The following is a 72,089-nucleotide window of genomic DNA, read 5'->3' as shown; positions in this document are numbered from 1 at the left end:
ACTGTGGTTATTTCAGGGAAGAGGTAAGGTAACAAACCCAGCTCAATCCAAACTTGGAAAGTTTTGTTCATCTATCCAAGTAATATCAGAAGTTTGGCTGATAATATTCTTTAGATATTGTTGCTTTTATTGATCAGTCATTTAGGCCATTTATAGCTGGATTGGATGAGAATCCCATGTCTTTGAGCTATCTATAGACACAGTAATGTTAGGGGTTTGACAATAGACAAAGTTTCGAGAGGGTTGTTAGTTTCTGAACATCCAACTACCATCTAGTGGATAGGCAGGAAAATTCCGGCCTTTAGGCCGGATACAGCCTAGCCAGTATTTCAGTCCAGCCTAACGCCCCCCTAGTTATTTATTGTTGGATCCAGCCTAATTGAATTGTTGCATTATCGCAAGTTCCCCGCAATATCATCAATTTCATTAAATTCCTGCACAGAAACCCCAATTACTATGTCTAAAGAGCAGAAGCAACGCACAGCTACCAGTCTCTGGAAGGTTGACCTCGAACGTTGTGTCTTCAACCCCGGATAGACTGACGAATTATTCTTCATCCAATGCAGCAACAAAGCCCTGTGTTTAGTGTGCATTGACAGCAACAACACTTTCAAGTGGTCGAATCTCAAGGGGCATTTCGATGCCAAGCACGTGCACACGTACAGAGACTACACCGCGGATGAACAGAAGACTGAGGCTGCTTGATTGCAGTCACGGTTGGAAAAAACCTTTCCTTGGACACCTTGTTTCTTCTGGGCTAATGTGCCTTCCTGACCTCCTTAAATGGCCTAGTAGTCCAAAAAGTTTGCCGACTCTTGATCTAGTGTTTATGGACAATTGTGAAATGTGAACAAGAATCCTACCTTTAATTTAACCCCCCTACCTAATCTACAGACCCCAAATATTTACCTGAAACCTTGATTACATACCATGGGTTCAAGGTCTTCTTCCTTCTGCTCTGTAGTATGACATGGTCTACTGTATCTTCAGGCTGCCAGTTGACTGTTGGAAGCGATCTGCAGCATTCAGTGGTGAAGTCACATTAGGAATGGACACAAGACAGGTTGGAAGAACTGAAGAAAATTAAAAAAAAAAGAAGCAGCTATAGACTACCAGTCAGCTCTACTAAAATAGACAACATGGAGATCTGGTGACAGACGTTCGGTTAGGCGGGTGTTTGAGGGATTAGATGCACAGGGGAAAAGGGTGGGGGGGTTGCTTGGAAGTTGGGCTTTAAGTCTTTAAACTCAATAATCACCTGATCAATTGTACAAATGTTTCAGAGATAAGCTCCAAAGTAGAAGCTTTTTAAACATCTTCCTCTTTTCTTTCATCTTTCCTTTGTGAATGGATGCCTAGTTTACCTTGAGGATTTAGGATAGGGGTCATAAAAACCCTAAGCCTTGTACAAACAGTGGACGACAGAGGAATGTTGCTGGAAACAATTTTTCTGATCATTTCCAATGAGAGATTAATACGAACATTGTACACACCGCACCTTTCTGTTCTATCCTCTGCAATGGTGGATCGATAAATGACAACCGAGGGGAAGGACCGATGTGCATATGTCAGATTTTTGCCTGATATGAGCATGAGCCTCAGACAAAGTCAGTGCACAATCTAAAGGTTAAGCTAGTCATACACTATGCACCATTTTTAATCAACTACAGTACATGATCAATTTAGACAAAAACATCAAATCAATCAAAACAATTGCATTTTGTTTATATATTTTTCTTTTCTTTTTTTTTTCTTGGCACGATTACCTATCCCATTGCAAGTGATTTTTCACTTAGCTTAGTCAATAAGTTGAGCTTTTGCTTTTTTTAATCATCCAACCATGTGCAGGTTAAAATTATGTTTTTTACATGTGATTTACAAATTCAAAGAGGAACCCTTGAAATAACTTCTAGATCTCTGGGAATTTCTGCTAACAAGAATAAACCTACAGTTTATGACATAATGAGTAAGTTGTATACCAGTTTGTAAAAACATAATAAATGATGTGACCTACTCAGCATATTTGAAACCCAGAGAAGATAATGTTTACTAAACCCTGTTCTTTACAACAAAATCATTTTCAGTAATTAACCTGAAATATAATTTGTGGTGTCTCCTATAATAATCATCAGTATAGAAATAACTACATATAAATAACTACATATAAATAACTACATATATTTGTGGTTAGTGGAAAATTTTACTCAGGCCAGTGTAAGTTAACTCAACATTGCTCACTTTCCAAGAACCTTGAGCAACCTTTGGAGGGACCTTCGTTGGGAAAAGCTGATCTAGAAGTATTCAGAGAATGAATGTATTTCAGTAGTATAGGAAATTTTTTGGTAGGACCTCATCACTGTGGACACTTACTAGAGGGGAGATGTTTTTTTTTCTTAATATGTTTTTTTTTTAATATTCCCATCATGATTTAAAGCAAGGGCATCCATTTACAAACCAAAAGTGGTACCAATGTGATAAAGTCAAATAATGACTTCCATGATAAAATTTTTATCAGGCCTTTTAGGGTCTTCATATATATTGAGTTTATAAAAGTACTCAGTTAGGACAAGATTGTTGTGGATCCAATATGATGAAGGTAGTCACATGCCTTATTGCCCAATTTACCTGGTTAAACATCTACCACCTATTCTCCAGCCTTGTAGAGCTTTATTAAATCAGGGCCAATATGTCATCATAGGAACAATTCTGTTGAGAATTCACATCTTCATTATAGTAAATTTGTTCCAAGAATTGGGGGTTTATGCAAATTTCAACTAACATATCCAATTTATGATTAAACCCTTATGTGGCTTCTATTTGTTTTTAATATGAAATTTAATTAATATGATTAATGGTAATGATATTGGACACTATTCATATTGGATAACTATTCATATTCCATTCAGTTTGCTGGACATATTACCGCAAATGATGAACTTGATGCTGAAGTTCACATTTTAAGATAAACTCAGTGATCTCAGAACATTTATGATGTTTTACGCATTTTCCAGCCCGACATTTGGCAACTTTAGTATTCTTCGAAACAGGTTATCTGCTATTTCTGCGGTGCCAACAGTCAACATCATTTACACGGAATCGCTGAGCACTGCCGGTTTGTTGGCAAAGAAGTAACCATTCATGCTTCTAAGGTAATATACTCAACACTGTCATTATTATCTGTGTTTGTACATGAAACCAGGTTAATTATCTACTTAATTAACTGTTCCATGAAAAACTATATTTTAATTGGGGGTGCTTAGATCATCTGTGATAGTTTACAACAGTAAAACAATGGAGTGTTGTACAGACAGTGCTCTTCTGTTTTATACACAGGGTAGAGGGAAGGACTGACGGGAGGTAACCTGCTGCATCTTCCCCAATAGAAAACAACAGCAATTATCCCTAGCTGTCGGTAGTGTGCAATCTGCTAGATTTTCACAAAAGATTATCTCAAGCAGCAAAAAAAAATTAACATTTGTAGGAGACCTTTTTGCAACTTTCTTTTACTTGGCTAGACTTAGCTCTGACATCATCCACTACAGTACATGACCATAAGATCACATTGTACAGATGAATTCCAAGGACACAACTGCATTCCACAGTAGAGGAGATCACTGCTGGGAAAGGAAAGTAATGTGTAGGGGGGGCGCAATCTACAAGGGTAAAACTTTGAGCTTGCTTGACCTCAATTTTAATAATTTAACATATTCTTAACAAACCATACAAGCTTTAAAATACACTATTCAAGACCTCACTAGCTGCAAGTGCTTTACAAAAATTTATTCTGAAACATCACATTTAAGATTTTCATGGCTTGGAAACCCCTGCTGTTTGTTTACATTAGAGTCTACCAAAATACTGTTATGCATAAACATTAAGGGAAGAGACGTCTTGCTGTCAGAGCCTCTGTTATGAAGATTAATTCCTCTACAATGCATACAGCTACAAATATAAAAAGAGTTTGATTTTAACTGGGCCTCAAGGCAACCTAGGCATGGTTTGCATACAGTCTCCTGGTCATTTTAATAAAGAAACAGCAGCTGGCACACACTATTTATTACTCCTCAGATCTCCAACTACTGTAGTATTACCTATATATAAAGTTGAGGTGCAGCAGTAATTCCTCCACTGATTGACAACTTGTGGCCAGTAAGAAGCCAGAGCTGGTAAAACTAAAGACATCCTGAGTTAGTAGGAGTTGCTGGTATGCCCTTGTAGAGGGAAGAGAATGTATCTCCTTTCTACCCCTAAATAGCACTGCTGCAAAGAGTCCTGAGAAGCATACAGGCTTATAGGACCCTTGTCAACTGGGATACCAGCCAATGAATAAGCCCCACTGGACACCTAACTTGTGAAAGGAAGTGAAAAGAGATGGTGGGCCTACCTTTAAAGCTTAGTCGAAATGCAAAGATCGAAAAACAGATATGTAAAGTATTTTCTGCATTCTTAGAATGCCAAAAACAGAGCTAGATGCTGGATACATAATAACTTCTGTGCCCTTGCACCAAAGTTACTCACGGAGGGAACTGTGTGAGGTGAATGTGCCGTAATGTACAAGTGTATATGCTGTACACACCCTATTTCCCTAAAAATAAGACAGTGTCTTTTATTAATTTTTGCCCAGCAAAAAATCTCGGCAAAAATTCTGCACTAGGGCTTATTTTCAGGGGATGTCCTATTTTTTTCATGAACAACAATCAACATTTATTCTTGAACAAAAAATCAACATTTATTCAAATATAGCCATGTCATAGCATTCTGGAACATCATCATAACTCTCCTCCCTAAATTTCATCTTGAATTTCTTGTGACTCCATTTCCTTTAAAACAATTGGCCCCAATTTCCCATGTTTAGCAATAGAGCTGTCCTTAAATGAGCACCTCTTGTCCATGAATTTATATATATTCTAGCTTATTTTCGGGGTAGAGCTTATATTTTGAGCATCCTCAAAAATACGGAAAAATCATGCTAGGGCTTATTTTCGAGGTAGGTCTTATTTTTGGGGAGCTTGCACATTATGACGAGAGCTCATCCGCACACACTAGAATTTATTCAACCTAAATAAGATATATTACAGCTGTATGTAAAATTACAATTGTACCTTCTCATTCATTTTTTTTACCATTTCCACTGGGAGATAGGCACCAGCAAAGCAAAAAGAATTTAGCACTTCTGGCTATTGTTGTTATTCTCCCCTCCCCAACGTCTGCAGTCTCTGACAGTGGGATTGATTTACTAAACAATTATTGGCTGTTCACATGTGAACATGATGAATCCCTTGCGGGAGATATTGCACTTAGCTTAGCAAACAAGATGAAGCTTTGTTGGGTTCAACTAAAAAATCCTGTTTCCTTATTCTGTGCACATGATTGTGTATTCTTTGCAAAGTGATTTTGTTACTACTTTAACTAAGCTAAGTGATTTTACCTTGTAGAATTAATACTTTACTGTGGTAAGTAAGCAGCTTTATTTTCTTTAGTAAATTAGTCCCAGTGGCTCTAGAAGAGCCGTGCTCTGTGACATCTGACGTATGGAGGCTAAATTTAGTAGAGCACTTGTGCAAGGACAACATTGCTGGTGAGGCATCTGTAGAGTATACCGTGCCTGTACGGGTCTATAGCTACATACAGGCACTGGATCACAGTCCCTGGTGATTATTTCCAGTGACAGTAGGAACAAATGAGCCCTGTACAGACTAAGAAGTTCATTCCATGGAGAAGGAAGGGTGGAGGACAAGCAGACTCTGGGTCCTCCTCAATAGGAAACAACTGTTAGTCTTTGGTGATCTGGCTGGACATTTCATTGAGCTTCATGATAGCTGTACAAACCCCAAATTTTTGCCATGAGACAATGACGAACATTTGTCCCAGGCAGCAAAATTCTAGCGTCTGTATGGCTTAACCTCCCTGGCGGTCTAATTATGTCAGTATTTTTATGCCAAAAGCAGTACATTGTGATGCATGGAAATTTATTTTTCACTGTAGGCCTATAATTCTTAGGCATAACTCACCGAAATATGTCCAATATTTAATCAATGTAATAAATTTAATAATAAACTATAAGTAAAAAAACACAAAAATCTGGTAACAAGGGTGCATAAAAAACTGAAACCTGTAATATAACAGTACGGTAGCATGTATAACATATACATATATTTATATATACAGTATATAAATAATATAATAATTACTTTGTATTGGATTCAATACCGTTATTTTGTATTGAATCCAATACAAAATAATTTGAATTATTATGAATGTCAGTGCACACTCCGGGGGGCGATTGGAAGAAAAATGTCTATTACCAGTAGCTGTTGATCACACTGTTTAGTGTTGGTATTATTATTTTACAGTATTCATATAGAGACAACATGTTAAGCAGCACGGTACATTGCATAGGGGTTGCAAATGACAGACAAATACAGACAGTGACACAGGAGGAGGAGAGGACCCTTCCCCGAGGAGCTTACAATCTAAAATTGTTAAAGGAAGTATCACACTATAGGAATGGTGGGAAGTAGTGAGGGTTTTAAAAGACAGAAGAATATGAGTAAGCAGGTTTGAAAAGATAGGTTTTGAGTGCTCTTTTAAAGGAGCAGAAAGTAGGAGCAAGCCGAATGGGACGCGGAGTTAAATATTTTCTCAATAAATTTTAATGGTTGCTGATTGCTGACTGATTGCTATAGAAAGCAGCAGATGTGCTTGAAATCATTGTCTTTTTGTGTTAAAAATGGATATCCCCAAAGAAACATGTGTAGCCATCATCACTTTGCAGCAATTTGGCCTCACATGCATGGAAATTACTCCTAATGATATTGTACGTGAAAGAACTATTTACTAGATCATTAAGAACTTTAACGTGAGATGTTTAGTTGCAGTGAAGAAGACTTCAATAGGTTCAAGAATATCCAGCAGGTGTGACGACCGTCTCCTCCTGAAGAATTAATTACAAAATTGTGTACCAGTGCAGAGCTTACTCAATACTGGCAAGAGGTGGATGTGAGTCCATTGGCACGCACATGAGGTGAAGACTTATGGACAACAGCCTCATGTCAAGAAGGACATCAAAGAAGCCACTTCTTTCCTAGAAAACTTCAAGGACAGACTAAAATTCTGCAAGAAGCATAAGGATTGGACAGCAGAAAACTGGTGCAACGTTATTTCATACTTCCAGCTGTTGGGAATATCTCCAAAAATGATTGCCAAGAGAAGGAAAAGAGAATGCTACCATGCTACCTATTCTGCGTCGTACCAACAGTGAAGCATTCCAAGATGGTCTAGGAGTGTGGTTACTAATCCAAAGGAGTGGGCTCAATTCCAGTTCTGCCCAAAAACATTGCCATGAGTAAAGAATGGTATCAAAAAGTTCTCCAAGAGCAACTTCTTCCAACAATCCATGCACAATTAAATAATATCTGTATATTTTCCAGCATAATGGAGAACCATGTAACAGTGATAACAAAGCGACTCGTTATGAAGAAATGGTTTCAGAACACAAATATTAACCCAGGAAACTCCCTAAATTCTAATACCATTGAGAACCTGTAGTCAATTCTCAAAATTTGGACAGACAGGCAAAAGCCCACAAATTGTGATCAACTCCAAGCAATAATAGGACAAGAATGGATCACCATCAGTCAGGATTTGGCACAGAAACTGATATCCAGCAAGTCAGAATGAATTGCAGAAGTTATGAAGAAAAACGGTCAAAGCTGTAAATATTGACTCTTTGCAAAAATTTCATGTTTTTGTTGCTATATGAAATGTTTATATTTGTTCTTTAGTATACCATAGAAACTTTGCTGAAGCAGCAAAGTTTGCAAAACACAATATTTGCGTCAATGAGAAAACATTTGGCCAACATCATTGTATTATTGTCAGAGAACGAGCAGAGGTGTCCCTGTTTGGCAGTTATTGACAGCCGCCCTGACATTCATTCATTGAATAATATGATATTGCATTTTCTTCGCTAAGTAGTAAAATGGTGGTATCCAAAGGCAGAATTGCTGTGCTTCTGGTGACAGCCTTGAGCAGATATTTTGTTCACTGATTTATTTTTATTTTTTATGTTAGTGTTTGGTGTTCAGGGAGATACAGAGATACATGGAATACACAAAAATAATTGAAAGTATAACAAGCAATTTTTACCACTGTCAAAGACCTGAGTACAAGTTTACTTTAAATAATACATTACAATACCATACAATTATTACAAATACACACATATACCTATGCCTATGTACTACACACACAGCTGACCCTTTAAGTAGCGTAGTAGTCCCACATACGTTTGCCCTTAACTTATTCATTTCTTTATATATATATCTGCAATGTGGATTCCAGTAGAGTGTACCAAAGGGGCCAAACTGTATAAGGCACCTTGGCTCTGGCACATCTAGCTTTTCCATTTATTTACCATTGCACATAGCTTACGTATATGTTGGAGGCTGATTTTCATTCGTTCAGAACGGAGGTAAGTGCTATATACTATTTTACATTTTTGAAAATTTAAATTCTAGCTATGGACGAATAAATATTTACATAACATATACTTATTAGGCAATAAATGGGCTTTAAAACAAGTCCTTCCTGCTACCCCATTAAGGGAAACTGCTGTTTACATTGGAGAAAGGCTGCCAAGTCACTGCTAACATTGAGGAGTTGGTGGGATAAGTTTTCTTTTACTAGAACTTCAGAGATTTACTACACCTGTTGTAAATCCTGAGGATGAATTACTCTATAGTGCCTATAGCTACAGAGGTCAGGGAGGGTTTGTACAAATTTTTGTTTACTGGGTCTAAATGTAAATGTTTATAGCATGGCCACCGTTAACCTTAAGGGCCCTTTAGGACTTGGGTGGACAATCATGTGGTTAGCCGCTCCCAGGCACACAGAACATTGCTGCTATAAGCCCACAAAGTGCTGTTGCGAGTTGGTTCTTCAACCAGAAAAGGAAAAGCAACCATGTGGCCAAAAGCGACTTGCCGCATTCAGGAACTGCACTGTGATCCATGCAACTGTATGCACAAAAATGGTTCCCAATCACTCCTATTAAGATGAATGGGAGTGGAGGGGCTCTCATTCAGCTTGCTGCAGTCAAGCACAAGTTTGGTGAGGGCCTAAGTTTTCTTTTGTCTATCTGTCGGATGACATAGGTTGACCAAAGGTAAGTGCAAATATCTATCTGATAATTACAGAAAAAATGACTTTTGCTCCTGATGAGAAACAGATACTCATGGTCCACAACTTCCTTCATTTTCCTTAAGAACTGTCCAGACAACTTGGAAAATTTGCAACAAACTGGAAAATTTCTAACTTCTAAAAATATTTTTTCTTCTGATGTTGGAAACAATCTTTTTCACTCCCAATCACTATCTGCACATGTTTTTTATAGTCCAATGTTGGTTTTGATGAATAAGTGGTTTATGACTCAATCTGAAATTCTCCAATGATACTACTGAACAGGATGTGTGTATGCAAAATATACATTTGAAAATAACATAAAAATATCAGTTATGATCAGTTAATAAATATAATATAATAAATAATATAATTATAATAAATAATAAATATACTGGGCCTTCTACAGTAATCTTATTTAAATGAAATTTCAATTTGTTACATAGCTCTAAATCTACAGCAATAGATCAATAAAACAAGGGTTGTCAAAGGTGTACGCCTTTATAAAGAATTGAATATTGGGTTTTGCATAATAAGGTAGACTTTGCTCGTGAGTGAGCAGTGAATGGTCATACAGTGGTCATAAAGGTACTCACAGATTAGGCAGAAGACTAGATTAGCAGGCAGTCAGTAACTTTCCAGAAATTAATTATGCTACTTTTCAGTCTTGCATTTTTATCCTTATAAAAGCAAAAAGTTAATGTGAGGTGGCCTACAATGTACAATGGGATGTAAGAGGTGGCCCATCTGGGACTGTGCAATGAGGCCATAGTACTGTACCTGGTTATGCTCCCTTAGGCTATTATTGGTCTATGTAGCAGAGATACAGACACTGTATTTAGTAATCCCTGTAAAACTGCAGAGATTAGTGATTATTTGTGTTTATACTACACAGAAATTTGGGAAGTTGTTGAATAAAAAAACTTTTTGGAGGATAACATTAGCATTTTGGCAAGGACTTAACCCTTAAAATTGCCATTTTCCCAGGAAGCGTATGCTAACACATACATGAAGTGCCCATTATTTTGATGAATGGGACCAAAAAATCACCTAAAATGTCCCCAAACTGTTGAACTGTGTCATGCAGTAACTATAGAGTATAGTTACTATATATAATCTATATGTAAACCACAAATATGGGGGGGACCAGAAGTTCTACACTACAGAAATGTCTATTTTTTAAGAAACTGCTTTTGAAGAATGCCATGCCTTCTGGCAGTGGCAGGGGTAATAACCGATTAAATGCTTTTTGTTGAGAAACCTAAAAAAGCACATTAACAGGGAAAAAACAATTCCATGTCATTGCTTTTAGTGATACAATGTGCAAAATAAACAAAGCATACAGACAGCAGGGAAGATGTGTGCGTTTTTATAAAACAGTGAAATATTGATGTGATAAATGGTGTAATGATTTGATGTATGAAATAAACAGCTAATCCCAAATCACAATGTTAGGGATCCAAAATGTATACATGAATACAGATGGGGGACAGAAAATGCTGAGTTATAACACAGCCAGCCATAAATCCTCTTTAGTAACAGGATACGGCTTTGTTTACCTACTTCTATCAGGTAGTAGTCTGTGCCGCTGCTGGGATGGCACTAACACTGGCTAATAGCCATCATTCCCCAGTTTAGTCTTATTTTTACCTATACCCAAGGTGTACAGTGGCTAGCTCTTAGTTTTATATTCAGTACTATGTATGTATATATATATATATATATTTATTTATATATATATATATATATATATTTTTATATATATATATATTAAGCTTTAATGTTTTTTGTGTAAAACTCAGGAATGCATAGACAGAAATACAAATCCTTGGGCAGATAAAACAGCATATATATATATATATATATATATATATATATATATGCTGTTTTACCTGCCCAAGGATTTGTATTTCTGTCTATGCATTCCTGAATTTTTCACAGTCCACTCACACAGTGTAATAAGGATTACAATAATGTTCTCTCTCCACCCCACCTCTGTTGACTGGATAGTAAACTAGAAGACTGATAAAGTCTTTCCTCTGGTCATTCTGCTGTCCTTTCTATTTAACATATCTGATTTCAACAAAAAGGTTCTTTCATATCTCTGATGGTCTGCAATAAGGGTGCAAACCAACAGTGCAAGTTCAGTGTCATGTTTTTTTAGGTTTGTCCGGATAAAGATGAATAAATGTAATAGGTGCTTATTAAAAATAATTGCCCTTGATTATTTTAAGCTAGCATCCAACAGAACCTGGACATAATTTCCCGTAATGCCATAATTACCATACTGTAATACTATGGAGGCCAGCACCAAGGACAGCAGGATTAAGTGAAAGCATTGGGTTTTAACGTTTGCAGACTGTGATACTTCTTTCCTCTACTATTCACCACTGATCATTTGTGACTATATTCAGCAACACAACTGTATGGGTAGGAGGATGTGCAGAACAGTAAGAAGGTTCTTTAAAGTGCAGGAAATCTAGAACGTACAATTTCTCTACCTCCAACTATTGGTTCTTTCAGTAGCTTTTACTGAATTGAAGATGATACAAGGGGGAAATGTACAAAAGATGTTTATCCTGTGTCTTGGTCAGCCTTTCCCAACTTTTTTAGCATGGGGGAACCTTGAAATATCTTTCAGGCCTTCATGGAACCACTTCTATTATTACTATATGCTCACAGTATATTAGTGTGGCGGTGAGTGGGAACAATGCCTCTTACATTGCTGACCCCTACAGATAGCCAAAATGATAATTCAAGAAATAATAATAATTTATTACAGAAATCTTAATTGCTCACTCTGGAGGAATTCTAGTTGAGAAACACTGGTCTAGGAGGTTGTGATGTTTAGATTACCTCTTTAAAATGAACAATGAAAATCAGCCTGTGCAAAAGATCAACATGCATGTATATTCATATTATGCTCATGTTCCAAGCCCTTTGCAATTTCACAGCAGTTATCCAATGTTCCTGCCAGGTTCCTTTAAAATATGTGGGGCCCAGGGCCAAGTCAACAAGGCTATGCAGCCAGTATGCTGATGAACCTGTCAAATTTGTCCGCACTTTGTCAGGTTTCCATTTCATCAGGCATGCATCATCAATGGGTAGTTTGGGTGCTTCCTCCAATATGCATGTATATTCACCCATGAGAAAGCTCTGACAATGCCGAGTTTTGAAGACCTCCAGCCCGAACCTAGATGTGATAAAGAGCATATCACTTGACATCAGTCCTAGAAACGGAAGCAAAGAATGAGAGATAATATGGAAGGTTTGTGGTCAAGTGACCGATCATACATGAAGAAAAAAAGGTATTTATTGGGCATTTTGTATATTGAATTGTTTAGGAAAGAGATTTAAGAGGTTTAGAAGTGCCATAAGGACATTGCTTGCTTTCATCTTTCCATCTAAATTCCATACTGTAACATTGTCATAGATTTCTACTTTGTTGTGCACAAACCATGTTTTTTCAAGGGACTGTTCAAAAGTCAGTTCTTTCAGATGATATACCATACTGAGGGATGTCTTTGTTTGATCTTAGACATAGTTACCAATGTCATATCACATAAACAGCCCATTTTCTTAGTATTAATGCCAAGATTGCCCAGTTTTCAAGCAAGTGTTCGGCTGTCCGGCTTTCTTGTATCTGTGATTTCTTGCTCATCTCTCTTAAGCTACTTACACACGTCAGATTTTTATCGCCCGATAATCGGCATCGGGCGAAAATCTGCCGTGTGTACAGTCGTTGTCGTGTCGGTGTCGTCCATCGTCCGGACGACCGACCTGCCGGATCCACGGACGATGGACGACAGCCGATCCTAATGAAAGGGAAGGGAAGAGCGCGCAGCAGGGTGCCGCTCCGTTGCTCTCCCCCTCCCCTCTCCATAGAGCATGAACGGTGCTGTATGTACAGCAGCGTTCATGCATCGTGCACTCCCTTGGTTGTTGGAAAGGATCCTGAAAGATCCTTTCCAACGACAAAAATTGGAAGTGTGTACGCAGCTTTACTCATAGGAACAAATTGGACATCAGAAATGTAAAATTTGCATTATGTTATCCGCTAAATGTTTTCTTCTTCTCACACATTCCAAAACTTCCTTGGCTTTTATGAAATATTTTGTGGGTGATATAACTTATATTTGAAATACAGTTTCGTCTTCGATTCTCTTTTTTTGGGGGGGTAGATAACATTTTTTTGAGTTTTTTGGCATTCCCAGCTGACTGTACAGCTCCTTCCTATTCCTAGAAATAAAACAAAACTTACAAATTACGCATGTGGTTTTCTTCTTGTTGCCAGGGCTGTTCCTGGGCCAACAAGTTCTCATTCTTCCTCTTTTGCAGCCTTCTGCACAATATAAAATATTCTATTCACTTCTAGCCTCAATGAAGTATAAAATTGTTAGCCAAGGACAAAAAATCCCCAAAGTAATTAACTTGGAATAGGCAGTATTGGGATGTCATTCTCTGAGCAAACTATCCCTACGTCAGTTTGGATATTCTAGTGCTCATGTTTTCCATGGTGACAACTGCCGAGTGTCTTCCCGACATCACAGAGACAAAAGACTGGATTGAGTTGAACATTTTAGTATACCAAGTGCCTAGAAAAGCATTCAGTTAAAAAAGCTTGAATGTTTCCTGCAGGCTCAGTAACTTATATAGCTCATAGGCTGAAAGCCAGTTACATAGTCTGTCAGTCTGAAAAAAGGCACCAAGTTCAACACGATGAAAAAGTTCACCAAGTTAAACAAGAAATTATACCTTTAAAATCCCAGTGAACATTCTTTCCTTTAGGCTTCATTCAGAAAAGTGTTTCCCATGCAGTTTTCAGTGTCCGGAACCTTGCAATTGCCACTACTGCACTGATCCTTAAGGAACCAGCGTTTCACATCCTAGAATAAGTGGTACTGCGCTGCTTATCGCTTCCCCCTTTATTCTCTATATGCAGCTGTGGAAGTGTTTCAAGAGCATGCAACCACCCTGCAACCTGAACTTCTCACCATATGTGAGATTGCACAGCCCACCTATCTCATTCCTGGCCTTCCTCCCTGGGTCCCGTGATTTAAAGGTAGAGTAGTAGCCAAAGAAACCAGATACTCCCTTTGAAATCATCAAAGACTGTCCAAAATAAACACAAAAAAGAGTTAAACTGGGCTTTGACAGAGGTAAAGATTTAAGAGCTAGGGTTGGGTAAGCTTGCTGTTATGGCTAAACTGGGTAATGGAAGTGGTTAAAGAGTGGATAGCTAGGGGTAGGTCAACCACCTGACTGTCACCCATGTGAACAGTGGCAGATGTAGCCAGCAGTGGGCCACTGTGCAGAACTGATTTGGGGCCCACCTACCAAAATGAAATTAGGCCCCCATGGGGGTCTGGTTTGCTGGTCTAGGGCCCTCATGCAGAAGCACACTTTGAATCTCCTTCATATGTACAAGCACTTACTGTCAGAGTGAATATGGTAACACCACACAAAAAGTGAATGTAAATCTTCTACAGAAACAGCAAGGAACAAAAGCCCCGCCACTTTTTTGTTTGTATCTGTCTGTATCTCTCTTTAAGACTTTCCCTCACTTAACTTCTTGCCTAGTTAAACTGTTGTCACCATGACTAAAAATGGAAACAGCAAACCATAAAATCCAAACCGGGGTTCCAGTCTTTCCTGCTCTAGTTAACATGTACCTTCCAATACAATGGAATGGAAGGTCTGCCTAATCTCCCTGGGTCAGCTTCTATTTCACAAACTGCCTGTTATTAGTAGGTGGAAAATGCACCTAAAAAGAAGATAATAGAATTATATTACCCTCAGGCTAACTTCAGATGGGTGATTTTGACAGCTTAAATGCTGCAGTTCACTACTGTCAATCAGTCCTTGGCCGCCCTAAAGCTTTGGTTATCATTGAGCAGTGTAGTAGTTAAAAGCCTTTACAGTGGAGGTTATTTGCATGTGGTGTGGTTTTGTGTTTGTGTTACCTTTTTTTTTACAAACCTAATGTATTTTATCACGAAAGTCTACTGCTGAACCACTACCCATTGACTTGAATGGGACTGTTGGTAAAGAGAAAGTAAACTGAAAAACGCCCAAAACAATAAAAAATGCACTTACCTTCAATCCCGCAGAGCAGTCGATCGGTCTGGAGCTGTCTCTCGCGTCGTCCCAGTATCTGTCTCCAAGCTGGTGCACTGGGCGCCGCCATCTTCTCCTCTTTTTCTGGGTTCTTCTTCCTACGTCCCCCGACCCAGGCGCGAGATCGGGTGACGTACTTTGGAAAAAAACTTGCTGATCTCGCGTATGTGTGAGATAGGCAATTTTTTCCCTTTTCAAAAAAAGGCTCCTGCATGCGCATAAGGAGCACCTAAGAGCCTCCCGGGATGTGTGACATAGGTATCCCGGGAGGCTTCGCACTCCAATTCATTCTCATTCCCCTAGGCGATCGTGATTTAGCTGGTGGTGCTGCACCCTTTTTTTTTTTTTAAATTAGGGGGGGCAGTCAGTGGTACAATACTGCAAACTGCTGTCCTTTAGAGCGGACGTGCAGATGCTGGTCCTTTAGAGCGAAACCAAATCCAGTTTAAAATCACCTGCCCCTATTCTGCAGTGGGTGCCGCCATCTGCGTCTTCCTTCATTCACTCCCAGCAGGTGAAAGGGAAGCTGGGATGTGCCGTATATGTATCCACAGCTCAGCTTTTATTAAAACATGTGTGAGGACAATCAAGTATGGGTATTGTTCTGAAAAAAACATGCGCGGTGGGATCTGCATTTTTTTCATTTTCTGGAAAGACCTCCATGAAGCATGTGGTGATCCGTGGGATAAATTACATTTGCTGGCAAGTGGGAGGAATGCCGCCCTTACAGATAGCCAAAAGATGAACTGGTGTCAGTTATACCTATATGACGGATCCAAATTGCTCAAGGAAAAAAAACCCACTCACCTTTCCGTTTCCGTCTCAGTCACGTTTCTGCAGATCCCTGTGGAGCCTTTCTGGATTGGGTCCCATAGCGTCTAGTCTTCTGTTTTCGTCTCGGTGCAGGGGAAGCGCCGGGCGCAGACATCTTCTTTCTTTTTCTTCTGGCTTCAGCCTACGTCACCTGATCTCGCACTGCGCAGGCACGGGATCTGGTGACTTAGCCTGTAAATGGGGAAATAAAAAGTGTGGATCTCACTGTGCATGCTTGAAGAAAAAGCTCTGATATTGGGCATGCACAGAAGGAGCAGCCAGAAGCCTCCTAGGATATTATTATTATTAATTAATATTAAACAGGATTTATATAGCGCCAACATATTACGCAGCGCTGTACATTAAATAGGGATTGCAAATGACAGACTAATACAGACAGTGATACAGGAGGAGAGGACCCTGCCCGGAAGAGCTTAAAATCTAGTAGATATGTGACTTGAGTATCCCAGGAGGCTCTGTGCTCCCATTCAGTCTTTATCGCCCCCCCAAAGAAGAAGGTAAAGGTTGTCTACCCTTTAATGTAAGGTGCCACCATTGTTTCCTCTCTTCTTCTGTGTTCTTCTTCCTATGTCACCTGATCTCACACTATGCAGATCAGGTGACCGCAATTGGGAAAAAAATTAGGGCAGAATTAGGGCAAATGCGCAGAAGGAGCCTTTTCATGAAAAAAGAACATTTTGACGAACTCATGCACAAGTTTTTTTCCAACCTATGACCCCCCTAGCGTTCCAATTCTGTCAGTATTTTTATGCAAAAAGCTTTATATTGTTTTGCATGTAAAAATGTACATTAAATAGGAGTTGCAAATGACAAATACAAACAATGACACCAAAGGACGAGAGGACCCTACCCCAAAGAGCTTACAATCTAAGAGGTGGCAGAAATAGTATTTTTATGTAACCCCTTTCTCATCTGACGTGCAGCAAATCAGAATGTGACATTTGTCGTCACCTTTAGTCGTCCTTTTTTCCTGATCAGGAAGTTCTGCTCCGATCTTTGCCAAATATTGGAATGACATGGATGGAGGCAGTGGTTTCCTGAACATCTCCTGCCACTTGTGAGTTTGAATGAAATGCCATGGCAGCAGCTCAGGCTGTGTAGTTGATATGAGGAAACTATGCAGGTCCCTCCCTCTGGTAGGAAGGCCCAGGGTGGAGAGGGCTGACTTTCCATTCTGTGAGGGTTGCAAGGCGGAGAGGTTGGGGAATCTGCACAGCTCTGGCTGCAGCTTGTCAAGAGGAGAGAACCAGCAGGTAACACATGCTTCCTTCTAGTAACTTCCAGCTGTTTGGTCATTTATATCTTCTCACAATGGCTGCCAATACAGCAAAACCATAACCTAGCTGCAACTTTCCAGCCCTTGCTGTTCTGTGCTGCAACCCCTAGCAACCAGCTGTGATCTGGTTGCTATAGGCAATGGCATGAAATGATCTTTTGCTTAGAATAGCTAAAGTTAGAATATGGTTGCTAGGGGTAACCTCCTAGGATCACATTCATTCTAAATGAAATCAGGGCCTCTGGAAATGTTGTATTGCTGTGTTATTAATCTTGTATTGATTCTGCATCTTTTTATTGTCATTTTTACATCATCAATCCTCATCCTGTGCACTTGCAATGGTTGAAGAATTTTTGTTGTCTTTCTATATTCACTTTCATGTCCTTGGATGACGGTGGGGGGCTTCCTGATTTATTATCCCCTTATGATCCCTGTATAACCCTATTTATTAGGATGTGATGACATGTTTTTTATTATTACTATTATTATTATTATTATTATTGAACACACAGAGGAAAGATCTGGCTCAGGCTGTAATGAATTAGCAATGTCACACTGTATGAAGCTTTGCATTGTAAAGAGAACCTTCCTTTTCTCTTCATTGATTAATCTTACTCAATTCCCTTCCATACACTGCGGCTCAGCCAATCAGAGCGGCGCGCTCCGTACAGCGGTGACCTTTTACCTACTTTCTGTGTAGCCGCCGTCATGTGCTCTCCGAGCAGGTTTGGGGGTTGGGTGTGTGACGTAGCGGAGGGGCGGGGTTTGCTGTAAGGGTAGAGTAGGCTGCTGTGTGTGTGAAGGGAGTTGGGTGAGGCAAGGGAACATGAAGGGATGTCACTAAAATACTATGAATATATAACATAAATATATCATAAATGTGCAGGAAGCTGCTTCAGTGGTATTCCTGAGCTTCCTTGCTCACTCTAGAGCAGTGCTTCTTAACCAGGGCTCCTGCAGAGGTTGCTAGGGGTTCCTTTATTATTATTATTAATAAAGAGGATTTATATAGCGCCAACATATTAAGCAGCGCTGTACATTAAATAGGGGTTGCAAATGACAGACGAATACAGACAGTGACACAGGAGGAGGGGAGGACCCTGCCCCGAAGAGCTTACAATCTAGGCGGTGGGGGAAGTATCATACAATAGGAGGGGAGATATGGAATGATGGGAAGTGGTGAGGGTTTCATAAGACGGGTAGGGAAGCTTGAAAAGATGGGTTTTGAGCAGAAAGTAGGAGCAAGCCAAATAGAACGAGGAAGACCATTCCAGAGAGTGGGGGCAGCTCTAGCAAATTTGCACCTCTCAGTTCAGTTTCGATTACACCAAGATATTTTTGGCTATCTGTAGGGTGACATTCTTCTCACTGGCCAGCGATGTAAGAGGAATTCTTCCCACTAACTACAATGCTAATATACTGTGATCTGTGGATATGGTAATTATAGTAAGGGTTCTGGAGGGCTTGAAAAATATTCTAAAGGTTCCCTCTTCACTCTCCCTCCCAGCATGTGCAAGGGAAGCCGGGTTTCCCTGGTAACCAATGCTGTGCTGCACCGCTTACCATAATCTGACCACTCAATGCAGCACAGACAGGTAAGAGGAATTAAGGGACATCGTCTGATCTTTTCTGCAATAACTACTTAAAGTAACTGCTGGCATCTCAGAACTTTAAAGTGAAACTAAATAAAAAAAAAAAAATGCACTTACATTTACTTCAACAGATTCCTCCATACCTCCAGAGCTTTCTTGGATTGGATCCAGCGCCGTCCTTTAATCCTCCTTCATTTCCGCTGTGGAGGAAACGTGGGGTATCACCATCTTCCTCCATTTTCTTCGTTTGGCTACGTCACCCAATCTCGCATTGCGCAGGTGTGAGATTGGGTGATGTAGCCTGCTGTAAATAGGAAAAAAAATCATGGCAATTTCATTGGAGATTTGGAATTTTTTTCTCTGGTAGGAAAAACCCCCTTCAGCGCACTTACAGAAAGAGCAACCAGAAGCCTCCTGGGATGCATGACATGAGTATCCCAGGAGGCTCTGGTCTCACATTTAGTCTTTACCACTGCTGGGGTCAAGGTTTTAATACACAAAAAAAATATATATATTTTACCTTACTTAAAAGGGTTGTAAAGCAGTGGTCCCCAACCTTTTTGGACCTACGGTTGGCCTGTACCCTTTTGGTGGGTGCTTAGCTTCTGCTATAATCAGGTAATATTCACAGCATACTTGCATATTCTGACACTGACTTAAGGTGCGTACACACTTCCAATTTTTATCGCTCCAATCGAATGATCGATTGGGCAAAAAATCGTTCGTAAAAAAGTAACCAACGACGCCGACGAACGAGGAAAGTTGTTGGAAACGAACGACCGGACCGGCGGATCGGATTGGACGACGATCGTTGAACATCGTTCGTGTGTACGGTCGTTCGTTGATCGTCCATGTTCAGAGCATGCGTGATGAACGAACGTCCGTTCACTTTCCTGTCGTGCACATAGTTCCTCTATCGCTTAAACGATCGTATCTATTGTGTGTACAATATCTACGAACGATTGTGTCGTTACCGCTATGTGCAGGGTCGGTGCTATACGATCGTTCGTATATATCGTGCAGGAACGTTCGTCGTTCGTTTTCCGACGATAATAATTGGAAGTGTGTACGTAGCTTAACCTTTGAGCAGGCATCCTGATAACAGGTCCAGGATTTTGTCACCGCCATGCCATAGAAAACCACCATCGCCCTCACTGGCTACACAGCAAGGGTGCTCAGAGATTGTCTTCCGCCACTGATGGTGCAACTCCTGCACATTGTCCTGCTGGCTCTGTATGCGCTGTGCAGTGTGCAGCTCAAACTAAAATATCAGAAGCTCTTAAGCTTACAAGGCTGTGCACTGATGACACCACATCACAGCAACGTGCTTTACTTCAATGTATTGGTGTGACAGCTCAAAGCTTTGTTGTCCTGGGTGTTGCGTTACATTTTTGTGTTTGTTGACGTGTTACATAAAGGCAGAACATTTAAATGAATGGGCTGCCATCATGTCAAAGTCAAATTCGCCATTTTTTGCAGGCAGCTTTCCACAACACTAGGCTCATACCTATATTGAAATACAATGACGCTGCTGCCGAATAATGCATTAGATGTGTTTGCAGACCCTTAAAGCAGAACTATGTAAATGTAAAAAATTATTGGGACCAGGCATGTCCTTTATTGGAGAAAGTAAATGTCATGTCCCTTCTGCAATAAAATAAACATACCTGCATGATCACAGTTTTTAAAATACACTCACCTGTCCCCAATGCGTCGCAGACACCACTATCTACTTCTTTTTCCTTTCTGGCTTCCTGATCTTTGTCATCTTGATGTCAGGGGCAGGATAACATTCAGTTCATTCAGTCCTGGCATCCCCGGAGGATTCTACGATACACCGCATATCTCTCACCACATATCCCTTCGTTAATAGAAGGTACAAACAGGTACATTTTTTATTGCAGAGGGGACATCACCTGTCTCTTTCTGGAATAATGCCCTGCCTTGCTCAAATTTTGCAAGCAGAACTATGTTTCCACCTTAAGTGAATGGGCTGCCAACAAAGTCAGATTTGCCATTTTTTGCAGGCAGCACGCCACAACAACGGGCGCTTCGCTTAGTGCATTAGATTGCTTTTAAATAAACCAGCACCTCAACACACTAATACATCAGACATGGGTTAACACAATGGAGACGTGTGAATAGGTCCTTAAAGGCAGACTGTCACTGATGTTTCGGATAAAAGAAGCCATCAAAAGGAGCAAAAAAAAGTCACTATACTGTAAAATTATTTTTAATATCACCTAGCTGTAGTGTAAATAATTGTAATGTGTTTGCCCATTGCAATGCTATTTTTAAAGAAAACAAAGATGGAATCTAATTTATTACTGTGTGCTAAAAAAATAAATAAATAAAGGTAAAGCATCACCCAGTCCATTGTTGGGTGATATGTAGACCTAACAAGACCGGGGCTGTTTAACTCAGCCAGTTATATCAATTATATTTTCTAATAAATTCTCGAGTAAAATGATTGTGAAACAAAGTACTATGACTGCATGAACCTTATCCGGCTTATTACCCCACTGCTCCTATATTGTCATCTTTATTGCCCTCATTACACTTCCAGGAATTCTAAGTACTTTGATTAAAACACTAATCAGTATAGACAGCCCAGCACTGAGCAATCATTCGTCATCACCTAATGTCTGTACACCTTGTACAAGAATATATCATTGTTTATAGGTGGGGTACCCCTATACTTTTTCTGCACATGGCCATAAACCAAGAGCTGCCGAAATTTAGGACTACACTAAGTGCCCCCAAGGCCACACAAATCATATACTTACTAATCTATCACAACTGCCCATTGTGTGGCCTAGTTGGCTTTAATTCTCAAAATCTTAACTGCTGAATTTAGCTCCTCTCATCCATTTTAGCAGCTTTGCTAAAAACAGATTGAGGACTACTCCTCAAAGTTTTAACATGATTTTGAATATGCCACATCCCATTTTAATAACTTTTACCAACTTTTTATTTAACCTAGATCAATAGCCTTGGGACTTTAGAGGCAAATATTAATAAAAAAAACTCAATGGATCATTTGTCGCAATCTAATAATTTATTAACACATAATTAATAAAACTCTATTAAAAACATAGGTATGGTCCAGAGGTTAGTACATTATTATTACAGATAGGCTTTGGATAGTTCAACGCGTTTCTCGGAACATAGTCCGCTTCATCGGGAACACATTAGCCTATAATTACAAATATTATTTATAGTATCAAATATAACAATTGTCAAAAAATGTTGTATTTCTGATATTGATTAAGCATATGAATTACTTCTATCTCTATAATCACTTGCTTGCTTTGACGCACCAACCATGGGGTCAATCCCTGATGGTAAATTAAAACAAGCTGGTGCAGAACAAGGGCTAGGATGAGACAGCTCAATTAACCACAATAACCTCTCATTGTTATAACTGTTCACTTTAGTGAACAAAAAGGTAGAGCCTTGTGCGAATTACTGCTAAGACCATCACAATGTCTGTTTTATTAATTATCCATCACCTAATTACTTCCCATTAAGCAAGGAAATAATTATAGAAAGGTTAGGCCTTTGCAGCGCTGGGTCCCAAGTTCGAATCTCGACCAGTGCTGGTCTTGTGCGAAAATCTGACATGCGCAGCGGTCCCCTGACACCTTTTACCAATCCTACACAACCGAATAAATGTTTGCTATTCTCTCATATGTAAGAGAGGAGCAGGGTGCCGCTCACTCGTTCTTCCCTTCTCTATAGTAGAGAATGGGCACTGTGTGCACAGCACTCCATAATCTGTTAGTGGAAACGATCACGAAACACCATTTCCAGTGACAATCCTCTAACGTTCATTGGACTTCTGCACCAGGCTTTAGTTTTGAGTCCGTCCGCTCAAACCCCAGGTAAAATGCCACTTTTTGCAAACATCCAGGATGAAGTTTTTATGAGATAGCAGTTGGCAGTGCTTCAGTGTTACTTAGTCAGGATGATAATGTGAGCTTCTAAGTGCCCATGGAGGCTCCTCATTTAGGTAAAATTTTATAGCAGTCATAATCCCTATTATATACTTTGAATGAAGAAATCTGGTTACAATGTAAAAAAAAAAAGCTTAAAGTGTGTTTCTATTTTTTTTAATCCAGTGTTTTCCCATGGAAAAACCCAGACTACTCTTCTACTGTATCTTTCATGATAGCAAATCCGAATTGTTAGGTTGTTATGACCGTACAGATAGTTCTCTTTCCAGGCACCAACAACTAAGGCATATTGTACTTTGTTCTGTTTAGTTTTTTTTTATTCCTGCATACCAGCTTCCTGTGAAAAGGACAGCCATAGTTTGTTCAATTCGCTGCGGGTTATCAGATAATTTGGATACACAAGGTCATTAATATAGAGAAGTCATATCATGTCTGCATAAGTTTTGATGACGGACCAAGTCTAGTACGAGTTGGCCTTCTTATCTGCCTGTAAAGAGAGGCCGGTCCTTTCTATTCCTCCAAGTACCATCATATGAATGAAGTGTAACACAAAGCATGCTGGGTGTGACCGTGTACTCTGCTCTGTGTGTGTCCTTGGACATTATCTTCAAAGGAGCAGAAGTAATAATCGCCATTAGGGGTAGTACACACACAATGCTATTTATTACTTCCAGGGTTCCTTAAACCATAGTTCTTACAAAAGTACAAGTACAAGTTCTTACAAGTTCTTACAAAAGCAGTGCGCCTTTGTATTTTCATTATTAACCTTTTCATAATCTGTAAACAGAAACATTTAATTCGTACTGTTATTGTATATCTAAAACCAAAACATGTTTTCATCCTGGATAGAACTGAAAATTAGGTAAAACCTCTCTATTTTTTTACATCATCAACCTTCCAATAAATTTCACCTAATTCCTGTCTTGTAGCCACAACAGGAAGTGAAGGAGAATCTTTCCAAAATTACCTCTTTATGCACATAAAAACGGAATGAAGGTGAAGTATTGGGATCCCTTTGAGGGGGGATATCTGTAAGCACCACACACTTAACATACAACATATATCTGATGTCCTCATGAACTCTGCTTGATTTCTGCTTTTTCATGGTCCGTTAAAGTGGAAGTTTCCACTTTAGTCTAAGAAGGCCATTTAATAGTTGCAAACATAACACAATGGGCCTGATTTTTAAAAGCTCTCCAAGACTGGAGAAGATACACTTTCATCAGTGAAGCTGGGTGATCCAGCAAACGGACTGGAATGGATTTCCCAAGTCATTTGCTATTTGTTAGCACATGTTTTGAATCCTGAACCAGATCCATTCCAGGGTTGCTGGATCACAGAGCTTCATTTATGAAAGTGTAACCTTTCCAGCCTTGGAGAGCTTTAATAAATCAGGCCCATTGAATTGAATAACCTACACAAAGTCTGCTTTAGCACAGAAGCTTTGTGTTTGGTTGCTGGGTGGGCACCATTTTTGTTTTGCACGTTATTAGTACATAAACATTTTTTTCGACCTGGGTTTTTTGCAGGTAGTTTTGGCCCTTGCCAAGAAGCCTCACTTAGACCCACTACTAAGTAGTGTAATGAGCTATGTGATTGGCTGGCATGCCATGGCAACTCAAACGTTGCATACCTTATTTGCCCCTTGGTTGGCTATTGATCCCTATTGCACATTGGCAATGGATGCTTTTTTGTGTTTTGTGGTATCTAATGGATTTTGGTCACTATCTGTGCTAATTACTTTCACTGAAATCTATTTCCTTAATATTAGACACGAAAAAGCAGAAGTGCTTCTTCAAACACATTATATGCAACCTCCTAAAACTCCAATGTTCTTCTTGCTATATTTAGCACATGAAAAGTCTACAGGCACAGGGGCCAAGTGATGAAATCTGCAATGAACTGCAGCACATGTAATACTGCAGGGAGGTAATAAGACTACCCCGTTAGTATAGATTTTATTATGCAATTTGTTTTCTTTCATAAAATTGCAGTAGTACAGGTAAATTAATTTTCAATATCAGAACTAGGAAGAGATATACTAACTTCAGCTTCTTCCTCCTCCCTCTGTTCTAAGGTTGCAGCTGTGCATTGGCAAAAGCTCCGGAATAAGATTTGTCAGGGGTTCCTTGTTCTTTGTTCTATTGTAGACAAATGTTGCACTTAGATTCTGATCATTCTTAGGGATAATAGGCAAACTTTGTTATGGAGAACCAGATGATCCCAATACACAATACACAAATTCCTTTATTTGTATTTTTAGTTAATCTAACAGGATCTTTGGGTTGCCTGGATTCCTATCTTAATCTAATCCCTACCTCATTCTAAAAATAAGGCTACGTACAAACGTGCAATAATTGTCGTTGGAAAGGATCTTCCACGATTCTTTCAGACGAGAATCATCGAACCTGTGTATGTAACCTAGCCCCCCATTCCGGGTGCTTATTTCTTCCTGATGGCAGCAACCTACTAGTTTCCAGACAGCTTTCCTATATTACACATTAACCCCCAATAGACATGACGAAGAGCTGCAGCCATACTGTTGGGGTTTATCTCCTTTACATCTATGGAGTGTTACTGATCAGGCTTAGGCAGCACCAGACAAGATGTTGGGAAGATGGCTGTCATCACTATCTGAAAGATATGATACGCACCTATATGGGGGCAGTTTTGTCTGAGACTAGTTTGGGGGGCTAGGAAGGGCAGAAAGTCTGGTGGGTACTAAAACTGATATTGCCCTTTAATTCTAAAAATTGTGATTGATCTTTTTTTTTTTTTTTTCAAAGTGTGATTGAGAAGCAATAATCATGTAGTAATATGATCTGATTATTGTGCTTTTGTTAGACTGTAATCTCTTAATAACCTTGTCAGTCTGTCCATAGAGATGAAAAGGCATTCATCTTACCTGACTGGTTGCTGAGATTATATTGTCTGCTGCAGGCAGGAGAAAGCTTTTACTTTCAGTATCTTTCAGACCTTTGGTGTAATACCAAGCGTCTTGCCGCTGCTGTCTGGCCTGGAAAGGCAAACCGCACTGTGTACGATAATCGGCTTAGGGCTGATATCGGCCGAGAACCCGGCATGTGTACAGCTCTCCTCGTCCGGAGGACTGTCCTGGTGGATCAACGGACGAGGAATGATCTTAATGGAAGTAAAGGGGAGAGAACGCTGGGGGTGCCAATCTGTCGCCCCCTTCCCTTTCCATAAAGCAGAATGGATCTGTATGTACAGCGCTCGTTCATGCATTGTGCAGTCTTGTCGTTGGAAAGGATCGTGAATTATCCTTTCCAACGACCATATTAGCACGTGTGTACCCAGTCTTACTTATATGTATATTATCTACTACTAAGGCATTGGGATTTACTTGTTTGTGTTAAGTTAGTCCCAGAAGAAAATACTCCATCTAGGTGATGATAGGTCAAGCATGGTGCTGACCTTATAGGAAGAAAATTAATTTTTATTTTTCCCTGTTAGGTAGAATCCTTGCTTGTTAATTGATCAGATATTTCTGCATTATTGGTAATTTGGGCATGTTGGCTGATTGCAACATCTACTAACAAGGGTATTTCGACCCATCTCATGTCCCCCTACCCCATTCCCCTGCTTGTATGTGCTTACACATAGTAAGACTCGGAAAATGACATTATTTTGCAGCATGGCTGACATCTCTTTGATTTTTATTAGCTTTAAAAGCCTTTCTTCGTAAAATGACACATATAGGGGATGTGGGTTGGATAAAAGCTCTGAGCTAGCAAGTACAACATATTCACAGTAGCTTTTATGGGACATGTAGAAAAAAGTGTGGTTTTGTTTCTGTGGTTTAGTGTACATTTATGTTATAACTTGAAAATCCATTAGGTTTGGTTAAACAAATCTATCAGTTATCAGGATGAAAAATTGTTTGTTTGCCTTGTGGTTTGCAGATAGTTTATCATATACTGTTTTGTTAGCAAGGGAAGTGTGTACATTCAGCAGTTACATTTTAGTCAGAAGGAAATACCTGACAATGTCCCAATGTCAGGCTAAAAGAAAACCCAACCCTGAGATCACTATGGTCTATGAATGTTGGGTCTTTGCAGTTTCCTATCATTTGAAGCATTAAGCCAAACCCCTACTGTTTTTCAATGAACTGGCGCTTAAAGTATTAGCTTTGTGTAACGAGAAGTACAATCTGGCCTATTAAAATACAGGGATGGACAAGTATTGTGTTGGGTTCTTGGGCTAATAAAGACAAATAGTTCAACGCAATTCATTTCAATCATGAAATCTTTACAGCCTTACAGATTTCCTTTTCAAAATTATAGACTTAAGTTACAATAAAGAATACATTGTCATTCAGGTTTAAGGGAATAGCATGCCATACAATATATTTAGCCTTTTCCATTTTCCTAAACATTCCAGTTACTTTCTCATTCCAGAGAGTTTATTTGCTATGCTATTTGTTTGCACTGAATGTACCAGAAGAGCTATCTTTGGAGTTGGCCTCAGACTTTTCTCAGAGAAAAGTTGTTTTTATCGCATACGAAGTATAAAGTTGAGCTTTTATTATTTGCCAGTATAAACAGGGTAGGTATAGTTTTACTGCTTGGGGAATTAAAAAAAAAAAAAACATTTATTCAGGAGGGTAACAAGCAGTGTGTGTAGTGGTATAAGTCCCCGCAGCCAAACATAAAATCTAGTTTATGATCTGGATACACATATATGGAGAGGATACACTTTCATAAGTGAAGCTGGGTGATCCAGCAAATGTGGAATGGATCTGGCCAAGGATTCAAAACATGTGCAAACAAACAGCAAATGATTTTAAGAAATCCATTCCATGTTATCGGAATAACCCAATTTCACTGATGAAAGTGTATCCTCCCCATCCTGGGAGAGCTTGATTAAATTAAGTCCATTGTATTTCAAAGGGTGGTGGAAATTGCTACAACCAAAGGCGAACAAGCCTGATACTTACCTCTAAAATAGAACTAAACCGGCCGTACTCGCATGTCCCTCTTCCATCCTAGGACAGCACCAGGATCTTCTTCCCCTTCTCTTCCTGAAAATGGGCTAGATTAACCTAACTCCCATGCAGGGGCACAGGTTTAAATTGATTCCCGGAACACTCTAAGGAAGCCATGATTGCTGGGTATTCCTGGCAACAAATATTTGACAGCTAGACAGCAATCAGGCGGGTAAGAATAGGTAATGCAGAAGGAACATTGCCTGTCCCTTCCTGCCTGATCGACATTTGTTTAAAGTGTGACTTTAGTTAGCCAAAAACTTTTAAGAAAAGCAAGTATGACAATACCCGGAAGGACTGTATATAAAACAAGAGCATCATCAGACTTTGTACCATGTTTCCCGGGTTTTTAGTTGCATCTGCACTTTTGTTTTATCAAAGCTGCCCATTATGTAATACACTGGCTTCATCAAGTAAAATTGAGAAGGCTCCCATAAGTGTTTTAGGAATGCTATAAAAAGGCTTAGGCATCATTGTTATACCTTAAGCCTATTATAAATTGGCAAGTTCAGTAGGTTCCTTAATCTTAGTTGAGAACACTGTGTGCCTGTAAGACTATAGATAAATCCACCGTCACTGTTAGAAATGGTTTATATTCCCATATAAAGATTTAATTCACATGTTTTTTACTTACAATATTTCATGCTAACAAATACAAATTACTTAGTATTGATAATAGGATTAAAGCTTATAATTACCCAACAGTAACATTTTAGCTATGGTGGACAATGACAGTTCAGTGCATGCTAACTGCTGATCTGTCCCTTGTTCAGAGCCGCGAATTCTACTCCTAATCTAGAAATTATTGTCATAGAAAGTCCCATGCTATATTATAGTAGTTGTCTTTGCATATGTTAGAGCTCATTCTTTGCTTTTTTTTTATTTATAGGGGAGTGGTAAGTAAGGATGGCAGAAGCCCACCAGGCCGTTGCGTTGCAGTTTACAGTAACTCCAGATGGCATTGACCTACGGTTAAGTCATGAAGCTCTGCGACAGATCTATCTCTCTGGCCTTCACTCCTGGAAGAAGAAGTTCATTAGATTTAAGGTAACAAAAGATTATGTATTCAGTGATACTTTCAATTTATAAGTAATTTGGTGCTTGCTTTTCATTAGTGAAATTTGTCACAGATGCACTAAACGTGTTGCCCGAATACTGTGTATGTAAATGTTTGTGTGATGCAAATTCAGTTGTTCCAATAGCAACCAATGAGCTTAGGTTTCATTTTGGGTCTGCCAATAGAAACCTTGATTTCCTGAACCGAAATCCCAACTGCACTTTGGTACTGGTGCCAGGGGACCTGGTGTGGACCTAAAATGTAGTTGGTATATCAAGGCTTCCATTGCAAATGTATTTATATACTGTTTTTTTCTCTTTGTTTCTTTTCATAACTAGCATCCTAATTTCATCCAATCAAAAAATGTTTAATTGGTAATACGCACACTATAATATCAATATTTCTTCCATAGAATGGAATCCTCACCGGTGTCTTCCCATCAAGCCCTACCAGCTGGTTAGTTGTGGTAGTGGGTGTAACATCAGCATCAATGTATACCAAAGTGGACCCTTCACTAGGATTAATAGAGAAAATTAACCAAGCACTATCTACAACGTAAGTAAATAAATGATATCACATTTCTTTGGTAAAAAGGAAAAGGTATAAGGAAGTAGGACTGTGTCTTGAATCTGGGCTTGCAGCCAAGACAGACACGTGTGAAAGAACAGTAATAGTTTTTGAAGCAACTAACATTACTGTTGTGGTTCTCAGACATTACACTGCAGTACAGAAAGTCAATGCAGCTTTTTACAATAATGATAATAAGTAGATTCTTTCATCTTAAAGCAGAACGCTCCCAGGTAATGGCATGGTCTGAAGGAGTGCATCATCATGCCAGTCTAAGCTCAGAATAGCCCTGCACTGAACTTTAGGTGCAGGGGATGTTTTATTAAAAAACGTAGAAATTCAACTGTGAGGCTTCTTTAGGAAAGCTAAAACAAAGGTGAAACTGTTGATTATAGCAGTGGTTGCCAACCTTTTAGACCTCAAGGACTGCTAAATCCACGTACTGCGGAGCGCGCATGCGTGGGGAGCGGTGTCACTCAAAGGGGAAGAAACTTATCACGCCAGAACCTGCCCACTCCCTGCATCTGCGATGGGAGAGTGGGCGGGTTGAGTGTTATACGGGGGACATGGTCCACGGCTCAAGCCGGTGCGCCCCCCCCAACGCCACCACCACCAGCGGGATCCTTTTCCTTACCCCGCTGGGAGTGCGCCCCGGACAGAGCCACAGACCACCAGTTAGTGACTGCTGGATTATACAACCACTCGTGAATGTGTGTGAAATACTTCAACTTCACTTTTGCTTTATAGTTCTTTCATCCATTTTTAAGTAGCACATAGTGCAGTGTTAATCTACAACAACTAAATGTATCAACTATTACAGGCAACAGGCTTTATAATCCAGGTTTTTACAAACCTACCTGGTATAATTTAGCATGCTTTATTCAGTAATAGTGATAGCCATGCTTGAGTTGCAAAACTAGAAACTGTTTTACATGGCCCACCTGAAATAGACTATAGGTTATGGTGATCACAGACCCTAATGGTTTTATATTATAATTTCTGCATGCTGTCTTCATTGTTCTGGTCCAGCCATAGAGAATAACTGTGCATTGGCATCTGGAGTGGCTATAATTTTCAAGGCTGGATCAGTACAGTCTCATAAATTTCCCAAGACTAGAAATGGACATAATTAACACCATGGCCTGGATGGGCAGCAACACTAGAACCTTTTTTGTCTGTATATGATATCTGGCACATTGCTTAGGAGGGCTGAGGAAAACAAAATTCTTTGCTCTCCATGTATTGTCAGTGGACAACTTTAGGACACTTCTGATTTGTTGGGGAACTGACCCAAAAACACATAAAAGCATTAATGGCTATGCTGAGCTGTTGTGAGCCTATATTAGAACTAATTAACATGCTGCAGTAATAAGTAGGCATATTAATAAATCGTCCCTTGTACAGCAGTTTCCTCAATGTAGTCTTACTACATATAATATGTTTTCCTGGTTACAGATCATATTTTTTTTTTAATAATGGGGTATATAATGTTAACCAAAAGCTTTTCAGACATCATTTCTGTACAGTTTTATGTGTATATGTGTATGCATTCCTTAAATTTCCATTTTGATTCAACTTGTTGTTTACCACGTTTGGTTTTCCAACAGTGGATACATGACCAGTCAAACATCGAACATTGTCAGTGGTGTGATCTTTGGCACTGGACTATGGGTGGCTCTCTTTACCACCATGCGCTACTCCCTGAAGATGCTCTTGTCTTACAAAGGATGGATGTTTGAGGAACATGGAAAACTTTCCACTACTACTAGGTTATGGATGGTGAGTCGAACCAGTAAAATTTAGTTCTGATTGTTATACCTTGCATACAGTCCTTTTTGTATCATTCTGCATCAAAAATGAATTTGAAAGAGTATAGTAATCATTATGTATTTGTATAGTGCTGACATATTAGGTGGCCATTTACAGAATTTATACTTATGTCACAATCTGTGCCTGAGAAGAGCTTACAATCTAATGTCCCTACTGGTCATAGTCTATTGTCCTAATCATAGTCTGGGGTCAGATTTTGCGGGAAGCATATTTACCTACAAGTATGTTTTTGAGATGTGGGAGGAAACCAAAGTGCCCCGAGGAAAATGCACACAAGCTAGCTAGCTTTGTCTTTGACAAATATAATCATGAAATATAATATATCCTATAATTTTTATCAGTTGCGAGAAAGAAACTTGATTTATTAATCTAGTTCCTCTATCTACTCGTTTAAAGTTGAAATATGGGAAATTTTTTCAAGCCGGGTGGTAAGAAATTGTAGGCAGGTGGCAGCCCCTGTATTGTGACCGAACTCTTCAGTAACCATTCAAAAACAGCCGAGTGGTCACAGAAAAATGCCGGGTGGTGCGCCTGGCTAAAAGGGGCTAGGGAGAACACTGTTACCTAATAGAGTAGCCTTGTGTGTTATTACTTTGAATCTTTGTTTCGTGTATGTATCTCTTCCAGAGATGCAGTAATCTAGCATAAAAACAAAAATGCTTCACTCTACCTTCATTCAAGAGTCCCGTTTAAAAAAATAGTCATTGATGCCCTCTGTTTTTCAAGTTGACTGGTCTTGTATCCGCCTCCTGTAGCTCTGTGCAAGCACTATGGTTGGTAAACCTGCTGGGTCCCATCCACCCTTGCGCTCTCTGTAAAGGCATTAAACACACACAAAGTTGATTTACATCCCTTTTATTCTGTTAAGAAATACATTTAAATGAAAGTGTTTTGTCTTTAAATAGCTCTGTCTGGTATAATAGAAAGCATTTCACCTTGGCATTTAAAAAGTAAAACAGTTTTAAGTTTTTCTGACTAGGAACCTTTTAAGTCTATGACTATTTTGTTGTTTGCATTGCAAAATTTCAAAGCTCAGAGTAGGTGAAAATTTTGATTGTAGCTTTTGCAATGCAATAGACCACGAACAAGGGAGCAGACGTGAAAATAGTGATCTGTTTACTTGAACTCCCATAATTCCCTATTTACAAAGTTGCTCCAACTGCATCTTATCTGCAGAATGCATGAACATGCATGAGAAACCGCATTATTGTTGAAGTCGGCAAATACTATCAGATGCCAGTACTCTCCCAACAACAAACCATAATATATTTACCAGACTATTCCTTCTTTTATTATGGTGCAAAGACCAATGAAGTGCAATAATGTATTACAACCAGAAGTTTTGTTTGGCTGTCTCCATCTTGCCGCTGTTTGGAGGGCAGAGGTCAATTATCTTTTGTTTGCCTTTATTGATAATAATACAATGACCTGGCAGTTCATGAGGTCTTATGGGGTGAAGTTGCAATGTGTGGTTCTTGATTAATATGTGTCATTGTACCTGAAAATAACCTCTTTGCTTTGGCTTTTCAGGGAATGGTCAAGTTGTTTTCTGGCCGGAAGCCTATGCTGTACAGTTTCCAGACTTGTCTTCCTCGCCTCCCAGTGCCAGCTGTTAAAGACACAGTCAAAAGGGTAGGTTGTACACTACTTATAGCACATTTGACCATATCAGCATTTGCTCATTGTTTTCAAATACATATATGCTTTTGTTTTCAAATGACTTCCAAAATATTTTTCTGTTAGGGATATAACATGCATCATGCTTTAAAATAATACATACAAAGGTAATGGAACACCACAAACATGATCAATTGATTTAAAACTTACTGTTTGCCATGCTGACAGCTTGATTCCTTCTTTTTAATAAACTGTATAATTACAGTATATTTAAAGTCTGGCCCAGTACTTTTAGCTGTTGGATGCTAAAAGAAGTCAAAAACCCCTAAAATTATACTGCTTGATCCTCAAGTAACAAAGTGCATGTATCTACAATCAGAAAGACGTTGTACCTGTTTAAATAGCATGGGAGGTGTGCCAGGATATAGTGTTTGCGGTGCAAGAAGAACATTGGTTACTACAGTTTTTTCAACACAGACTTTCTGGATCAATATACCTTGGACTGACCAATTAGAGTAACAACAGAAATGCTTGGTGCAAACCAAAGACAGCATTTCAGGGGAACCACCAACTGTGAAGCATGGTGGTGGAAATGTTATGGTCTACGGCTTCTTTGCTACTTCAGGACATGGCGGCTTGCAGTCCTTAAAGTGGAACTAAACTTTCAGTTATTTTTTTAAAAAATGTGTGATCATGCAGGGCTTTGTTGCATAAGACAGAAGAGACAGGGATTGTCTCTTTTGCCCCAAGCATTCTTACCTGCCTGATCACTATTTCATCTGTCAACATGCATTGCGCTGCACATGCGCAACTCATCGTTGGTTGCCAAGATACATGGCACATCCCAGCTGCCCTTGCAGGTCCTGGGGCTAAATGAATTCTCTCCCACCTATGCAAGAGTTACATCATCCAATCGAGGCCCAAGATGGGAATGAGTAAGAGAAGAAGATGACGGCGGTCATGATGGAATAGGGAAGGGTGGGTACAAGTTGGGTTTAGTGCTGCTTTACATCAACTATAAATTCTGTATTGTACTAAAGTGTTCTTGAATAGATTGTGTAGACATTTGTTTGAAAGGTAAATTGAAAATACACCCGTCAACATAATTATCCATGGCACACTAACAAATCCACCAAAGAATGTCTAGAAATGGAGGGTTATAGAGTGGCCTTTTTAAAGCACTGGTTGTGGGGTGGAGAATAGTATAGGTTAAAGGTAATGGAAAGAAATCCACAGACATCTTGTAATTGAATGAATGAATGTGCAAACATTTCATGAAGTTGATGTCGGAGTGAAGCGGTCAGTTATTAACAAAATGTCATTTCTGCTAATCCATTTCTGGAGCCGAGTGTGTACTTTTTACACTTTACATCATTGCACTTATAATAAATAATTTATATTTAGTAATAATGATTAAAAACTAATATACTTTAAATGGGAAACAGAAAGGTAATTATATTTTTTTCTGTAAATTTGTAGGAACTTCTGGTAGTAGGGTAAGTCTTTAAATCACTGACACCATGCTGTTATTATTGTAGAAGGCTTCTAACATGCTGATCTACATGCTCCAACCATGCTTCAGTTTTGAATATCGGCTTGTGGCTTCAGTTCCAAAATCTTACCAATGCTTTCAAATGTGTTTGAGTAGGAAATCTTTACAGATAATAACATAGTGCGTCCTAATGTAATGGCTGCAAATTTGGTATTTGGCTGATACTTTTTCTGTAGTTGGGGAGATTTTCCATTTTCAAATTTGGCAATGCAAGGAAAGACAAAGGCTGATATTTTGGAGAAGAATAATCTCAGTGAATGAATTCATACAGGAAGTATTAAAGTAGAACTGCGCTATCTTATTAGAAAGTACATCATTTTTAACAAAGTGGCATGAACATACCTAGTTCAAAAACGTATTTATAAAAGAAAAATTTTATTACCATATTAAAAAATGCTGGTTTAAAGAATGTAATTTACTTTTTCCTTTTTAACTTGAAAACTCCTTCAGTCTATCCACATGGTGCTCCCATGGGCAGTCCTAAAGCTTGAACTGACTGCTAATTATAAGAATTTAGAATCGTTTTACAAGCTGTTTTTGGATAACTTTAAAACGCTGTAAAGTAGGTGATATACAATATGCATTTAGATAAACAGCATTTATTATGCACATTGTTAATGATTATAGCATATACTGACTTAAATGCACATAGGTGCCTGGGTTTGTATTTTCCTAACCTTACTAATTGGTATTATGGCTTTTCTAAATTACTAAGATTTTTAGCTCTTGGTTGCTGCATTAAAACAAAAAGTTATACAGTTGGACTGGTTTATTGTGCAACCTGCATTGAATTTACCATTTGCATTGCATTGTGTTTATATTTTTTTTTTTTATTGTAAGGAAGTAATAAACCATGTTTTCAGTCTGTGTATGGTTTAACTAGATTGTCCGCCTGATTTGCTGTCTGTGTATCATTGCAGACATTTCTCTTTTCTTTACTGGGGATACGACGTGAAATGGGAGGCAATCCACTTCTGCATAACTGACCCCAACACAGTTATACCCATTGCAATATTTGCCTTTTCCTTCTGTGATAAAATACATATAGGCCCTTGGATATCTAAGTGTTTGAGTTAGTACCTGTTTATTTATCCTATAGCAGCCAGATTAAATGTTTTTTCTAACTGTCTGATCAGTTGTTCTGAGGCATTCTTATTTATAAGGAACAAATATCTAAGAATTAAAACACTCTTTACATACAGGCAAATTGTTTTTACTTCAAATCTTATGAAATGATTGCAATTTAGGTAACCTCAAAGAACATCTACTGCCAACAGATTGAGACCAACAGATTTTCCTTTATTTGATCATGCATGAGCAGATCAGACGAGTTAGTAAATATCAATTGGAAGTACAAATGTTGTGCAATGTCTACAAAGCATCAATCTTTAATGAGGAGGCCAATCCTGTGTACAGTCTTCTAAACAATGAATAAACCAGTTAGAACATTGATTGGATGGATCAGCCAAGTGATCACTTGGCAGCAAATCTGCTTTTTATGTACCAGATATTTATTACTGAATCAAGCAATAGATTGTGCCTGCAATGGATTTGGTTTGTGCAGAATGGCAGAATGGCCCCTATTATTATTAGCTATCCTTCATTTAATAACATTTTTTTCTTTTAGTACTTGGAATCTGTCAGGCCCCTCATGGATGATCAAAAGTTTAAGAGAATGGAAGGTCTTGCTGAAGATTTTGCAATTAACCTCGGACCAAGACTTCAGTGGTACTTGAAACTGAAATCATGGTGGGCCACAAACTATGTAAGTGCTTTGCTAACAGTCTTTCTGTGTATTTGATAATAAGAAGATTTTTGCTAAACCAGATATGAAAAAGCTAAATGTAGTTTCTTCAGGGGCACAGGTCTGTGTCATCCAGGAACAGACCTGCCATGTCAAATTCTTTAACATCATTACTATAAAATGTAATGGGATCTCGTTGTAATATCCTTACAGATTGTAGATTATATTATAATTTTGTTAGGTCTTGGAACATCTTGCAGGAATGTCTCTAACAGATAAATTAGGTTACAAGGCTACTAAAACCGCACTATTATTTTTTGTACAGAAAACTCCCAAGGATCTTAGGTTTAAGATCCCTGTAACCCTCTTTTAGTAGCATTTTTTGGGAACCTTAATCCGTAACCCCAACAATCCCTGTTATTCGGCCCCTACCTGTAACTCTTACACCTGCTTTACTCACAGCTCTCTCTTTATAACCCCAAGCATCCTTGTTACTATAATCCTCCCTGAACCCCATCCATGACCTGTTTCCTACACAGGGCTTTTCTTATTGCTCCTAAAACCAGAGTGGCAAAGGAGGTTTTGTGTAAGTTCAGGAACAAGCTTCCGCATTGTCACCTCCTGTGGGGGAAGCTGTTTATGACAGGAACTGAAGCATTAGAACTGCTACTTCAAAAAGGTTTTTTTATGAGGGTGGCCAGTTACTTGCAAAGAGGTCATGTGACAACACAAAGGCTTCCAGGGATTTTGACTATAACAATAAGGACTGGGATACTTAAGCTGCGTACACACGTGCAAAAATTACAATATTTGCAATATTTAACAACTAACGACCGTTCGTCTGAAAATCGTTAACAAAAAGGTGCACAACGACACCAATGAACGAGGATTGTTACCGGAAATGACCGTCCCGGCTATCGTTCACTAATAGATCGTTCGCTATCTATTGTGTGTACAGTCGTGTGTACATTATTGGTGGATTATATTTGATTGATCGTATTGTTACAGCATGTACAGAATTGTTCACAATACGATCGTTCAAAATAATCATGCATATTCGTTAGTCGTTCGATATTGCACGTGTGTACCTAGCTTTAGGGACAGTTTGGGCCAAAAGAGGAGAGGTCTAGGAAGGAGTCAGGAACCTGAAGACAGTTATCAATGGGATTCTTTAGAGAAAATATTGTTACGTTATTATTATCTGTCTCACCTAGAGTGAACTTTTGTTTTATTCTTTGTATTAGACATTACTCAACATTATTTTTACATATATGTGTGTAGAAGAATTTTATTATTAATTTATTGCTTTTATTATTTTTTATGCATGGAGTTTCCTATACATTGACCTTTCATGAGCTATTCAGGTTTCTAGCTGTCAGACCCCTCTGACCCCTCTGTAAGGGAGAAGAATTTTAACCAAAGTGCAGAGGTGACATTAGAAATTTAATAGACCCCTGACGTCTCCTTAAAGACAATTTGTCACCTTTACTATGCCATCAAATATAGGGAGCTTGTCATTTTCCTTGTGCTAGCAATACAGATAGGTTTAAAAAAAAAAAAAGTATAGCATTTTTTAACCCCATGTACACACAAACACACACATCACGATTTGGTGGGTCAACACCCTTTTGAGGGTTGATTTATTAAATTTATATTTATTTGCATAACCTAATCTTTTAAATTTTTTAACAAATTAGGGATATTGTTTTGTTTGTCCACACTAAACTTAATTACTATTAGGAATATTTGTATTAGTTTGTATTATTGTTATTTTTCTTGTTAAATTTTCCCTTAGGTTTATTGGTTTGAAAATAAATAAAGAAAGAATAAAGAAAACTCATGTTATCTAAATCTATGGGTTCTCTTGCAAGCAATATTGTGGAGTTTTAAAAATGTTTTTATATAGAACTAAATGTACATTTTTACAATTAGTGCAAAAGGTAAATAAAAAGGCAACAACAGCGAATTGTTCAGATTTCATTAAATTTTGTCACTGTACTGTTTTTTTTTCCTACCTCTTAATAGGTGAGTGACTGGTGGGAAGAGTACATCTACCTCAGAGGCCGTGGACCAATCATGGTCAACAGCAATTACTATGCAATGGTAAGTTTGAAGGGATTGAAAACATTTGCTAACAAATAGCAAATGATGTTTAAGAAATCCATTCCAGGTTTGCTGGATCACACAGGTTCACTGATAAGCCCCACTGAGCTCTTTGTTCGCTGAGTGAGCAGGTCATGTAACTGTTTTTCAAATGAGCCCTAAGATGTCTACATGTCTGACTTTTTTTTGCATCTCTTCAAAAAAAAAAAAAAGATTGATTTCACTTTTTAGTGTAGCATATAGAACCATACACATTATTCTTTTTCGCCCTTGGAACTGCTAGTTTATAGCACAGGTACATCCCAGTATTTTAGAACCATATAATTCCAATTCTCCACGTCGGTTTTAGACGTGTTGTCCAAAAGCAGTGTAGTATATGGAAACCATAACCATAAATGAGCAGGATTTTTACTGTTTATTGACAAGGTTTTACGTCCAGATAAGCTATAAGGAGATACTTCTAAAAGAAAAAAACTTTCTAGTAAACCAGTCCAAACTACAACAGATCCTTTTTAAAACAAAAGGTGTCTGCTTTTTTATCACAAATCCAAAATATTAGAGATTAATATTTACTACCCCTGTCTGTGATTTACCATGCCAGCTTGGTAGAGTACAGGTGGCTATTATGTTCCTTGTCTTCAACAAGGAAAACAATAAGCAGCACAATAGTGACATCACTAAACTTCATTACATAATTCACCAAGACTAGAAGTGAGAGGAAATGTTTTCTTAGATTTCACACTGCAGATATACAGGAACGAGGATGAAAAGTCACACATACCTCAACACCTTCATAATCCAGGAAATGCACTGTTTGTTCTTTTTTTATTTAGTTAGTTATTTTTTTTTAGAAGAAATTCTACATTTTAAGGGTATTATTAAAGTCTTAATAACATTTTTAAACTTTCTCTATAGCTTACCACATATTCTCTTTTTGAATTCAGTTCCAATTTGAGGATTTCTTATATTCATTGGTAGGAATTAATACTATAAAAATGAAACCTATTATAGAAAGTAAAGCATTAAAATCTCCCAGTAGGAAACTTGTCACTCTACTTCGCCCAGTAATATTTAGCCAGTGTGTAAAAGAAACCATTTTGTGACCTTTGTGACTAGAGTTGACCATACAACCCATGAAATTCCTAGATTTTTGCCTGTGGATAATTTTTCCAATTTCAGGTAAATTTACTTTTGTGTAAACTTTTATTTTTAATTTTTAACTTATTTTATCTTTCTTTGTATCTCCCTTATCTCATGTTCCGTACTAATAACTAGAAAATTGTATTAACTGTTTCCAATATAAAGTTCAAACTTCAATAAAACGACTGTGCAATTAGAACACTAAATTACAGACTTTTTTTATTACCCCCTAACATAATTTGCCCTTTTCACCATGAATAATATTCCCATGAATTGACATTTGGTGCCATGGGCCATTTACATTATCAAATGGCCTTTGCTAGTAAGAAGACACTGCTATCTATAATAGTTATCAGTGACTAGTAGCAGAGAGATTCATTCCTGCAATTGTAGCTTAAAATAAACCTGTCCTTTGTCTGTGTAGGGCATACAAACTCTTTGTTACCTCTCCTGGCTTTGTTTGCTTTTGCCGATAGCATACACTCACCTACCCTTTGTTCTGCCACTTTATTCATACCATGCTAGGAGGGGCAGGTGACATGGTATTACTCCAGGCGCAGGATCAAAGTGGCCCCTGGTCCTCACCAGGGCATCCTGCAAGGCCATTGGCCACCGGACTATCTTGCTGTAAGGACGTCACCAGGTCGTGGCCCCAGGCTCTCCCCATCAGGGGTGAAGGGGTCAGATGGCTTCAGTGTAGGAATGGCTATAAAACATGACACAGAATGTAAAGGCAAGGAAGTTAAACAGGTTGAAGTCAGGGCATGCAGCAGACAAGGCATGATCAGGTAACCGGCCAAGATCAGACGGAGAGTTGATGGCAAACCGAAGTAGATCAAAATCCAGAAAAGCAGAACCAAGAACACACTACAGAATACACGCTGAGGATTCAGCAATCTGAGCCTGGAACTGGGAGGATATAATGGGGGTAGCAGCCAATAGCAGGACTGGATTGAATTCAGGAAACAATTTGCTCATCTCAATGCTCAATCTGCAGGTCACTCTCTCAAATCCCTTTCAGCTGTGTGAAATGAAAGCCCCATGTGAGCTTTGGGTTGCAGGATTCATGGTTCATATTGGATTATGGCCTCCATGTGTGTCTGTGCTAATTTGTTACAGTGCTGTCACATACCCAGAAGTACAGAGTATATTCAGCAGTCCAAGTGCTGAATTGTGTGATCGGACTGCAAAGGAAATGATGTATGTATGGCTCTGCTACATGGTGAGGTGTTACCAGGTTGAGAATACATACAATTTTCTGCTTGTGATAGCAGGTTTAAGCAAGTCCCAGTCACCCCTGGCAACCCCATATTTTTTGGGTTTCTTTAAAACATTGTGCTATCACAATTGGTGAGATCCACCTTTCTACTTGTACCGGAGATCATAACTGAAATAGAAAGTGAGGGGAAATCTTAGTACAAGGGTTGGGAAGTAATCGCCTAACCAACAGGTGAATTGTTATTGCATTGCAAATGAAAATTTCACCAGATGGCAAACAAATAACTTGGAATGGTTCTATCCAAAACTACCAAAATAGCTTTGCCTATACATACAATTTAGGGTAATAAATTACCAAAAGTCAGGAAAATTGCAGCAGTAGAAGCTTACGTACTGTGTCTTTCAGTACAGTTTTTGTACAAGTAATGCAATTATATTCTTTCTATAGTCACATTTGTGACTAAAATATAACAAAATGCCTTTATTTTTTACCAGGATTACTTATATGTGTTGCCAACCCACATTCAAGCTGCAAGAGCTGGCAATGCCATCCATTCCATTTTGCTCTATCGAAGAAAACTGGACAGAGAAGAGATTAAACCGGTATGTATTGTACTATCCGTACTACTGATTGATGTTTTCTGAAAAATATAGCTTCATCTTATAATGCAGTTCTGTGTTGGATTTGGCATACAACCATCCTTAGTCTCTGAGCACCAAGTTGTATCGGCTGCACTTGGCTGTTTGTGGTCGAATGATGCCACAGCTTGTTGGCCTGTGAGGCATCAGAAACCAAAACACAATGCCTATTATTTGTCCCTATAACTGTTTTTAAATTCATAATCCATATACTTTTGTATGTATAAAGTGTATGTATGTAGTTTTTAAATCCTCAAGCTTTCTTAGGCACCATTTTTAAAGTAAATATATAAAAGCATGGGCACAACCTGATGATATCATAATGCTATCCATAGGCATTCCTTCTTAACTAGCTGCTGTTAGTGTCAATGACACTATGAATGACTAGGAAAAAACCCACTAAAGTCTATCTGGACTACACATCCTGTATGATTGTATCTGGATGTATCACATTCTATTTGTCAAACAACCCCCATTTCTAGAATCAGGACACAAGTTGTTAAAGAAGAGGTAGCGCTGATTTTTTTTTTTTTTTTTGTGAAATTCCAGTTTTAAGCATTTCTGATGCTTACATTAAGTAGAAATAAGTTACTTAAGATAAAGGATAGATTTTGAGTTATGGTTATCATATTTACCCCCACTCTACCCATGCTTTCCCTTCTCATTTGTTCACCTTCTATATGGTGAAATTTGATTCTATACTATGTTGCTATAGGTGACATTGTGTCTGTACACTAGTAATGTATGTTTTTATATTTTTGAAAATGTATATAAAAAATGTTATACAAAAAGAGGTAGATGATAGGCTAATAAAGTTCAGAGATTCTACTGACCAGTGTAAAAAAAACACAATTCTTTGTCTTTTAACTGTTTCCTAAATTCCTAATCAAGTGCTTAACACAGAATTTTTGTTTTTTAAGCTGGGTGGGAGGAAATTGTAGGTGGGTGGCAGCACCTGTATTGTGACCCAACTTATCAGTAACCACTCAAAAACAGCCAGGTGGTTACTGAAAAGTGCTGGGTGGTGCGCCCAGCTAAAAAGTATCCATATACTTTTGTATGTTGGTGATTACACCCGCAATATTTCAGGGATCCTTATTACAAGTTGATTACTCTGTTTATATTAAAACATCCACTTGGCTCTACCGAGATAACAACTAATTATTTCGAGGTAGAGGTGGGGGACCAAAAATATTACATGTTCACTTCCAAACAGAATGGGGCACACTTTAGTTCTTTCATTTTAGTCTTTCATTTATTTATTGTAATGCCCAAGGGGAGATCCCATTTTTCCTTCAGTATTGCTGTAAAAAAAAGTCTTGTTCAACTTTTTAGATAATCAACTTTCATTGACTACTCTTTGGAGGACACAAGCACTGAATAAAGTACATTGCCTTGTCTTGTTTCTACCCTTAACATTTTTCTAAAATTCTATTTACAATCCCTGCGGCACATTATTTCATATGCGGTATAGATTCTGCTGTTGGGATCCACTGTTCCACTATGTTCATCTCAGTGGGAAAGAATGTTTAATACTTCCCGAATACCTGGAGAAGAAACAGGTAAGAGCAGCCAGTGGTAGTAGAAGCAGTCCCCCCTCTAGCTGATAAATATTAACTGTGAGATTCCTTACCATTCACATCTGCTTGGATATTCACTTCCAAGGATTACATTCAATATGATTAGGTGGAAACAATACAAAGTACATTATTGCAAAAAAAAACAAATTGGCTTTCATTTACAAGAAACCATTACAGTACTCCAAGGAAGTTAAGAAGAAGTTAAAATATCTCAAATGTACTATTTTCTTTTTTTATTGTATTCGGTATAAAAAATAAAATGAATTACTAATTGAAGATGGACTAGTTTTATTCACAAATTTTAATGATATATTATGTAATTACTATTATATATTTATATTTACTATTTTTGAATTATATTATAAATTTTAAAAGGCAATTTGTATGGTATCTCACAGTTAATATTTCACATTGATGCCATTCCCTCCTTTAAATGGCTGCTTGGCTCTGACTCTCCTTATTTTGTGTTTTCATTGTAGGTTTATTTGGGTCCTCTCGTTTTGTTTTGTATTGATTTTGTTTTTATATTACTTTATGCTTGTTTGACAATACTTTATTTTCCATATCCTCCCCTTATTTTGTCTCATCCTTTGTTTCCTTTCAGCTTATGATTAGTAATATCATACCAATGTGTTCCTACCAGTATGAACGAATGTTCAATACTAGCCGTATACCTGGTGTTGAGACAGGTACAGCTTTGCTCCTGTCTTTTATGTTGTCAGTCATCTAAATCTTACTGCATGTGCAGCAGTAACCGAACGTTAACACGCACATGGCAACATAGCACTTAACTTTTGTATGTTTTTGTCATTGTTTTTTGTTGCATTGCTTTAAAGCGAAAAGCAGAAACCTAACATTACAAGTGTGAACCATTTACAAACTGCTGAACTATATACTAAGTTGTACACACATGAAAATCGGCTAAAAACTACTCTGGGAGTAGTTTTTTTAAGCTGAACCCAGCATAACAAGTTGTATTTACTTTATTCTTTGAAAGCCACAAAGTATATACAATAAGTCTGTTCTGTGTTCATCAAGTGTCATTGAAAACCTAAATTATATCTCGTAAAGGTAGCAATGCAATCATCAATAGGGAGCCCATAGCCTGTTAGAAAAAAAGGTTTTGAGATGATACCCAGCAAGGTCTATGATTGTCTTCCTGCTGAAAGCGTTAGTGAAGGAGAAAAGACCAGTCACTGTGCACAAGAAGAGAGAGCAGAATTGACTAATGTTTATTGCACAAAACACCTAGTGCAGGAGTTGCTTCTTGCTGGTTCACTGCACAGATTTTGAAAAAAATTCACATCCAACACACACTACAAAAAACTCATCCATGAGTTATCACAAAGACATAAGACGGAGTGGCATGAAAGCGACCTTGCAGATTTTCTTTAAAATAGATAGAACTGCTCATTGAACCCTGTGGTGAGCATATGTGTCAGCTCAGATAGATCTGAAGTATGTACACTGACTGCTTTTTTTCTAAAATCAGTGAGCCCATTTAGTAGTACCAACTCAGTTCTTTCAGCATTAATAGCACTGTATTTATTGCAGAGTTTACAAGCCCTCATTTATTATTAATATTACACAGTATATAGCGATTACATATTATGCAGCACTTTGCAAAGTCCATATTCATGTCACTAGCTGTCCCTAAAGGTGCTCACAATCTAATGTCCTTACCTTAGCCATATGTCTTTAATACACAGGGAGATTATACAAACTCTTTGCAGATAGAGCCCTTCCCGAGATTCGAACCTGGAAACTCCTAAACCTTTCCTTCTGCTTTTATTTTTGTGCTAGGGCAGGAATCAATTTAGGAATCAATAGCTAATAATCAGGACAGGTGAATTATTCTTTTGAAAAAAAAATGTAGGTTTCTGTTGTACAGAAGGGTTGGGAGCATGCAGGTATATCAAAATGGCAATCATACCCAGCCAGATAAGGCCACATGCCATATTGTAGAAGAGAAATCAGTGCAATGGTTCAGAGGATCACACCATGTGCAGGTAGCCTCACTCACTAGGTCAGTGTTTTTCAACCTTTTTTGAGCCACGGCACATTTTTTACATTGGAAAAATCCTGCCGCACACCACAAATCAAACATGTTTCAAAATGACACTCTGTAGCTAATTCTCTTGTCTCTATGAAAAAAATAAACAAGGCAATTAAGCTACCTACTGCCACCCACTGACATGGAATAGTATTACATTACTCTGGCAGTCACTACACCACAGACACCCGACAGTGGTAATTGGATAATTTCCTACGGTACACCTAAAGATCTGTCACGGCACACTAGTGTGCTGTGGCACAGTGGTTGAAAATCACTGCACTAGGTAATGAAGAAAAGTTACTGAATGCATACTTATTTTTTGTTATTACACATAAGTGTACAGCCTTTTTTAAATATAAAATATATCACATTATTTAAATTCAAAATATACCATATAATTAGAATTGTTTTGCCCCTGATAGTCTGTTAATCGGTTTATTGTGGGTCATTCAAATTAACTTAACTTATAGATACATCTAAGGACAGTTTCAGACCTTTTTTAATATTGAGTGATACTACACCGCTCACAGTGGCTGGCTCCTTGCCGAATGGTCACTTGTGCCACATTACAGCACATAACACCCACTGCTGGCATCAGTGAGCAAGTACTAATATTGTCTCAATGCGGTAGTAGTAAATATCCTGCAACCTCATGGCCATTGTGAACACAGCTTTAGGCTATGTACACACGTCAGATGATTCTTGTCTCAGTCAGAAGCTTTGTAAATGGATCACTCCGTAAACAAGCTTTATAATAACAATATAACATTTATTAAGTATGTATTTAAATTGCCACCCAATGCTTTTTGCATATTTTTATCACCTAAATGTTTATCACACCAGTCTATTTTTGCACCCAAGAGCACTTAATATCTCGTCTATTTGCTTGAACTAATCTTTTCACTAACCTGATACTGTTTTACAGTCAGCAGTTTGAGAATATTGCAAATTCTGACTGTAAAACTGCAACTTTGCTAATGAGCTGTCAGCTTCCTGCTTTTTGTTTATGTTGTGTGGTGCATGGGTTCCTATTTTATAAATTTTTGTGAATTATTAATCATCTACTGCTAAAAATTACCGTTTGGTAAATTTGCAACTGCCGTATTAAGCAATGGTCTAAAAATATGTATTAAATACTTGTCTTTTTGTTGTTATTCTCTCAGTGGCCATTGTACTGGCCATTGCTGTAGCCATTACAACGCAAAATGATGGTGTAACGCTCTGCTAATGAAATCCCCTTAATGCTAATGCAGAGTAAATGGATAATTGCAGATTTTAGAAGTTAATGTGATACCTTTTAATATGGTCTTGTGTGAGGAAGCAAACACTCAGATTAGTGATGGGTAAATATAACATTGGGGGGTGAATGTGAGATAGAAAAACCAAATAGGTAATCTAGCCTGTCAGTGACCACACAAGGTTGTTAGACTTTTAAACGAGATATTCTCTAATTATACCATGTTCTGTTCAGCTAACTGTAGAAGAAGAAAAAAAACATTGGTATATAGCATGGCTACTGTCTGCTTTGGTATTAGGAGATTTGTAGGTATTAAAAATCAAATATAATTTTTTCCATATGAAAAGTAAGATTTACTAAAAAGATAATTGTTAACTTGATAATATGCAAACAGTCCTGCTGGAATTGATAGATAATATTATTAATAAGCCATAGTTGCGCTTCAAGAAAAAAAAATAGTATTCTGGACTCCCTCTAATGCTAATCTCATAACCAAAGGCCTAAACTTGGTTATGTGTTATATTCTGGGTTATATTGCTATACTTATGGCTTTTGCCTGTTGTTATATAATCAGCACTGTATGGCTTTTTAAACAGGAAAGGTTAAGTACCTGTATACTTGAAATAAAGTCAACCTCAAGTATAAGAAAAAAAAAAAAGCACTTTATCATGGATAAGATATGAAATAATTTTGTTGTACTGTAGTTCTACTATAATTGCATAGCAGATGGGAACTAGGATGTGGAAGGGTAGAGAGCTCGGGTAGTTGAAAAGGTTACTGCTTGCCATTCAGTCCCACGTCGTCCCGGCATCCGTCTTTGTGCTGGTGCTCCGGGTGCCGCCATCTTCGCCTCTTCTTTCTATGTCACCCGACCCAGGCACGAGACCGGGTGACGTAGGTTGGAAAAAAACTTGCCTATCTCACTGCGCATGTGTGAGATCTGCAATTTTTTTTTCTCCTTTCATGAAAAGGCTCCTTCTGCACATGCCCAAAAATCTCGGGCTTGCGCAGAAGGAGCACCCAAGAGCCTCCCAGGATGCGTGACATAGGTATTCCAGGAGGCTTTGCGCTCCCATTCATTCTCGACTGCCCAATATAAAAAAAACACAGAATTTTTGCCTTACATAAAGGGATTGTCCAGCCTTTAATGTAAAGTGAAATTTCTGCATTTAAGTACGCTTTAAGCAGGTGAGCCAGATATTCTGCTATCGTAAATGTAACTGGGTGAGAGGATCAGACAGAAACTAAAAGGAGGAGATGTATGCAAGAAGACCGAATGTGAAAGCAGTGGTCTAAAAAGAGTGGAGCACCCAAATATAATTCTCACTAACTTTGCCATGAAAATAGTACTAAATGCATCTGGCTTTATTTCAAGTATATACATAAAAGTTTTTAATTTGTTCCTTTTTGTATACCAGCAAGACTGCTAATATATCTTCAAGTTAAAATTAGATTACATGTTTGCTTAATTTAGGGTCTCTGATTTTAAATTGCTAAGAAATGCAAATAGGTAATTGAAAGGAAATCAAAGCAAACTTCACTGTGTTGGCTCTAGACTTTGGAGCCTTATTATTTTCTTGGGCACTTCTTGCCTCAGTCACCCTTCTTCATACAGAAAAATATCAATCTACTAAAATATACTACAATAAAATGTAAGGTTTGTAACGTCCCTGAGTTGCATAGAAAAACACATGACAGAATGTTGAAGAGCAGGCAACCATAGTAGGCAACAGATGGACCTATGTTATACCCAAAGCAGAATTCAGTTAGTAAATTTAGATTTTAAAGACAGAATTGTGTTGCATACATATTACAATTTCTTCAAGCAGCACTATAGTAACATAAACCAGCCTCGAAGGTAGTATAGTGTCAACCCAAACATCCAATGATATCCAAAAGAATTCAGTTTTTGTAGGAAGGGAAGTTGGAAAGATAGATTATTGTTTGTTCTAACTGTAAGCGTCTGATCATTGTAGATACCATTCAGCATGTAAAGGACAGCAAGCACATTGTTGTCTACCACAAGGGACGCTACTTTAAAGTGTGGCTGTATCATGATGGACGCCTGCTGAAGCCCAGAGAAATTGAACAGCAAATGCAAAGAATCCTGGATGACCAATCTCAACCCCAGGCTGGAGAGGAGAAACTGGCTGCCCTAACTGCTGGGGACAGGTAAGCAGGCCCATATCCTTGTTTGGTCTGCCTGTTACACCTGCCAGGAAGTCTACTATTGGGTCCTGATTAGGAATGCTCGAGAATGCCTCTGGCATTTTAGCAAAACTTTCCTTGAACTTCCGAAGGGTCCGCGAAATTTCGGCGTACCGATTTAGCGCACCCATCTAAAGTTCCAGGAAATCAGTACAGGAGTACTTCTAGGGCTGCATTCATTCATGCAGCCCTGGGAATCCTCCTGTGTGTGATTCCCGGGCACTAGAGGTTAATTAGACAAGTCTCCCCATTCAAAATCTCTAGTGCTTTCTGATTGGCTGAGGAAAATCAAATCCAAGCCAATTAGAGAGCACGAGATGTTTTGAATAGGGAGATTTGTTCCCATTTAACCTCTAGTGCCAGGAATCTCACACTGAGCTATCAAGGAATGCAGCCATGGGTGCATTCATTGATCTGCACATCGGGCAATTTTATCTCGATCTGCGAAGCTACAGCGGCTGTTTTCGCTTACAAATTTGGTAAGTGAGAACGGCCGAATTTGCCGCGAGATCGAGTTTTAAAATCTCACTCGCTCTTACCTAGTCCTGATGATATATTGTGCCTTAAACTACAGACATAAGTAAATGTACTTAGTGTAGACTTTATAAAACTATCATTTTTAAAGCGTGATTATAGTAAATATATAACTTTTCTTTATATTGCAAACCCATCATGTCCCTTTACACCCAATAAAATTCTTTATTAAGCTGACAGCCAAGGACTTATTTTAAAGGAGCAAATAACATACTGCAAGTCCAGCATTTATCTGCAAGGTCATTTGTATGATATTTATAAACTGCACCACCTAAAGATAGTAACGTTACCCTTTAGCATTTGTCTTCTCTTACGTGGCAGACCCTGGTATTTTCAGTATTAAAATCAGATTGGACTGGACATTAACTACAGCCCTGTCTCTGGTAATAGCTGCAAATCTGGTAATGTCTTCAATTACTGGGAGCATTGCTGGCATATGTAAGTCAGATCACAACAAAACTTTAAAGGTGAACATTCCTGAATTCCTTTACAGTTTTATATTAGGTCTCTGGCCTTGCACTTGTTGGTAAATAAAAAAAAAAAAGTTGAAGATGTTTGATATTTTAATGTTTCTATTTTAGTTGTTATGCTTGGTATTTTTTCTATTGAATCTTTTTTATTTTTTATGTTCTTTGTTTTTTAGTAAAAAAAAAAAAATAGACTACAGTAACCTAGCAGACATTCAGATTTCACTCCAGTTACACCAGTGCATATTATGTTCTGATTATTTACAGTGGGTCTCTGCCTTTATGAATAAAAATGGAAGGAAGTTGGCTATACTTTTTTCCATCTCCTGCAATGGAAATTAAAAAACCTAATAAACTATATGCCAGTTGGTTCATCTATGATAAGTACTGCTGTAGACCAATATGAATTTTTCATTCCTGTGATAGACCAAGTTCCTTTTTTGTGTATAATACAGGGTACCTTGGGCTAATGCTCGTAAAACCTACTTCTCAAATGGAAAGAACAAGCAGAGCCTGGATGCTGTTGAGAAAGCTGCTTTCTTCGTAACCCTGGATGACACTGCACAGGGATACGACAAAGATGACCCTGTGACATCTCTTGACAACTATGCCAAGTCTCTCTTACATGGGAAATGCTATGACAGGTATTCTTTCTGAATGATCTTTGTATATGGGGCCTTTTTCTATTTTTATGAATGCATTGTCAAGATCCAAAACTCCACCCTTTACTACATCCTCTAGGCACAAGGCCCTGTTCTTAGATCACATATCTGGCGGAGAATTGCCAGCAGTGAGCACAGAATTCACTGTAGGAACTTCAGCATTTACACCATCCAGTAGGAAAGACCAAAATAGATACTGTAATGCAGCAGTACTGTAATTACAGTACTGTAATGCAGCCAGTAGTTTGAAATGAAATATATTATAGCACCGCCTAATATGTTGGTGCTGAATATAAATACAAAATATATATACAGTATAATATCAATAAATGCGTTTAGAGGTTTACTTTTCTTTGCTAAGCAGTTGACCTCTTTGAGCGACCTCTTCCACTAAAAGTATATCCTTCTAATATACACTGTAATATTAGGAGGGGTTACTACTAAAATTAAAGGAGTCACGGTATTCAGCACTATTCAGAATGTACAATTCATTTTAGTTGGACGTGACCACTAAAACATGTCACAGTTCTCCCTTTGGTATGGTTTTATTTAGAGATCAAATTCCCAACCTAAACCTTAAAGTAATCCCGTGCTTCCATGCAGAAAAAAGCCAACAGGGTCACTTTAATTTCCCCCCTTCAGGATGGACAAATATTATTCACTCTTGTAACCCATAGCCCTGAATCAGAAATTAGCAGCTAGCTTGAAGCTACTGTGGATTCTAAGGCCTCCTGCTTGCTTTTTGCTCACATTTTCTATTTCTTTTTTTTTTCCTTTTTCTAGGTGGTTTGATAAAACAATTAGTTTTATTGTGTTCAAGAATGGAAATATGGGCATGAACTGCGAACATTCCTGGGCTGATGCTCCAATTCTGGGCCACCTCTGGGAGGTAAATGGTTTTAAACTATTCATCGCCATTCTGTTCAACAGCATTGTACAGTTTTATGGTCAGATTAATAGCAGTGTTCATTTTGCTTTCATATGTTAATTTCAATCAAAGCCTTTTTTATGAACTATGTTGTTTCTTTCACCTTTTACCAGTACACTATGGCAACTGATAAACTTGAACTGGGATACCAAGAGGATGGACATTGTAAAGGGGAGACTAATCCTAGCATCCCACCACCATCCAGACTGCAATGGGATATTCCTGAAGAGGTAAAATCCACAAAACAGCAAATAATATTTTTTTGTTAATGATTTTGAAATATAACTATTTATATTCCTTGAAAGAATAAATAGATCAATTCTTTTACATGCATATATTTTGTTCAGATCCTCTTTTTTTCTTTCTAGTAATTTTGTATATTTCAAGTAATTTGTACCCTTCAGGCATAATTTTAGATTGTATATTCAACCTTTTAGTACTGAATACCTATTTTATTATGTATTTGCTGCTTTTGGTATGTACTTGTGTGAAGACATTTTTTTTCCTACACATACATGGGGTCAGTGCACTGATATAACACGGCTCAGAGAAAAACAACAATTCAGGAAAACAGATTCAGATTTTAGACAAATCTAAGTAACTGAAATACAATCAAATCAGCTGAAATCACACTGCATTTGGCCAATTCTTGGGTCTGATGCCTAAAGGCAAAGTAGAGACAGTTTTATTGTAAGAGAAACTAACAGCTAGGTAATATAGATGACAATTGCATTTGCTTTTTTTTTTGTAGCTGCTGCTGTTAGCCTGCCCAAACATATCCAAATTCTTCCCAGTGTGATTCCCTATGTGGAGGGACAGATATAACTGTTGCATGTGTTTGCTTTTACGCATAAAGTGTTTCCCTGCGCTATGGACTCTAAAATTCTTCTTTTAGAAAAGTAAGCATGTAATAAATCCTATATGCATCACTTTACATAGCAGGTAAATGACAAAAAATCTGTTCCTGTAGTGCAGCTTTTAATAACCGCCTGGGGACCCCTATTGCACAATTTTTTAGTGTACATTTGAGACAGTATATGTTTACTCAATGCAGCATCAGGGCTAACCGTATGCTAACGTTGTGTCTCCTATTTCTTTGTTTCAGTGCCAAACTGTAATTGAGAGTTCCATGACTGTTGCCAAAACTCTTGCAGATGATGTTGATTTTCACTCATTCCCTTTTGATGCTTTTGGCAAAGGGGTCATCAAGAAAACCCGAACAAGCCCAGATGCCTTTGTCCAGTTGGCTCTTCAGCTGGCACATTTTAGGGTAAGTTGTAATAAAATTGATTAGACGGCTAGGTCTTAAAAATTCTTCTGTTCCAGACTAACTGTGCTCATTATTAAGAATAATATGTTCCTAGATTTTATCATTATTCATAACTGTAAAGTTTTATTTGAAAGCTCATCTCTGTGCATTACTGAGGTTATTTCAGTTTTGTCTGACAAATACATCAATTCACTTGTCATGTCTTTTACTTTTTGTTCAATGCAGGACAAGGGAAAGTTCTGTCTGACCTATGAGGCCTCCATGACCAGGTTATACAGGGAAGGCAGGACTGAAACTGTGCGTTCCTGTACTAACGAGTCCAGTGCATTTGTTTTGGCCATGGCAGATCCCAAACAAAATGTAAGTATTTAAGATCCTTTAAGGTTTAATCTATGATATGCCATGATATAGGATAATCATATTTACAACAAAAAAAAAAGATCAATCTTGTATCATTAAAACGTCTTTTATCTCCTCTTGTCAAATAACTTTGCCTAGGCAGGGATGATGCCATTAGTCTGCTGAAGAAAGATGGAAATATTTCCTCAGTATCCCCACGCCCAGTGATTAGATTACACCACTGTTACTTTGTAGGATGTTGCAAACTGAGAGGCTGCTCAAGGTGGTGATCTTTGATCAGTTTTAGTCATTTGTGAATGCACAGACACCACCGTGTCATCCCTGATCCAACAGAATCTTGGTTCAAGAAGTAGCTACTGGCCCTGAATGACGCCTTATTTAGGAAAGTGCCATTATTTTTGCTGATTAAGGCATAGTTAAGAGTTATGGAATCACTATGGGAATTAATATTTACATTGCATAACTTGCATGAAATAATATATCTGATGCTAGGCCAACTTAGCAATGGCTTCCGCACAAGCAATCAGAATTTTCAGTCTGGTCTCACAAAGTTTTTGTACATTGTTCTCTCCAAACTAAATCACATTGAGTTATTGTTATCCCTGCATAGGCTACCAGATAAGAGACAGGCTCTATGTTAAACTGCTATTGCAAAAATGTTTTAATCCGTTTAGTGGCTCCAATCCTTCAATCTTGCATAATATTATTTGACTTTTTAAATACCAGTACTGTTGTGTTTCTTGCTGTGGCACACCTGTATACTGACGATCAAAGAATTTAAATATTCTTTTTTTTTTTTTGCAGAGTGAAACCCTAGTTAAGTTATTCAAGACAGCAGCAGAGAAGCACCAACAGATGTACCGCCTGGCCATGACAGGAGCTGGAATTGATCGTCATCTTTTCTGCCTCTATGTGGTTTCCAAATACCTGGGGGTTGATTCTCCTTTCCTTAAAGAAGTAAGAGACAAATCTTCCGATCAGCCTTTTTTTATCAGCATGGAATAAATCACTATTGTCTGAAACGTGTGAACGAGTCAAAGGAAACGTTAAAGCTAGGCTCCAAGCAAGACAATACTTAGAATAAATATATAGGAAATGATCTATGAAAACTAAAAATTAAAGAAGTCTTGCTTCCCCTTCCTTTTTTACAATTGGTGCTGTTATCAAATGCAGTGATGACATGAGAAAGCATGGACATCACTCCCTATGTTATGTGATAGTGTTCAAAGGGAGCATTGTCCAAGGAGGACAGGTAACATGCATCCCCATACCCAGAAATGTCCAGGTATTCTTGCTGCAAATCTGGTACAGATAAGGGGATTATAAGGGGGTCTGGGGATGCCCTTTGCTGAGATACTGCCACTGGACTGGACAAGGTAAAAATGTCTCTTTTTAAAAAAAAATCCTAATGTCTAACTTAACACTAACACATTTGCTTGAAGCTACCCTTTTTATACTTACCCAAAACATTGAATTTAAAGAGGAAGTACATTCAAACCTCACCTAAAACTAAAAAAATACACTTACCTTCAGTCCCGCAGAGCAGTCGATCGGTCCGGAGGTCTCTTCCATTGGGTCCCTCGTCGTCCCAGCATCCGTCTTTAGGGCGGCCTGCCAGGCAGCGCCATTTTCTCCTCTTTCAGGTTCTTCTTCCTACGTCACCCACCACAGGCACAAGATTGGGTGACGTAGATGAAAAAATAAGCTGCTGATCTCGCTCCACATGCGTGAGTTTGGCAGTTTTTTCCCTTTTGACAAAAGGGCTCTTTCTGCAAATGCCCAAGATGCTCAGACATGTGCAAAAGGAGCGCCCAAGAGCCTGCTGGGATGCGTGACATAGGTATACTGGGAGGCTTTGCACTCCCATTCATTAAATTCATTTAATTTTGGGGCGGTGCTGCACCCTTTAATAAAGGGTGTTGCACCTAAATAAAAAAAAAAAATAATTTTTACCTTAAATAAAAGGGTTGTCTACCTTTTTATGCAAAATAAAAATTTTGAGTTTAGGTATGCTTTAAGTTTTATCTTCATTCATGTTTTTATTGATTTTCATGTCTGGAAAGATTTACCGTCTCCATTTGTCCTCATTAACAATTTCACTGGAGCAGAAATTGATTGAAAAATCTAACATTTTTGACAATTTGTCAGTAAAACAGGTTTGGGAGAACTTCAGTTTAGGACACTTGCTCCAGTGACAGCAATCTGCTTACATGAATTCCAGGAAGTAAATAGAAATTTCCCTAGTTGGACACAGACAGCAAAAAATTAAACAGGCAGAGGTCTATGCTTTTCCATAATCTTTACCAGAATTTGATTCGTTTGTATAACATCAATTACCCCTGACCCCTACTAGTAACTCACAAAACCACCGAATAGAATACTAACCTAATGCGTAAACTAATCCTTAAACACCAAAACTAACCCCTTAGAGTAGCATATTTTCCTAACCAATTCCATCAAGCTACTATTGGCACCTAAAACCTATAATCCCTTCTGTGAAATAGTGGAAAAACACAGATATATTCTTTTTAATTGGAAACTCTTTTTTATTTTTTCATCCTGTAATGTAATGAGCATGTCACTATGTAATTATCTAGGAAGATGTTAAGCTCACCATTTTATTCCTACAGGTTCTGTCTGAACCATGGAGACTGTCTACTAGCCAGACACCACAGCAGCAGGTCCACCTTTTCCAGTTGGAGAAGTATCCAGAAAATGTTTCAAGCGGCGGTGGCTTTGGGCCTGTAAGTATATGGCTGTTCAGTTTTGCATTGAAGTTGTTGTAATCGGAACCTTTAAAATTAACTGGTTGGCTAGTAGTACTGCTGAATGTCGTGTGTTTGGACGTTGTGTTTTCATAGGGTTCACCTACTTTTGCATACATGCAATCACTCATTATTATATGCCCACTCTCTGATGTTTGGTAAAGGATTTTAAAGGAATAATTTAATTCTAATGTTTCATGGGAACACCCTTTCTGGTCACAAAGATTTCTATAATTTACCAAAACCACTTTGTTAATAGTATTGGATATGCTGTATATTACAGTTTTCAGTAGTATAATTGCAAACCATTGGGATATCAAAATCCAGCAAAAAACCTGAGAGGGCTTTAAGTTAACATTATCTACTCTACTACTGTAGTAGTTACAGATTCTCATTAATATTTTAATGTGTTTATAGGTTGCTGATGATGGGTATGGAGTTTCCTATATCATTGTTGGTGAAAACCTGATCAACTTCCACATATCAAGCAAATTCTCCAGCCCAGAGACAGTAAGTAAATGTGTTTTGTTCCCTTATAGCTAAGGCTATGTACACACGTGCAGTAATTGTCATTGGAAAGAATCTTTCATAATCCTTTCCAAGGAAAAACGACTGCACAATGCATGAACGACATTGTACATACAGCATGTAATGTGCCCGGGCGCACAAACCACTACCAACACCAGGAACCCTTTCAACAAGTTTTATTACAAAATTCAGAAACAAGCCAAGGTCGCACACAAAGGTCAGTCAGATGTGTGGTACAGGTGGAAGAGGCAGAGGCATGGTCAGGGACAATCTGGGAATTCAAACTAAAAATGTCCTACTGCAGTGCTCTCACCCACACCGCCCGCAATCCCGGAAGACGCTGCAAGCTCACCAGCCAGGTAAGTACCTTAGACAGCACTGTTCTGCCCTATGGGGAGGATAGAATGACGGAGCGGCACCCCGCTTTGCGCTGTTTCCTTCTCTTGCATTACGGTCGTTCGGAGGATAGACTACGAGCACTGTACACACGCAGGATTCTCGTTTGATATCAGCCCTGAGCTGATTATCTGACGAGACCTGTGTACCTAGCCTAATACTCATGAAGGCCTGCTCCATATTCAGATTTGGTTTGCTAGAGTCTTACTGTAGAAAACTTCAGGAGCACCTCAGTACTTGTCGTCCTTGCAAACCAGAGGTCTCTCAATCTGTGTCAGTTTTTCAAAAACCTTCACAGGAGAATTTTCAGAAACAATATATAAAACCGCCCCACGTAAATGGGAATCTATGTTTAATAAGACCTAGGGGTTTCCATCTAATTAGCACCTGGATAAACAAATCAAGCATTTTCTGTCCTGTATTTTTCTACCTTTACAGTCCAGATAAAAATCCATTTGCTGTGAATCTGAAATTCAGCCATTTACTATGAAAATGTAATCTTAATAAAAGAACCAACATGCAAAGAAGATCTAGCAAAAAAGTAAATCAAGCAAAAGGTATTTTCTGGCTTATTTCTTTCAATCTGGTGCAACCCATTCCATAAGCTGGTCTCTGACAGTAAATGGAGCTTCTTTTTGATGGCCATTATAGTTTTTAGGTTTGGGTGGGTTGCCTCTGGGTACTCCTTCCACATCCAAAAATTTTCTAAAATTAACTCCCTCACTTCCCAAAATAAGCGTATGATTATGGGAAGGACACTAGATTGTCAGCTCCCCTAAAGGACAATTAGTGGCTTGACTTTGGCCTCTGTAAATTGATGCTTTACACATTATTAATAATATAATAAAATATTATTATTAATGGACATACCACCTGGGGGTTCATTAACCTGCTGGCCTTTGGTTACATTACTTCAGCATTATACTGCAGTAAGGATCCATGACATTACAAGAGCCTTGAAAACGTTATTCATACTTTTTAAGAAGTGTGGTATGGAGGGTTGAGTTCAATAGTGACTTTATTATGCCACTTTCAAACTATAAACCCTTTATTCCTAAGCTATCAAGATATATATATATATAATACCACAGACAGATAGTAACTGTAACTGTACAGATCTACAAACCAGATGTGAAGTTTATTAGGCTGCCATGAGTACGCGGCACTCGCCTGACTATACCTCAGTGTTGATGTGGCTATATTTAGATGTAGGCAGCAGATCTGCACACAGCTATGGTATGATTTTGCTAGTATTGTCTGGTAGGTATTTTTGGCCTTCACAGGGAGTCTAGGGATTCATTAGAATAAAGGAAATGTCCCTGAAGGGCCACATTGTTTATTTCTTGTCTTCTGTGCTAACCACAAAATGCATGTTACAGACAAACCGATGCCAATACTAAAACTCAAAGCTTGTCTCAGATTTGTTGGCTGGCCAATGCCAAGTTCAATTAGAGGAGCGATGCTTTCACTTGGCATTGTTTAATGAGTTAAAACAACCAATAAACGTTTAACCTAACATTTAACCTCGTTTGAGACAATAGGAATTCTGGGCCATTTTGTTCTATTTATTTTTCCCTATTGCAATCCTTTTACATGTTAGAGCAGTGTTTCTCAACCAGGGTTCCTTCAGAGATTGCTAGGGGGGTCCTTGAGCAATTTGTCATTCTCACGTCATTTTAACTGACTCCAATGATCTTTTTAGCTATCTGCAAGGGTGACATTTTTCCCACTGCCCAGCAAAGTAAGAGGCAAATATCCCATTGATCACCAGGCTAATGTTTGGTGAGCTGTGGATATAGTACTTATAGAAGAGATTCCGAAAGATATTTCAAGGGTTCCTCCATGTTAAAAAGGTCAAGTGTAAGCTCCAATATAGAACTTAAAAAAACAAAATGTTTGAAGTGGACCTCTAAATAAAAGTTTTTTAGTTATTTCATGTCAGCATTACCTGGAAACATTACAGTTTTTAGTAAAAGAATGACCTTTTTCTTTCCATGGGCTCTCTTGAGTTTGCTCCAAAAATGTGTTTCCTTCCCATTCATTTCCAATAGTGACAGTTGTAAACTTTTAGGGATTGGCCACTAGGTGGCAGAACAAGTCACTGTTTTAATAGGAGACCTGTAGAAAAATACCACCATAAAACTCTTTACCAGCAAATTGACTGGGGAATAATTTATAAAGAGCCCAATCAGTAATAAATAACCCTCTGAGCTTGGGTTGGGTGAATAGAAAGTAATACTTTTTTTGGGCTTCAAATAGAATACATGCATACATTTAGAATTAGAATCTGAACAGAACAGTCTTTAAAATAATAATATGTATTCTCTTGATATGACCTGCATATCCAAAGCATTAAACTGTTCTTTTTAACGTAGGAAGAGGTAAAAGATACTGAATACCGTGTTACAGTTTCTACATGACTCACAGTGGCTTGTGGATAGGAAATGAAATGTAGACATGCTACTTTGGTTTTGTTAATATTGCACAATGAATATCAGTGCAATAGGGGCGAAGTTTTACTTTGTGTATTGGTTTGCAAAACTTTTATATAAAATTGTACTCCTATTTAAATTGTGCAATTAATGCAGAAACTATCACTAGAGATAAGGTTGTTGGATCTGAAACACACCATACAGTTGTATGAGAGAGGATCCCAATACTGTCTGCTTGCATTAAGATTCATCCAGACACACAAATCCTTGCAGCACTGGGAACCACAGTGATCTACCCAGTTCAGCCAACGTGCATATTGATAGGCTTGATCACTTTTATCAAATAGAAAGGAATAATTTCTGCATTCCTGTTATGGATGTTTAGCTAATACCAATGTGTCTTCATGCATGTTGCAAGTGACTTTTTTGCAGTTATCAAGCCATGTATAGATAGCTACTTTTTAGCACAGGTCTCATGTTAAGCATGCATTCATATACAAAGCAACATTTTTTAAACTAAACATTCCATTTGATGACAAAAATCTTGACGTAAATTAAAAAAATTAAGTAGCATGAAAAACTTGGGCTTTCTCAGTCAATTTTGACCTATCTATGTATGACTCTTATTTTTTTTTAAATTTAATCCCATTTCATTTAAAGGGGAACTAAACCCATAATACTCACCTGTCCCCAGGTTACATACGAGATAGGGACTGTAGGTATGTTCTTAAGTTGAATTTGTATGTAAGTCGGGACAGGTACATTATTTAAATAAATGCAATTAGGACAGATGTTTGTCTTAACATATTATTAGAAAGCGTGGTGTTGGTTACTATATAAAATCCTCACTGTGAGTTAATCACAAACAAAGCAAAAAAAAAATCTTTATGGAGCCTAGACATTCAATAACTTCTGGAGAAAGCTGTGCTTTGATATGCAGAAAGAAACAACTGCAGAGTTTGTCTTGGTCATTCAAGAGTTACAAGAAGTTGCAGAAGAGCTCAGTCCTTAAGATCACCCACAACCTCAGCTGTGTTTGGCAAAAGACTTCCTCTGCAAGTCATGCCAACTGCCCCCCGTCAAGCCCCCGCCCTGCACATGAGGGAGCGGGGAAGCCCTGTTTGTATCTAGGAGTTGTCTGTATGTTAGATGTCCTTAACCTGGGCACTACCTGTACTCACCTGTCCCCATTTACTAGAATGGTGCTGCCATCTTATTGTTTATTTTCTTCGGATCTTTGGCATTCTTAATAGCTGGGCCAAGATGGTGGAACACCTACGTAGGCATGTGGGAGTTAAGTCATTCCCGGCCGAAATTGCTTAGCTCAGCTATTTGACCAATTCCTGGAGCGTTCAGACAGGTAGGAGGAATTATTGCAGAACTGATATAGTTTGTCCCTGCAATAATGACTTTCTTGATCATGGATTCCTAAAAATGCCACTTATGTTCAAAGAGTGCAAAGATTAAATTGTATGATTTACTAACGGGTACTTGCATATACAGATACAGTAATTTAGCACATGGGTCCTGATTCAGTAAAGGTCTCCTAGACTGGAGAAGATAGACTACCATGGGTAAATATAGGTGATCCGGCAAGCCTGGAATGGGTTTAGTAAAATAATTTTCTATTATTTGGCAAATGTTTTCCATTATTGAGCAAACCACTAGGTTTGCTGGATCACCCAGGTTCTTCCATGATCTTCTCCAGTCTTGGATAGGTTTAATAAATCAAGCCTAGTGTCTTTTTTTAGTTGTGGGTTCAGTTGTCTTGAGTGAAATGATGCGCATTCAGTGTGTATGTTCTTGTTAGTTTCCATTGACCACTCGTTTCCTTAAATTAGTCGATAAATTACTGTTCCATGTATCTCCATGGGCAGGGCCTAAACTCTTATGCTTTATAATCAATTGCAATGATTTTACTAGTCGATGTCTGATCCTCAATTAAAATCTCAACACTGCAGCAATAATTATTTTTTTTTTCCGTTTCCCTTAGGATTCTCATCGCTTTGGACAGAACATCAAACAAGCAATGCTTGATATAATGGGTTTATTTAACATCAGTACAAACAACTGCATCAAGTCCAAGAAGTAAAACAATCATTTTATTTTTTCAGAAGAGACCAGAAATATCATTCAAACCCAAACCCTAGTTCCTAAACATACGCAAAGCAACACAAGAACACAAACTCTGTAGTTGCTGAATGTAGTGACTGCAAGTGCTCAGCCATGTCAGACCCGTTCACTTCTTTTATACTTTTTATGTTAAAGCCTGTGGAACGTACACTTCATATCATTTCAGTTGCTGCTGGATGTCAGACGGAAATGTTACAAGGGCTTCTTATATCTTGAAATAGTATACATAGTTGTATGTATTTCAAAAAATGTTTTTCTCTTGATTTGTTTTCAGCTTGGCCTGCAAACCACCCTTTAAGAAGTCCATCTATTTATTTTTTTATCTTTTTTCTTTTTTTTTTTTTAATTACTTTTTGCCAACAGCTAACCCCAAAGAGGGTTGATATGTGGATCAGGAAAGTTATTTACATGAACACATGTAAAATTTAAAGGGGACCTTGACTCAGGCAGCCTTTTTTATTAAAGCATATTTAAACCCAAAAACAATTTTTTATTGTACAGAAGAATACCTGTCCTTAGATATGATGGCTTCATTAGTTTTACTTTTCTTTCAAACTTTTTTATTTTATTTTTTGCAAATAACACATTTTGTTATAACACACAGAGACTAAACACACCAGGGGATTTAGTTCTGACCTGGGCTGGACTTTGAATATATTTCCTTTCTTTATTACATGAGATAAGGGAAGTTGTAGTTTACAGTAGAAGTAATTTTGGTTTTAGTCCAGCTCACAAAAATTGACAGGGACACTGCATTCCTGTAACGATCAACAAATATTTTCTGTGCTTGCTAAAATGTTTTAGCCTTTAAAAAGAAAACAAATGCAACCACTATATCTAAGGATTGTCAAGTCAATATACTATAAATGTTGTTCTTGGGTCTAGATGTGACAAGTCAGTGGTGATTGATATATAGTTTACAGTAAGAATTTTGCAGCTGCTATTTATTTAGCTTAGGTTCACTTTTCACACTGCTTATCACCATATATTAGGGGAGTCGTCAGCTATCTCGGGACCTTATTCTCTCTTTTTAGACCCCATCCCTGATGACATAATTTGCATAATTCATTAATCATGGACAGGATATACCTCTGATGATATAGAACTTCTCTTAGGGTACTGCAAGCCTTGAAAAAAAGAGGGTGTCTTGGCACTGTCATTTGTGGAAGTGCGCTGTGTCTTCCAATCAGGAATTTTCTGCTAAAGATACATGTTTTTATCATTTGCTTTGTAACAATAAAATGTGCTAATAAACTCCTGTTAACAGCCAAAGTTTAGATTTAAGTGTAGGTCGGTTTTAACCTCATTTAGATTAATGTAAATATAATAATAACTGTACAAAGTTACTTTGCTTTTTGGGTTACTGTGCATTTTAGGCTAACTTACTTTTTTTGTTTTTGTTTTTCTACCTGGATCGGGACCAGAGTTTCAGCCTGCACATTCCCTTGCAGATATAACTTGACATAACCGCCTAACCTTTGTGCAAAGATGCATCGTTCACTAATAATAGGCTAAAAGTGCAGCAACTCATAGCAACCGATTACAACTCATCTCTGAACTGTTCTAAATGTATTTATTTAAATCCAGTTGCTATGGGTTCTTGTACTTTGCAGGAAGCCTTCTGCTTGCTAAGTGTAATGATGAGTCTGAGTTAGCTGGCTAATGGTATTTTTGTCTATAAACCCTCTTTATAATATATATAGGCAAGGACAGTACAATTATCTACATTTAGACAAAATAAAAAAAAACTTGGGGACCTGACCATGCAAATAAATGTAACTTAATAGGCTATTAGTTGAAATGACTTTGAGATCCTAATAAGCAGCTATTGGATATACCGAGAACAAATGCAGTTTATTGAAAGAACAAACGGGGAGTGGTGGGTTATTGTAGACATAAATGTGAAAACAGACACGCTAGCAGGATGGGTTGAAGAAGACTAGTCCAGTAAGTGTACTAAGTGAAAACGTCCATGTTATAGCAGGCATCTGTAGATTAATGGGAGCTCCAGGAGCCCCAAAGCCTTGAGATCTGATGAATTAGAGCTTATCTGCTGCTTTTATACTTCACTGTTGGCCATTAGGGTTTCAGAGAAAGGCCAGTTATAAAGCATCAGGAGATACCTCAAGGTTTATAACTTATATTGTGCTCTAAAATAAAGCTGCATGTATGTACAGGTGTCTATTAAGGCTTCATTGTACACCTACCAGAACCACAGGTACACTTTAATTGAAGTTTTGCAACATTAATCACAAGTAGAGTTTTAAATCCTATTGGCCCAAATAAAAGTGTTAATTGTGTCCCTTTCCTCACCATTAAGATTCTTTATTTTGGTACTATCCTACACTAAAATAATAATGTCCACTGTAATCTGATTGGTGGTTATGAATAGACACTTCCTTTAAATAAATAGCAATTTCCACAGACTGCCTAACTCACAGAATTGTGTTCAGCATTTGTAAAGAGTGCTGATCTGAATGGTATATATTTGGCTTTAGGTTAGGATAAATTAAAGCACCAAAGCATTGTAAAGATTACACAAAAGAGTGTACATATACTTCCTTATGCTAGGATGGATGAAAAGAACTAATGCACACGTTTTAGGTTAGCTAGGTTCCATGTGATTTAATAGGATAGGTTAGAAATAATTGCCCAGAAGTTGCATTTGTTTTGGGCATTTTGGCTGCCTGAATATTGGAATTGGCCCATTCTACCTTAACGGATCCTGTTTTTCTCAGTCAACCTTTGCCTATGCTTTATGAGCCTCAATAGCATATAAAGGAGTATTTACAACTCAACAAAATCTGGTGTATAATGGAGGACAAGATTATTAAAATAGACAACCTAGATTGTTGCCAGCAGCATTTTCGCAACATTGGAATAATGTCAGTAGTAGCAATGGAGGCTTTTAACCACTTTTGGCTGCAGCCAAGCCATATCTCAAAAACCTACATCCGACCATTTTTATTTGTAGTCGTATTTACGGTAAATAAAAGACATCCCTTAAAGACTAAAATACCCCAGAAAGACATCACCTGGATCTCCTCACTGATTGTTGCAAAACCCAGGTTGCCATGCACTCAATGTGAACAAATGCTTATCACAGCACTCTGGAGTGTTTGTGATTGGCATTTGTAGGTAGCAATCTTGGAAAATATCACTTCAGTTTGTATTTTTGTAAATGTGTATGCCATTTGTAAACCTTATGTACATTTTAAATGACGATCTTGGAATGGTTTTGGCATTTTGACCACCCCAGTGTCAGGAAAAGAGATTCTGTGACAGTGCCTTATGTATACAAGACTCTAAAAGCTATGGTAGGGTATAAAGATACTTAGATATATATATAAGAAATGTATTTCAGCACTATAGAGTAGCGATCAGAACAGCACTGCTCAATGGAGGACCGGGCGTCTGACGTATTGAACAGATTGATTGAATTGATTGAAATGTATTGAACAGATGATTCTTCAGACTGCATTACTCCAAGGTGCAGTAGAGAGACACCTCGGCATCGGATCTGAATGGCCACATTTAAGAAGTTTTTGTATAATTTCACCAAACCTCCACTCAAAGCTAAATGAACAGTTTGGGCATAGCACAAACTTTACACCATTACAGGCATATCAGAATCTATTACATGTTTTAGTTCCAATGTTTCCTAAATGAAGGCAATTTATAGTTATATTTCAAAAGATGAATGTGCAATATGAGGTGAATGGGTGGCTTTTTTTTCTCTCCACATAATCAATTTTAAAGGTGCACTTCCCAATAGAGATGTATCCATGTGCTTTCTGAATTATGCCTTTAAAGCAAATACCAGCCTTAATTTTATTATGTGTAGGTTGTTTATTATTATACGTATTTAACATCTTTATTGTATAAGCTCTAAGCTTGTTGTAGAGTATTGTTATGGCTTAGAGGCTTTTGGTTACCTCGCCTAACAGGGCTAAACTGTTATTTTAGGAGATATAAACTAGCAAAATAAAACATGACCTTGATTGTACAGTATTAAAATGAACAAATCATTTTTAACACTATTTGGGGGGCTGCACCTTTAATGGTATCAAGCATTGAACTGAAGGAAGCTTGTCATTGTACAGAAGCTCTGGATTACAAAACTAGTTAATTCACATTGTATCACATAAATATAGCTGCTGCCTTGATGAGCTTGTATAAACGGGACACTATGGATGACCAACTAGTGTCAAATTAGAAATATTTGAATGTGTTATTAATTTAGTGGTACAGGTGAAATCTGACATTCACTTGGGTTTTTACACATTATAAAAGCTGCCAATGTAAACTGATGTTCTGACAAATGGGAAATGTACTTGATATAATATTCTTTTTCTTCTATTTAATTTAATTTCAGCTCACTGAAACATATAAAACTGTAGAGGTCTTCTTCTTTTGTAACATTAAGTACCACTGCATGTAAATACAATGTGCGCCGTTGGGTGTAAATCTTAGAATGGCTAAGATATTGGATTTAGATTGTCATTAATAAAAAATTAATTTAACCTTTACAGTTGTGTCCTATGTTTTTATTGTTAATTGCTGAACTTTAGGCATTTACATTAACACAAGCAAAGTAGCTGCTAGACTACATCTCCAGTAATAGAGGTGATGGACAAGTGGGCTGAAAGGATAAGTGGAGGCCAAAATCATCTGGATTATTTATTTCCCTTGATTCACATATTGTATCTCATTATAACCTGGGTATTCTAAAAAGTCCTGCTACTCCAGGTGCTAGAATGTAGGGTTTGATTGCCGAGACTGTGGGATATGATACGTCTCTGCAAGGTATTTTCATTTCACCATGTATTATTTATTTGAAGTACAGAAAAAGTAAAAACAATTACTGTTTCCAGGGATCAAACTGCAGTACTGTAGCTCTGTATTAGGATACAGGAAAAATGAATCCTTCAATACAATAAAACAGCCAAGATCTAAACAAACACTTGAATGTAGATGACTGAGCCTTCTGCAAACAGGCTTCCAAAGTTTTTTACACATGTCAAAATGGCAAAAATATGGCATTTTGTACAGCAGTCCCCTGATGTCCTTCATCAATCTGCAGTGGTGGGTTAAAGAACCGCAATTATGCTTTGCTTTGGAGGAGAGCACAGCAGGAAGCCTCTCACTCGTTGATTTCCTCTCCATTGAACAGAATGGTGCAGTGTGTAGAGCACTCATTCATTCATCTGTCACTGGAAACAATCATGTGTACGGGCTTTACTCCTGGAAATACATGATTACTCCTGAACCAACATTTCCCAAAGAAATATCCGTTCTTGATCATGTGATTCCCTTACACTTTGGAAGAAGGAAGGTGGCCAAAACGTATGTGTCATGTTCACAGAATAGGAGCAACTAAGAGTTGTAATTACATTTGCTAAAATACTTACAATATACAGTAGAACCTCGGTTATCTGGCACCCATGGGGAATGGCCAAATCCGCATAAGTGTAGTTTCCGATTAACTGAAGTTACTCTGAAACTGACTTTTCTCAGCCATTCAGCACTAGACTTGAATGGGGAGACTTGTCCCCATTCACCTCTAGTGCTGTATGGCTGAGCAAAGGGAAATCCTGATGACGCGTGAGCCGTCATCAGGGTTTCCCTTTTCTCAGCCAAGCAAGGAGCTCTGCTCTACTGACAGGTCCACTCTCCTGATTGCTTGCCCTAGTGGAGCTGTGGTATGTTTTCTTTGATGCAGAACACATGCCACAGCTCCGCTAGGGCTGCAGGAGCAATCAAGAAAGCGGAGCGGTTGGGTGCCAGTTATTTGAATTTTCCGGTTATCTGAGTTCCAGATATTTAAGGTTCTACTGCATATTCCTGGCCAGGAATAGAATATGGTTTATCAGTAATTGTGGTTGAGTATTTTATTGCCCAATCTTTAGTTCTGCATTCACACAGCTACAAATCATTATTATATGTGTAACGCTGTATAAAATTGCTCACATGATAAATGAGGACATATTACTGAGGACATTTCCATTTGTTGATACCTTATTTGTACCGCATAGGGAACATGGTAGTGTAGTAACAGGAACACAAATGAGGGTCATAGAACTAAGATAATAGTTACCAAAATCTTTAATCTATTGCAAACTGTTTCCTGCCAAATATGTTGGGAAATATTTATCTCCCAAATACGCTTTTAGGCAATGCATAATACATTTGATGCAACCTTCACATTTATACTCTGGTGTAGGTATCATCAACTTTAGTTCTAGAGTGTCAGAATCTGCATGAATTTTAGTATTTCTTTAAAATCAGTGAATGAAGAAAGAAGTGATAAACATACAGTCAGATCTTGACAAAATCTGGTCTGTATGTCGTATACAGTGGCTTCAGTAAACAGCCTGATGCTACAATCATTTAAATTATTTTTTATCTCAATAATCTACACTCAGTATTTAAAAATGACAATTTACAATAAAGTAAATTTATTAAAATGATAAAACTGAAATTGCACATTTTATATAAATATTCAGACCTTTTGCAACCACACTTTTGCAATAGATTAAAGATTTTGACATTTCGCTCAGATCCCTCTCATTTCTCTTGATCACTGCAGAGATGTTTCCGTCACTTGTGGTAAATGAATTGGATTGAACATGATTTGGAAAGGCACGCACCTCCCTATAGTAAGCCTCATAGCTGACAATGCATATCAGAGTAAAAACCAAGCCATGAGGCCAAAGGAACTTCCTGCAGATCTCAGAGACCGGAAAATTGCAAACCACAGATTTGGGGAAGGCTACAAAAAAATTCTGCTGCACCAGTAAGAGAGGTGACCAGGAACCCGTGGTCACTCTAAGCTTCAGAGATTCTGTGTGGAGATAGGACTAAGTTCCAGATGGACAACCATAACTGCAGCCCTCCACCAATTTGGCTTTTATGGCCGAGTGGCTAGTTGGAAGCCTCTCCTCAAGCCTCTCCAATAGTCCTAAAGGACTTACTATGTCAACCCTGGGTAATCGTATAGCATAAAATAAAGAGAACATAGTTTTTTTGGCAAATAGAAGTATTGTATTAGATGATAAATCTCATAATAACACAAGTGTTTTCCTCACATAGGTCACAATAACAGCTTGTGATGAGCAGTACAGATTATAATTTGGGCCCATAAGGGCGCTACACAGTGAACATCTAGCATAATGTACATACATACAACCATACAGTAGGTTTGTAGTCAAGATTTTTTGTTCATATAGACCGTTGTACCCAACGCGTTTCGCCCTATTTGCCTTCCTCAGGGGTAGTGGTGCATCAACGAAGTGTTACACAAATAGTGCATATGGTCTGAATTGGCAAACACATTATTTAATTATATCATGGTAGTGTTATAATAGCATTTTGTAAATGAAAGCATATATATATAAACAGAGGCAGATATTACAGTACAGTATAAGCAAGGATATAATATAATGGTATGAGAACTGTTCATTTCAGATCAGTTCATAAGATAGGTACAGGTTATAGTGGGGTGACAAAATTAATTCTAGTTTATTTAGTGTTAAAGTAAGCATAAGGATCCATAATGAAAAAGTAAAGGTACACAAGTAAAGTAAAGTAAAAACTTACTTGTAGGCTGTTATTGTAATCTATGGGAGGTAAACACTTTGTAAAATCTGAGATTTATCATCCAATACAATACTTCTTTTTGCTAAAAAACCCACAAGCAGGGGAAAGCTGAAAGTAGATGACAAGTGCGTAGCAATCTGCACCCTGTGCCACAGGCAGATCCGCAGAGGACAGGCTGGATCACATTTGGGTTCAACATCCCTGCTTTCCCACATGCCCAAGAACCACAAACCAAAGTGGGAGCAGTACTTGCGCTCTCTTGAAGGAGGCACAACCACATCATTGTCTCTTCTTCCACCTCCATTGACTCCTTCTTCACCTCCAACTGTCATTGCTACTACGTCTCAAGAGGTTGGTGCCAGCCAGACTCCTAGCGGCGAGGAAGTAGCAGCTTCTGCCGGCAGGTTTTGTGGTGTCAGACGACGTTTGTCTCGGCAAGATGGGTACTCCAGTGACCCCTTTTGCTCCCCTACCTGCCAGTCCCTTCAGCCCACTCAACCGGATTTCTGCGCAAGACATCAGGCTGGAAAGTGGCGATGGGAGAGGAGGGGAAGAAAGGGGGGAGGAGGATGAGGGTGACATTACACTCCATACAGCACAGCCAGCATCGGGAAGAGGAAGAAGGGACACTGGCCAGCATCAGGAGTTCCAAGAGGAGGAGGAAGATGATTATGATAATGAGGGAGACCTTGTTGGGGCTGCTGGACAGGACCCGTCCAACCCGCATATGTGCTGTCACGCCCCAGGCATGGTGCGGGCCATGGAACAACAGGAACTGCTGCAGCTTGAAGAGGAGGAGGTGGTGAGGATGAGGAGGAAGATGTTTTGGCACCTACTGAGGGACAGGAGGAGGATGAGCCCAGAGAACTCCTCTTTCATATGTGTGTCCCTCGAAATTGCAGCATCAAAAACCGGGATGATTACTGGCTGGCCACCCTTCTGGATCACCACTACAAAGACAAAATGTCACAGTTTCTACCCAACCCGGCACAAGAGAAAGAAAAGGTGACCCGCCTGAGCAGACTACTATGCGACCGGCTGTGTGAGGAGTTCCGCACACCACATTTCACGCAGGAAACTCAGGCAGACACTGCCTCCACTGAATCGTCCTGTAGCGGCAGCAGCAGTAGTGGCAGCAGGCTGCACACTTTCAAAAGTCTAGGCCAAGGCAGGGGGGGATTTTCTGGATACCGGGAGAAACCTGATGCAGCCACCTCAAACAAGTGAAGTGCGGGGGTATAACCATCGAGAACACATGAAGCGCATGGTGCATGATTACGTTGGCTCTTTTCTGGCTGGTGGTGGTAGTGTTGACGATAGCAGTTATGAGGAGGATGCCTGTCCTGACAGTAGTGACGCCATTAATTTTTGGGTCAACAGGCTTGAAATTTGCCTGCAGTTGGCACAGTATGCCATCAAGCTTCTTTCGTGCCCTGCATCCAGTGTTCTGTCCAAAAGAACCTTCAGTGCCGCTGGCGGAGTGGTCACAGACAATCGATCACGACTGTCGCCGAAAAATGTCAATTGCCTCACCTTTTGGAAAAAAAACAAAAGGTGGGTTACTAACAACTATCATAACCCCAGTGCAGATATCACTGATTGACACAAGGACTCACTGGCCAACCAAGATGCCTCTGTAAACCCACATTGCTCTTGTGCTGAGTCTGCGGCTTGCTATCACCAAAACCCTGTCAGCTGAGCCTGCCTCAGTTGAATTTTTTGCTAGTTATCGCAAGGTAAAGGGGTGGCATTCATCGCCAATGTCATGCTTGCCGCTGTGCCAGCTAGCAATATACTTTACATTTCTGCTGCTTCCAGGAGGCCAACAAACTGCAGATGAAAACCCCCAGTACTACCACACTGATAGCTACCATTGCCTTGCCAAATTTTTCAGCTAAGTATTGTAAGATTGAGGGTTGGCATTCATGTCATCCACTTCATGATGCAAACTAGCAATATTGTCCACCTTCCTATATGTCACCGCGCTACTTCTCCATAACTTTGTGGGTGGCATTCCTAACACATGTCACATGTCATGATGCCAGCTAGCAATGCGCTCTCCTGCTGTTTTAATGGTTGAGACTGCTGCTAGTGGGTAGAGTTCACACGTAGCACCACCCTTTCTCAATGCCCTAATATTTATGCTGCCTTCTGTGCGCTGTCTATTACGCAAAATTCCTATTTGCCTGCTGTCACTTTAATGCCATCTTCTGGAAAATCACTTGGTCTTTTGGAACTTTGGTGGTTCTAACATGTATAGGGTTTTGCTAATAATGTTTAAAGTTGGCCCATTGACTTTAATGAGATTCGGGAAATCGGTTCGCCGAAATTTCGTGCACCCATCGGAAGGTCAGAGGCCTTCTCACTCATTCCTAATCACTACAAAAACCTTGTTTTGTACTAACCTGATTACTATCATTCCATTATGAAAAAGGCATTAACATCAAGATCTGTTAACACAAATCATCTTGTTTCTTATCTTCTCCATAGCAAAAAACTTTATGCATTTATAAGAGTTCCCATAGCAATCTCAAGCCATGTAGGTCAGTTGTGGGTAAAATACATCGCGGGAGGGAAACGGTGGGGCAAATATATCTTTAAAAAGGAAAGAAAGGTTGTCTTAGGCAGCTATGGATCGCCTGCATTCACTATGACTAGATTTAGTCCTAAACAAAGGAAATGTATTTAATCAAACCTTAATCATGCTACAATTGCAGCAAACAGAACAGTAATATAAATGAGTGTATAAAAAATTTAAATTGTACATCGAATTGTACAACAGCCTTTAAACATCCAGTAATGGAAAGAAAGGGTCAATTTTATCTTTTTTTACACTCATGATTGGGTGTTTACACTTCACATTATACTTTAGTATATTAATCATTGTGTCATTGGTCGGTGTGGTTTACATTTCCTTTGTCCCTGTTGGTTACCTAACCTGCACGGCATAATTTCCTGTGAAACTTTTGTGACCGCAGTCAAAATAAACTACAAAATCAAACCTTATTTTAAGATAATATTAATTCCTTTTCATCCTTGGGGGTTAAAATAAAAAAGGAAGTCCCCCTAGTCATTCTGCCATAATCCGTGGCCCTTGTAGTGTTTCTGTAAATGCAGCTTTTTGTTTTATTTTTATATCAGTTTACTAGAATTTATTAGGCTAGCATAGAATTGGAGAGATATCATAACTAGATCAGTCTGTAAACTAGGCAGTGTACATGATTAATTCTCTCTATGACTCCTCAGCATTTATTTAATGGCATGACAATTAAGGATCTCAGAGAACAGCTGTCCTACAGGGCACACTTTGTAGTATTGGAAGATATCAATGTTCATGTTTTCAGAGAAATTGAATGACAAAGTCTGATTTTATTGAGGACATTAATATATTTAGTTTTACCAAAGCATCTTGTTTAGCTCATAAAGTCAAACTTTACAATCCTTTACAATGTTAGAAATGTAAAGAACCACTTATGCATTGGTAAAGAGATTTACCTTGACATAACC

The 72,089-nt window shown here is 38.4% G+C and overlaps 1 protein-coding gene across 2 annotated transcripts; it reads left to right on the top strand.

Moving 5' to 3' along the window:
- The first annotated feature begins 17,292 nt into the window (after nucleotides 1–17,292).
- CPT1A (carnitine palmitoyltransferase 1A) lies at nucleotides 17,293–65,512 on the top strand. Of its 2 annotated transcripts, none has more exons than XM_072421811.1 (19): nucleotides 17,293–17,384; nucleotides 28,850–29,007; nucleotides 29,430–29,572; nucleotides 31,192–31,363; nucleotides 32,945–33,046; nucleotides 36,211–36,348; nucleotides 38,353–38,430; nucleotides 41,284–41,391; nucleotides 43,612–43,696; nucleotides 48,277–48,472; nucleotides 49,965–50,153; nucleotides 50,955–51,060; nucleotides 51,213–51,329; nucleotides 52,205–52,369; nucleotides 52,595–52,729; nucleotides 53,534–53,686; nucleotides 55,360–55,473; nucleotides 55,912–56,004; nucleotides 60,844–65,512. In XM_072421811.1, exons 2-19 carry the CDS (start codon nucleotides 28,867–28,869, stop codon nucleotides 60,940–60,942), a joined length of 2,334 nt encoding a protein of 777 aa, XP_072277912.1. In that variant the 5' UTR covers nucleotides 17,293–17,384; nucleotides 28,850–28,866; the 3' UTR covers nucleotides 60,943–65,512. The 2 variants fall into 2 exon arrangements, with proteins under 2 accessions (XP_072277912.1, XP_072277910.1); XM_072421809.1 differs by lacking the exon at nucleotides 43,612–43,696 and adding an exon at nucleotides 42,902–42,989.
- Nucleotides 65,513–72,089: the final 6,577 nt, after the last annotated feature.

Source organism: Pyxicephalus adspersus, chromosome 9, assembly GCF_032062135.1.
Source record: "Pyxicephalus adspersus chromosome 9, UCB_Pads_2.0, whole genome shotgun sequence".
Taxonomy (NCBI): domain Eukaryota; kingdom Metazoa; phylum Chordata; class Amphibia; order Anura; family Pyxicephalidae; genus Pyxicephalus; species Pyxicephalus adspersus.
This window is presented reverse-complemented; position numbering and strand designations above follow the sequence as displayed.

Coding starts and splice junctions, on each gene's coding strand:
- CPT1A (XM_072421809.1), top strand. CDS start 28,867: ATGGCAGAAGCCCACCAGGCCGTTGCGTTGCAGTTTACAGTAACTCCA. Junction 38,431..41,283: donor ACAGCAATTACTATGCAATG/GTAAGTTTGAAG, acceptor ATTTTTTACCAG/GATTACTTATATGTGTTGCC. Junction 53,687..55,359: donor ATTCTCCTTTCCTTAAAGAA/GTAAGAGACAAA, acceptor TTATTCCTACAG/GTTCTGTCTGAACCATGGAG.